The sequence below is a fragment of the Neomonachus schauinslandi genome, chromosome 6 (assembly GCF_002201575.2).
Source record: "Neomonachus schauinslandi chromosome 6, ASM220157v2, whole genome shotgun sequence".
NCBI lineage: Eukaryota > Metazoa > Chordata > Mammalia > Carnivora > Phocidae > Neomonachus > Neomonachus schauinslandi.
The window spans coordinates 136,528,284-136,600,372 of NC_058408.1; the positions used below are offsets into that span (position 1 = coordinate 136,528,284).

The following is a 72,089-nucleotide window of genomic DNA, read 5'->3' on the forward strand; positions in this document are numbered from 1 at the left end:
TGGCAGGCAAATGGGGGTCTAGGTATAGGATCAGCCCACCAATAAAGAACCCAAAAGGAAGCAAGGGGAAAGGTTATCTACATCTGCTCTTGCCTTATGTAGGCATGTCACTTCTACGAAGTTCTCTATCTTGGCTATTTAGTTAAGGACTTCAAAAGGTGTTTGAGGGGGTCTCTGTATGGATTTTCTTTCTAATCTTCAACTGTCCTGCAATGGGAAGGTGGCAAGACGTTTTCCCAGAAAGCTAGAAATTGAGCTTGTGCACTTGTTCTCATCACTCCCTGCCAGAAGCTTTGGCCCTAGTACCAAGGCCACTGACAGGTGCAACCCTGGCTTGTTTTGACATACCCTTTCCTTGATGTGGGCATAGCAATGAGCCCGACATCAAAGGCTGACTCAGATGCCCACCGCCTGCGTGGTTAAACATTACCCAGTGGTCTTCATCAAAGCTTTGCTTTGAGACCTCATCCCTGCTTAACTCAGATGAGCAAGGTCAACCTTCTTCCAACAACGGATTGCCCTCTGGCTCCTGGAAGGGGCATCTAGAACTGTGCTTTCATAGCCGCTGTCTCCCAGGCCAGAAGGCACGAACTGGCTGCTGACGAGACAGAAAGGGCCCAGCAAGCCAGTGTACATGATCACATCGTTTGTTGCACTGACACATGAAAATTGGGTTCCTTCTTATAAAAACAGATTTCAGACAAAATTGATTTTTTTAACTCAGAGTCTCCAGCAACAATACCAGGACCATCTGATAAGGGGTGGGAGGCAAGGAAGAGCTGGAGAAGGTGGAGTTCTGATGGAGACAGAAGACCAGAGGGCCAAGGAAGCTAGAAGGGCAGAAGCAGCATCTCACTGAGAGGCCAGGCTGCGGTATGGACATCGCAGGGGCTGTGGACAACCAGGAAAACGCCTTCGTATTTGCTGAGGGACATAAGAATTTCACTAGATGTGTGTGTAGAGAAGACAGACTGCCAGTTGTTAAAAAACGGAATAAACAGGACTAAAATGAGTGGGCAGAACTGAACATTAAGAGATTAGCCTTCAAAATGAACATCCACTTAGAGTGAGTGGCTGTAAAAAATGGAATTTTGTATGATAAAGGGAAGGTCACATTTGGCCGCAGCAAGAGAGTTGCTAATGCAAAGAAAGAAATGAATGCACCAGAGGGCAAGGACATAGTCCTGGCAACGATCTTCCAGAGCAAACCAGAGGGGGGAAAGTACAAAGTTCAGATAGAGGGTCTGGTGGAGAACAGATGGGATGGTCTTGAATGTCAGGTTCACAGCCATGTTACGTACCCAAACGACATGGACAGCATGGCCAGGCACCTGTTCGCTCCCTTTCCAGAGGGCACACTCTTCTTGAGAAGGCTGCATTTGTGTGATTTCAAAGGAGCCACAGAAAATAGTGCTGTAAGAAAATACTTGCCTTACTTGTCAAAAAAGTCAACTAATATTTTTTGGGCGACTATTATGAACTGGTGGGAAAAAAGCTAACACTTCAGTACATAAAAATAGGAGAGAAGCACCAAGTTTAAAGGAATCTTGACAGAAACTCAAAGTGTATCTCTGTAATGTGAATATTTACTAAGGAGAGCAAATGCTTGATCAAATTTGGAGAGCTATGGATCAGTAATAAAACCATGCACTGCAGGCTCATACATTTATGTAAGATTATTTCCTATAAGCATTTTAATAAAGTTCTATGTAAAGTCAAACAAGAACAATTGTTTGTCTAATGAATTGTGTCAGGAACTTTTAACTACAAATGCAAGACATCAAGAATATATTCATTTTTGATTTATTAAAACAAAACTACACTTCTGTGCTTCTTACAATACATTAACAGGCATAAAAATCAATCAACATTTCCAAATAAGTTTCGCTCACAAAATCACGCAGTATTATTTCACAGTACTTTATAGTAATTCTTTTTACAACAATTTAACATTTCTTTGTACAACAGGAAAATAACACCTTCCATCAAGGCATTTCAGAGCTTTAGATGTTTAGAAATAAAGTCAAAATTCTTTCAAATGCAATCATTAGTTTGTATTAAACTAGAATGCCATATGCCAAGTCTCAAGTTCCTAAAAAGAGTGTTTTAAAAAACAGATTTACATCCAAATTAAGTCTTATAAACTTCAATGATCGGTCTTACCATTTCTAAACACTAGAACTATCTGTGGATAAAAATCTGCAGTCGGTTGTGCAGTATTTTCTTCTAGATCTGAATTAAAACCTTAATTATTTACCCCAGTTAATCCTTGTGTTAATTTTATTACTTTCAGGGAAAAACCCAGGATCACGGACGGCTGATCTCTCCATCAAAGGAAAGAGACCTGACCGCCTATATTAGTTTTCTGTGCTTATCGTCTCGGGGGGGCGGGGGGGTGGGCATACATCCACTAACTGTAACAGGTGATTGTACAAAATGCATGCAAGTTCTGCCTCCATGTCATCTCGTATTGTTTTGTCCCCTTAAAAAACTACCTAATGTAGTGTTTCCCAAAATGTTTTCCATGGCATACTAGTGAGAGGCTCATAGGGATACCAAGGGGGACAGAGGTCCTGGAGTGACAACAGTTTGGAAATGCTGGGTTAAACAGGCTTGGTACTGGCACGCCCTGAGCCCACGCCATGCCAGAGTGCACTGTTGAGTTTCTGAAAAAGAGGATCCACATACACATTTATCGTACCAGCGACACGTCTTCTACAAAACACCTATGAACATCTCACAGAGCACAGAGATTGCATGGAGAACCATGGGAAATGCTTTTCCCCTTCAGGTGCCTAAAAGTTCCACAATCTGAGTTTACATTCATGGCAATCCCTGATGTATTTTCTCCACTCATCCTCGTGACTTCGAGAGACTGAACAGATCTGAGAAGGAAGACCTGGGAGTACTTTCCCTGTTAGTACTAGTTCTATGCGTCTCACACAAGTTCCTTCCCTTTGCTTTTCTTGAAATTAAGGGAGCAGAAAAATCCTTCCTCTTTTCTGAAATCACTTAGGACATTCTCGGTTGGAAAGCGTGCAGATTCATATTGCTTATTATTGGATTTTGTTTTTTAATTTGACTCACAGTCTTCCCCTGGAGGGCATGCATTTCAGTTTTGGAGAAATGCAGGAGAGTAAACTGTAGTAAATTATTTACAAGCACCTAGTTTGTATCATCTTACACGGAAGCCATTCGCTTTTGGAAAACAGTGAGAATAAATCTTTAAGCAAAAACAGTGCTATCTGGAAGCCTGACTGTGATGACATATATTTGTTTTTCAGTAATGAGGCACTGAAGAATGAGTTGTGCTAAAATTAACCCCGGGTCAGCTTGTCTGGATGAGCATCACTTTGGTTGAGATTTTTCTTCCTTAAAAAAGGTTTTCAAAGCACCAGTTAATTACAAAAAGCATGCATATTTATTCTCACAGTGAGTTAAGTTGCGAGAGAGCTAGCAAATCATACACTGCATTCCCCAAAGCATCTGATGATATTTCTAGAAAACTGGAAAGGAAGATGAAGCCAGGGCAGCCACCGTGCCCTGCTCAGGCTGACTTGGCAGCAGCGCTTAGCGGAAGCCACGGGCGGGGCAGTCCCAACCTTGACTTTCCAGGTAACTGAGAGAGTGCTCGGGCAATCCTTGATCTATAATTGAGAGAGAGAATGAGCAAGACTCGTGCAGTGACTGCCCGCCTGGAAAAGGAACACCCACAGGGATAACGAAGTCTCCCTGGGTGTCCCCCATGTGCAGGGCTCCGGCCAACAGAGCTGCTCCTCTGTCCCCGTTAGTGCAAGGGGCGCCACCACGCGGAGACCCTGTCCACGCCGGAGCCGCGATAACCCTGACAATGGCTTAAGGGTACATGAGTTCCTGTAGAGAATAGAGAGATCTTAAACATGGAATTTGAGAAGACTAGAAAAAGCTCACAACAGCACAGCATTATTGCTATGAGTTTCAAACGAGATCTTTCATACGACGTGAAGTACCGATCAGTCCCCCTCCTTCTCCCGACACACACAGGACAGTCATGGGCTACCATTAGTGTTTCAAGTCCAAGCTTATAAAAGTACAAACTTAATTCTCAGTACTTTCAAATTCAAAGTCTATATGCAATATTCATCAGGAAAAATTCCTAATTCCATAATACCATGGAGAGAAGGAACAACAAGTTGTTAGAAAATGTTTTAATATCACATGATCTTTATGAAATCACCATAATTATCACAATGAACAGTTATGCTCCCTCCTCATAAGAAGGCACCTACCCATTATGAACAGACAATTTTTCATAATAACCGCTACGTGACATCAGGGTTTAGGCATATAACCCATACATATTTGTTAAAAACCATGGTTTTTCCTCACAGCTAAAAATCCGTAACTGCCTCCAACCACTGAGCAGTCCACAGGGCTCCCACATATATGGCACACGGGTTGTACACCACACAACTTGAGCGGGCATCAGTGCCATGGACTGGGTGCAGTGCACAAGCTGTACACAGTACATGAGAGCCCTGGGTCAGCAGCCTCCAGCCGTAGCACTCTCCGCTCACACAGTCCATCAGGCCAAGCTAATCGTTAGGACAGTTGCTGTTTGGCTGGAGAATCTCCAAGAAACAGCTGTACCTGGTAGAGGCAGGTGCCACCTGAGGGGTGGGAAGGGGTACAGACATAAAACAGGAGTCGTTCCTAAATACTTGCTGGTCATTTAAAACTCAATGGCACTTTTTTATATGAGCAAAAGTTCAAAGTCAGTGTTCTGGCCAAGTTTACCTTGAATTTTGCCGGCCAAATTTACCTCCTGATGTTGACTTTTTGATCACATTAGCTCTATTTCTGACCTAAACTAATATTGTGTTTTCATGTAGCTCTTCAAACACTTTCTAAATCTGACCACAAAGGACAGCACAGTGATACCTGGGTGTGATATAGATCAGCCCATTCATTTGTAAAGCACTTTGGGATGAAAGGTGTCCCCTTTAAAATTTAGCTACTATTGACAAAGATAAAACTGAAAAAACAAAAACAAAAACAAAACAGTAAACGGATGACTCAATTATGTTTAAAGGAAGCATTAACCATTAATCAGAAAATATACCGACAAATTATCCGACAGTATTAAGAATACTTTATAAGATTCGGTTCTAGAATGAATCTACATTTTTGTGCCCATCACAGTAATTTAGTCCTTAACGGTTATACTTAAAAGGGAAATCTTTAATAAACTCCAGAATAACTTTCTGAGATTTCACTGTGTCATCTACTGACGATGAATTGCAAGCAGAAGCTGGGGGGCCCCCAAGCGTCACGCGGAGGCTGCCGTGTCATCTCGGAGTAGGGGTTAGCACAGCCCCGTGGAGGGGAAGGCACTTGTCTTCCAGCACGTCACAGCAGGACAGGCCAAGCCTGCCCACACGCCGGCACCTTCAGCTCTCGAGCCAGAGGCTGGAGCCTACGAGGGACTCGTCCAATGCCCTCCACTTGCCAGAGGTGCCAGGAGTAACCTACAGCACCACAAAACTCAGAATGTACTCGAGGAGTTTTTGCCGGTTGCACTGAGGTAGAAACGTGCTGCTGAGTTCTAAAACAGACACTCTTTTTTGTTTGGTCTCTTTGAAAACCTAGAGAGAAAGTTGAAATTAAAGACAAACCAAAACAAGAAGATATTTCTGCCACCAACCCTGACCTGTGTCCTAGACCCCAAAAGGCAGTCAAGGACATAAAACCGTATCCTGGCTTTAAGTAAACAGACATGTGGGTGTTCACGAGTAGGGTTACGGATGCAGGTGTGGTGTTTTTATGAGTCCAATCAGCAGCGTATTGTACTTTAAAATCTGTGTTAGAACAAAGTCACGAAGAGTCCCTTACAAAGGCCATTAGTACCTCCACGGAACTCCTGTCCCATAGGACACATGGAGTACAATACACTGGAGGAAACTTCCAGCAATACTGGTAGAAATACAGTAAGTGAAAATCATATGACATAACTAACATCCCTGCCGAAAACTGCAGTAGCATGTTGAAACACACTGCGACCTGTTATATGTAAACGGTTTGGGGATGAAGGTGAAAACCAGGAAAATTCTGGAACATTCAAATAAATCTGTACTGATGGGCCTCACCTTCAACATGCCTGTCCCCTTTCCAATCCCCAGAAATGTGCTCATGATCAGTCCAGCAGAAACTGCTTGTCTCAGGACCCGCCCCAAATGCAGGTGGCTCAAACAGACGAGATCTGAGCAGAGCGAGAAGGTAACACACGCCTTCCTACCATAAGCGGTGGGGACTCACCCCAATATCCTTAAACATTTTCACAGCATTCTTCACGAGGCAGTAAGTGGCGCTCTCAGCTGCAGGGAAAGCATAAGACCTTGTCAAAAGCTGATGCCCGGCAAACACGGAAACCCCAACATCTACAGTAACAAAGTGTGGGAGGCCCTGGATAGGGTTTGAGCAAGTCGGCAGACTCGGGTCCAGCTTCACTCCTGCCACCAGCAACCTGGGAGGTCTCACAGGACTTGCTGTTTCTTTAAACCTATTCTGTCATCTTTTAAGGCAAAAAAGAGCAAGGAGAAAAGAGAGACAGAAAGAGGAAGGGAGGGAACGGGAGAAAGGAAGAGAAGGAGAAACACCTACAACATCCATCTCGGCGGGTTTTTGAGAGAAGCGAACAAGACAGTGGGTAGAAATTCTGTTCAACTGCAAAGTGATGCACAGACAAGTCCTGTATCAGTGGAACCAGAAAGAGCACGAATCTTGAGGTTGGAAAAAGAGTGCTGAGCCCACGTGTGCCCATTAACTGGCTATGTGATCTACAACAGTTTCCTCATCTATAAAGTGGGTGACTATCTCCAGATATCTACCTATCTGGAGAGAAATATAGAACCATATAGGTCTACATGGATATGGAGAGATGTCTAGAGGGAAATTATCTCTAGAGCCCGTCTGGCTCTAAAAAGTCTGGATTCCAAGCGGTTTTGGTCCTAAGCCATCACCGTATAAAACACTGCTCCCACCCCAGTCGCACCTCTTATCACGACCAAGCAAGGGCTGGAGGCGGAGCCCCAGAAACACGCCGCAGCCGGAGTGCAGACGGGCACCCCCCGCCCCCAGGAACCACCGGCGGGGCCCACGGAGGCTCTGACAGGCAACACTACGCCTACACGCAGATAGGTTCACGCCGACGCCTTCAAACACACTCATGGCAGCCCCAGTCATGGCAGCTCTCAAGCGCAGACACCCAACTCTCCCTCAGTGATGGGCATGAATAAAATGCAGTGGATATTTATACGCGGGAACACTATAAAGCAACAAGAATAAACAAACAACCACATGCACGAACACGTAGGACTCTCACTTATGTTAAGTGAAAAAAGCCACACACAAGAGTATAGAACCGTATCGTCCCATTTACAGAACATCCCGAAACAGACAACAGGAATCTATGAAGTCAGAGGTCAGGAAAATTTTGCATTTCTTCCCTATGGTCTACAAGCAGCAGATTCCTGTCATCAAAAAGGCAGAGCTTTTAAAAGAAGCCGAAGCAGCGACAGGCCTACCATATACGGCAACACTTCTTTCCGTTCTGGTGATCAGGTATTTGTGCAACTTTTGCAGGTACTCAGGCTCGGGAACCGGGCCACTGAAGTTGTGGATGAAGATGGCGGCGGAGCTGTAGGCCTCCAGCGAAGGCCCGAGGAGCCTCTGCAAGAAGGTGACAAACTGCTGGTGCTCCTTGGACTGGCTCACCTGGGAGTGCAAGAGCAGGGGATGAGACCACGGAGAAGGGGGGAGAATAAGCACGCTGACACAGCAACTCCCGCAGAGGCCGGACCTGGGGCAGACGGAAGCAGCCCGCCGCTCCATGGGCACAGGCCCTCTGCTGAAAAGGACTCTGGCTTTGAAATGGGCCCTGTACGGGGGTCATTGTTTTGTACAGTATCTGAGGTTTGCATTTACTGGACAGCTGCCTGGAAGAAACTGGCATACTTGACTGACATATCGTCACCACTGAGCATAGCTGGTCCCCAGGCTGGACCCCCCCCCGCCCCGGGTTTTGCTCAAGTGTGAAAGAGGGCACATGGCAAGACGCCAAGGTCACCTCAGTCCTCCCCGGCCCTCACTTCCTGCCACCCCACGTGGCCTCTGGCCCACATTCTGGCACAGTGGGGAGTGGCAGTCGTGGTGATGGGGTGCCGGGTGGCAGAGGGGGCTCTCACTGCCCCATCTCACAGCTGATCTCACCCAAAAAGGCCAGGCGGACTCTCCAGAAGTCACATGTCCTGACTGTGTGTGTGTAAATCAGGGGTGTTCTAGAGTAATCCATTTAAGGTATTAGGAAAAATGGGTCATTATTAACTTATAAAATTACAAATCAGGGACAATCTATCTTTTAAACATCTAAAGTTTCTCCTATGATGAGATTTGTTTTAATTGAAGGCAAAGGGCTCAAGGTAAGAAATTTGGGGAGGACTGGCAAGACTGAGCAGCACTCCGAAAGAGCCACCGGGCGTGGCAGCTGAGGAGTGATCCCTCCACCATCCTGGGCCCGCGCTGCCTGGTCTTGCTGGTGACTGAACACAGCCCTGCCTCTTCAGGAGGGAACGCAGGTGTGGGCAAATAGGTTTGCACCCTGGGCATTGTGAGGAGAGGGTCAGGAAGGGTCTCACTCACGATGTTCATCTTCCCGAATTTGCACTTTTGCTTCCTTTTCCGTTACCTGCACCCAAACTGAGCAATTGGGGGTATTCGCTCACCTCTAACATTTGAGTGTCTTTATTAGGCAGAAAGGGCCACAGCTGGCTTATGGATGCCAGAAATGGGAATAAGTCAGCAGAGGCTCAGTTTCTAAGAACCTCATTAACTAGGGGCAACAAAAACCTCAACTCCTCCCTGTAACGTCCACCAGAATTCTTCACCGAAGTACCTTCAGGTAGCAATCTCGCTGCTCCTCACCAAAATCACTGTCTTCGTCTTCTTCATCACTTCTCCAAGACAAAGGCTCAGGAAGTTTCTTGTCCCACTGCTGCTCAGCAAGACCAGGACTAATATCTTCCTGGTCATCTTGCTATGCCAAAGAGATGGCGAACAGGAAATAAACATGCATGGGCACACGGACATCTGCGTGCCTGGATGGCAGGCCAGCAGCCCCTCTCCCTGCCTCCCTACTCCTCTCCGTTAGCCACTGAGTGTCAACCCACCTCTGGCTCCAAACTCGGAGTCACTCGGGAGACAGTAGGGAAGGAAAGAAGGAAAGGAAGAGGCAGCGGGGGGAAGCTACCAGACAGAGCAAATAAAGATATCCTCACCTCCTCTAAACTAATACCTACTTTCCCAGGCCATACCCGCTACACTAAATCGACAAAAATTAAAATCTCAAAAGAGAAAAATGTGTGTGTGCAAGCTACAAGCAGGCGCATATGTGAAGCATCTCCTCTTGGAATGAAAACTTTCAGGTATCATGGAGTCAAGATATGTTCTAGACAACACCAGTTACACAAAAGAAACCATAATATTAAAAACAATCCCAAAAGATGTTTTACTCTCCCTATTCTTACTTTTCTCTTCATGTGGACTTGACTACATATCAAATGTAATTATTGTCTAAAATAATCGGTTGTAACACTGGTTAAAATAATTGGTAGAAAAGATAAGGAAGAGCAAACTAAATAAAGGCAAACGAAGGAAAGCCATTCCTCTTACCTCTGCCACTACGAGAATGCCATACTGGATAAACCTTCCTACTGTTTCATGGCAAATCTGGTAAAACGTTTGGCAGGGCTGAAAAAGAAAAGGCATTTAAATATGAAAGTCACTGACCTTTTTTTTTTTTAATGATTTTATTTATTTGAGAGAGGAAAAAAAGCACAAGTAGGGGGCAGGGAGGGGCAGAGAGAGAGGGGGAGAAGCAGGCTCCCTGCTGAGCAGGGAGCCCAACATGGGGCTCGATCCCAGGACCCTGGGATCATGACCTGAGTCGAAGGCAGACTCTTAACTGACTGAGCCACCCGGATGCCCCGTCACTGACCTTTTTATAGACAGAAAACACTGTACAAAGTAACTGCCAAATGCTTCCAATATCAACTACCTCGTCCTACTGGGCAAGTCCTAAGATTCCCAACGCCCACCCTCTTGAAAACGCATGGTCAAGGGCAATGCCCAAGAAAAGCCCTCGTTCTGTGTCTGGCAAAGCACCCAGTGAGTGGGTGGAGCCGGTCCTCAGAAGGGCTGCTCGTCAGGCCCCTACCACCGATTTCTTGTCCATCATAAGACAATTTCCCTGCAAATGCACCTTACGGTAAACGCTGTACAGAGAGGTGGTGGAGGAGGAGACAAATATTCAAATAACTCAAAAATGACCCAGGAAAAGGACACAGTCAATCTTGGGAGTTCTATCCACCCCATCCCATCCCGCCCTGCCCCCCAAGGTTCATGCAAAACAGATTCCCCAACAGGGCGACAATATACCATATGCAAAGAACGCTGTGGAGGGCCATACTCAGAATACAAGTACACACAAATGTCCCAGGACACATTCAGATGAGTGCGAGTATTAGACTTTAAATAGAATAGGGATACTATTTGTTGATGATTTTGAGGAAAAAGAATCTATTGCTGAATACCTATGCCTCATTATGAATGTAAAAGTGCTTGAATATAACATAAATGCTCATCAGTCCTGCTGGGTCTTAGTTTTCCCATTTGTAAAATGCCAGGGGTTGAAGAGATGATTTTTAAGATTGTTTTTGGCTCTTACGTTCTGGGCATATTAATTATTTACAAGCCTCTGACCCAGTGCCTTATGTACAATAAGAGCTCAGTAACTTTGGCTCTGACTCGTGGAGAATGTTGAGCAATCTGTCCATCACGCCTCATAACTACATCAAGGGTTCACTGGAGCAGTGACCCCAATAGCAAACAAAGTTAGCAAACAACATATTGGCCTGAGTGTCACTCAGACTCAGGAGTAGAATGTAAAGCTTCAGTAACAGACCAAACATTCCCTGAGAGAAAAACAGAGGTGGCTTATGTTTTCATAAAAATTCTCTAGAGAAAGACAACAGGCGGCACTAAAGAGCCCACTTACGAGCGATACGGTGCCTTCGTTTGAGAGCAGGTAGCACAGGCTGGAGGCCTTCCGCACCAGCTGCTCCTGGCTGATCAAGCTGGGGGACGGCCCCGCAGGCCCTCCCGAGCCCCTCTTGTTCAGAACTGCGTAAAGGCTGCAGGCTAAGGAGAGAAAAGCATCACTGAGGCCGGCCGCCTTACAGCTCCAAGAAAAACTTCAACTGGCTCAGAAAACTTGGATTACCTTAATAGATTGTGAACACATCAAAAAGAATTACCTGCATTCACTGGAGAAAAATGTAACTAAATCTCTTCAGGATTCGCTCCTCATGATTCCATGTGATCCTAACTCCATCTAAGCCCTCCCCTCAGGGGCTTTGGTCCCTCCTGCTCTTCTTCTCCTCTGTTCCCTCTTCATACCCTACACTCACTTTACTGCCATGTGAACTTTCTCGTCTCACTCAGATTTCCAGCTCCTGATAGCCGAACACCTTCCCTCTCCTCCTCAGTAATAAGTGTAATACTATGCAAACGGTAATTCAGTAACTACTCATTGATTACTAAATGTAAAAAATAAGCTATAGTGATATAGCGGATTACATTTTTATTTGAAAACTAAAAATATAGCAACACATCCCCTCCAACAATGGGCTATGATCTAAATCAACAGACACCACCATGTGCTTTAGGCTCTTTTCCCTCCCATGAAGCTACTTCAGGGCAGGCCGTACCTATGATGGCCTCCATGATGAAGACATGGAGCACGCCATTGCTGTAGAAGTTGAGTTCAAAGACTGATGGGACAGTTGTGCTGGGGGTAATAAAAAACTCATCGTTCCTGCTGGTGTGGGTGATCGTGACACAATTTCCCAGCAGCTGTATGGCATGCATGACTACATCTTCAGAGTTTCCTGAGAAGCCCAGGTCAAAATCACGAGCCAGGACTTCCTCCTTCATCACAAAGAAGTCCTCCACCAATGTGGAGAGATCAATGCCCTGGAGAAACAGACAGAAATGGTCTCGCAACAGTGAAAAACCTACCTCCCAAAAGGCCAAGAGGCATTCTGAGGATTTTATATCTTGCCTTGGCTTTCCTGCAGCCTGCTGTTGGCACAGAGAGAAAAAGGGCCAGAATATTAGGACACAGGACGTCAGAAAACTGGTGAAAAAGCTGGTCCTCCAGAAGGTCAAGATATTCACACCCAGAGAGAATGCTCTGGTCACAACACATGACAGGAGCATGTAAGATCACAAAGGGCAGAAGAAGCCATCTAAAAGAAGTGCTTAAGTTTTAAGCAGTAATCCCCCTCGTTTTATTTATTTTTTTTAACAATTTTATTTATTTATTCGAGAGAGAGAGCTAGAGAGCACAAGCAGGGAGAGGGAGAAGCTGACTCCCCGCTGAGCTGGGAGTCCGATGTGGGGCTCAATCCCAGGACCCCTGTGATCATGACCTGAACCAAAGGCAGACACTTAACCGACTGAGCCACCTAGTTGGCGCCCCTATTTCCCTCATTTTAAATATTTAAATATTTATCTGACAACTACTTAGTTGGTGCTTACACATGTGTGTGTATACATACATGTATGTATATATGTGTGTATACACACACACACGTAGGCACTATGTTTGGTGTTGAGAACATGACTGTGAATGGCACAGATGCGGTCTTTTCCATCACAGCACTTAGACAAGTGCATGAAGGGAACGTGGCCCTAAATATAAGTCAAACAGCTGTCATCAGCTGTCAGAACACTTACGGCACGTCAACGCAATAGGCCTTATTTACGTGAACTATATACTCAAATGTCCTACTGCTGTCTACGTTACGCAGTCTCGGAGTTTTTTTCACGTAGACGTCTTCCTCCGTCGGATCTGGAAGTCCCCGTGGGCTAGGTGCTTGGTTTATGTTACTGCTCATCTCAGAAGCACAAGCAGGACTGGGCCATGTCCACTCGCGAACAAGCTCTGAAAGCTGATACGGCATCCACATGCTTCCCCCCCGAGCGCAGGGGACGCCGCAGACGTACCTGCCTGTGTCTGTAGAGGAGCAGGCAGGCCACGATGTGCGTGGACATAATGGCACAGGACTTGCTAGCCGCTGGAAGGCAAACACAGAGCTTTAGGTTCCCTTTCTTCAATAACGCTCGAAGTCTCCAGAAGTACCTACATCTTAAATAGGAGTATTTACAACTATAAACACCTCTACACCTACCACAGTTCCTGTAACTAGAATTTACCGAAGGGAAAGGACAACACTGTACCACGTTCTGGCCAACAGTCCTCATTAGAGATCACTGGTATCGTGTGACAGCATTCAGCCTAAGACAGCTCCACTTTCCAAACAGGCCAGTGGAATTTAGTTACTGAATGGCCAAGAGACACCTTCATGGAAGGCAGTAGAAGACCCAGAGTAGAAGCCTGCTCTGGCGGCCCTACAGGGTCTCCACTTCCGCGCTTCTGGACGTGCTCCTGGCTCCAGGCTCTGGTGGGTACACCTCATTGCTCTCTCCTGCGGGCAGAGTCACCGTCACCTGAGACCAGGGGCACGGCGGGAGAAGGGGCAGTCAGTCTGAAGTAAGAAAATCTGCGCTCAAATCTAATTCCTACACTGCCTCATTTCATAACTGGGGGAAATTACTTCAACCCCCGTGCGGCGCCTTCCTCACTGGTAAGATGAAAATGCTGCCTCGTTCACTGGGCTGAGGAGGAAAGGACCACGCCCGAGGTACGGAGGGAGAGCACAAAAGACATTTGAGAATGACTGTAGTCCATAACCCAATACCCGGAATGTGTAGAAAATTATAATCATATAAATCAAATATGAGAACATCTACGGAAGAATCTGAAATAAACACACCGTGTGTGAATTTTCTGAGATGATAATGAATTCATGTACACTTCACTCACAGTCAGTGTTGTCTCCAGTGTTTAAAAAATGAAAAAAAGTACCAAGTACCATATTCATAGCCATTAAAAAGAATATTTATACAGAGTTTTTTAAAAACATAAACAAATATGTGTGTTATTAATGGAAAACAGTGCAATACAAAATCGTAAAAAAATATTTTGAGAGACTAGACAGCCACATCCCTGGTGTCTGGGTAGACACACACAAACAGATGTGCGCACGAAGAACACCCCGACCCCCCCGAGAAGCAGGACTAGGAGCTGGAGCGGCAGGAGCGAGAGGAGGCGAGGAAGTCCCCACGACGGTGTCGCCAGCAAGCGCTGAGAGTCTGGCCTGCCTGGGAGTGAGGCTCAGGGAATGGCAAGGAGAGCCCCCTGGGCTGCGCACCGAGGGCCTAGCCACTACCACTGCCACAGGGCTCTGAAGCAGATCCTACAGCAGGACATATGTGGCATTTGGGACTTCGAGAAGGCTAATCCTGCACACGACTCACTCTGCTCTGGCTCACTCCCGCTTGAATTCCTTGCGCACAGCTCTGCCACCCAGACGAGCGTAAGCTCAGGCAGAACTGCTAATTCTTCAATTTGTATTCCCCACAGCTAAAACAAAGCTTTACGCATACATAACAGCCCCTCAATATTTGCTGGATAAAAATAATCATGGTGTCAGCAGGAAAAGGGACATGCAACTATAAACCTAAACGCCATCCCACTAATTAGTTCAAAGAAACAAATTCATGAACAAAAGAGACAATAAATCATTTTGACAGTACTGTTTTTTAAAAAGCGTAACACCTACCATATGAGCACCTACTAATTCTCAGGCACCCTGTCTGATGTTTTACTCGATTACTTCAAATCCCCCTGGCATCACCTTCTAATAACTCTCCATCACCACCTGTGTAGTAGGTAACGGCACCAGAAGTAGAACCTAACTCCAGCAGATTCCAAAACCAGTGCAGGGTGCCCTGCACCATGCTGAGTCTGAACTGCAGAACGAAAGGGTTTGGTATTGTACTTACTGAAGAGAGCGTGCTCAGCCAGATTTGCAATCAGTCTTCTTCGGAAGGATTCATCTGTTACATTTCTGGACTCATTAATGGATGTGTCTGCACCTTCATCAGCAGCATCACTGGGTCTGAAAAGATTGTTTTTTAATTAGACTCTATAACTACACTCTCTTCTCTCTCTTATAAGCAAACTATCTAGAATTAAGGTATAAATGTCTTAAATACTTTCAATCCTACATATTCTAAATTTAAACCACAAATAGATTATTTCTATGCATTGTTTTCCCCCATAATATACCTTATTATATTTAATACAGTCTCCTGACCAAAAGATTTTATTGAGTTATGACTAAATAATCTATTGGTACATCACCTCCAAAATTCACTGGCCGAAAAAACTGCATAAAGCAAGATACCTCATTTTAAAACATTTCTAAGATTTTGACACCTGAACACATGAGGGGAGGGGCTTAATATTTAATTTCTCTAAGTTACAATTCACCCTGAATTCTGGAAAATGTACATAGGAAAACTCTTTTATACACTGCACTTACACACAATATGCATAACCTAAGCTACTACCAAAAGGAATTCAGTTCCAACATTCAAAAGCATAAATCAAGTAAGAACTCCTACCTGATTCATACAATCAAAAAGATGTCATAACGCAAATAATCAAAAACCTCCAGACTAGTATGAAAATGTGTCACTTCACTATCCTTTATCAGACCAAGAGAAAAGTCACCCAAAGCGAGGAAGTGACAATGAGAACGTGCACATTCTTCATACACTTAATCTATTTTTCTGTGCAATGCCAGAAATAACAGATATTTGATAGTGTAGACAGTACAAAAAGTTTCCACAAATCTTACCTTAAAGGAAGTATAGCTGGTAACAATGCTTGCTCCAGAGAAAGTGAAGCAGACACAGGTTTCTGACTCTGGCTTTCTAAATATTCCTGGGGGGCGGGGGCGGGGGGGAGTACAACACAGTCATTAACTCATTGTCTTGCTTACATAAACATATATAAAATATAGTTTGATCTTCAAAAAGTAAAAAGGGAGTACTTTATAAAATGAGCCATGCTACAGAGCAGGAGAAGTACTTTCCATATCCTAAACTACCTTCAGAAGCGCAGGACGACTCCTAGAATTTTGGCAAGCATGAGATCTAAGGCCTGATGATACAAAGGATGGGACAATGATGCTTAAGCAAAATTATGTATTTTTTAATTTTTTAACTTTTTTAATTTTTAAAAATTTTTTTAAGTAGACTCCACGCCCAATGTGAGGTTTGAACTCACGACCCCAAAATCAAGAGCTGCCAGGCACCCCTTAAACAGAATTATTTAAAAGTTAAACACTTAACTTTTCTCACATCGACACAAAATATCTGACATTCCCAATATTATTATTAGTAATGATCAACCCAACCATGCTTTTTAAAGGAAATCTGACAACCTGAGGGTTACATAATATTCAAAAGAACCTCAATCCAAAAGCAAATCCTAACAACAGAGAGAAATTGTGCAATAGTTTTGAAAAAGATAAAGTGGTAAGAAATGACAAGGCTCCTCAAAGTGGAAAGCACAGAAGGCCAGAAAGCACCTAGCCCGGCAGTTGGGTTCTTTAAAGTAAAACTAAGAATGGAACAAAAGGAAAAGCAGCACCTCTGCTCCTGATCCCCGGGCTCCCGATTCCCTTACTCATCCTTCTCCTTCTCCACCAATTCAAAAATCTTAGGAATCTAAAACTGCCAGGACCTCGGGACCCACCGGTGCCAGGCTTCTGCGTGAGAATGGCACTCTCCCTTTGAATGTGTGCGTGCTGGATTCCACTCAGGAGAACATCATCCTAGACTGTCAATTTTACCCAGATTTTAGGGGTAGATTTTGCAAAATTTCCTCTAAAGGCAATTTTAAAATATAAAATACCAACATATATTATATGAAGCAACAAGCAGAATTCTCATGAACTAAAAAAGAAACAGTAGCAATACATGTTGACCCTGGCATCTCCCAAAGATAGACATTTACTATCCTCTGTCAACAGGCATACTTTGGTAGGAAAATTTAGGAAATGCCATTCTTGACATAGTCTTCATTTTCCAAGAGAAGAAACCGAGGTGACACGGAGAGGAGGCTGCAGAGGCAGGACCAGAGCCCACATCTTCCAACACGGAGCCACACCAATGCTTTAACACTGCGTCATTCCAACAGATACTCACCTTTAAGGAAAATGGTTGTGCAAAATCCACTCTGACACATCCATAGTTTTTTCGTAACATTCTGATAACTCCTCTAGCTACACTCCAAAGGCTCTCATTCTTCTTAGGTTTTCCCTAAATTCCAATTTTGAAAGAACAGCATGGTAAGAAATAAAGCTAACAGGTATTCTGTTATCCAAAAAATGCCATTTATTTGTTTATTTCTTAGCTTTGAGAGAAAGAGCGAGCATGTGTGGGGAAGGGGGTACAGAGGGACAGAGAATCTCCAACAGACTCCCCACCAAGTGCAGAGCCTGATGCAGGGCTCAATCTCACCACCCTGAGATCATGACCTGAGCCGAAACCAAGACTCGGACATTTAACTGACTGGGCCACCCAGGTGCCCGCCATTTATTTATTTTTTTTTATGGAAACTGGAGGTTTGTATAAAGAACAACACTAAATAAAGGACAACACTAAATAAAGAAGAAAAATAAGTATTCATTGACTGAGACCTGTCATAAAACCTTTAGCATGCAAAGATGCTAAAAGATGTAATCCTGTTATTGGGAGAGGCAGTTTGGTCAATGAAAACCAGAACACTTAACACTAATTCACTTAGTACATTGTTTACGCCATTCACAAAAACACTACTGCAAACTATGGTACTGGCACAAAAATAGACACAGAGATCAATGGAACAGAATAGAAAGTCCAGAAATAAACCCACAATTATTTGGTCAATTACTCTTCAACAAAGGAGGCAAGAATATGCAAGGGGAAAAGGACTGTCTCTTCAACAAATGCTGAAGGGAAAACTGGACAGCTACATGCAAAAGAACTAAACTGCACCACTTTCTTACACCATACACAAAAATACGCTCAAAATGGATTAAAGACCTAAATGTGAGACCTGAAACCATAAAAATTCTTGAAGAGAACACAGGCAGTAATTTCTCTGACACTGGCCATAGCAACATTTTTCTAGATATGTCTCGAGACAAGGGAAATAAAAGCAAAAATAAACTACTAAAAGTACATGAAAATAAAAAGTTTCTGCATAGCAAAGGAAACATTCAACAAAACTAAAAGACAACCTACTGCATGGGAGAAGATATTTGCAAACAACATATGTAATAAAGAGGATAAAGAGTTAGTATTTAAAACATATAAAGAACTTACACAACTCAACACCAAAAATCCAAATAATCCAATTAAAAAATGGGCAGGGGTGACTGGGTGGTGCAGTCAGTTGGGCATCCGACTCTTGGTTTTGGCTCAGGTCATGATCGCGGGGTCATGAGATCAAGCCCTGCATCGGGCTACATGCTCAGCACAGAGTCTGCTTGAGATTCTCTCTGTCCCTCCCCAAACCCCCTCCATGCACCTTCTCTCTCTCAAATAAATTAGTAAATTTTTTTTTTTAAGATTTATTTATTTGAGAGAGAGAGAAGGAGAGACAGTGAGAGAGTACAAGTGGGGAGGAGAGGGAGAAGCGGGCTCCCTGCAGAGCAAGAGCCCTATGTGGGGACACCCAGGACCCTGGGATCATGACCCGAGCCGAAGGCAGTTGCTTAACCGACTGAGCCACCCAGGGGCCCCTAGTAAATAAACTGTTAAAAAAAAAAATGGGCAGAAGACATGAACAGATAGTTCTCCAAAGAAGACATACAGATGCCAACAGACACATCATCAGGGAAATGCAAATCAAAACTACAATGATATATCACACCCGTCAGAATGGCTAGCATCAAAATCACAAGAAACAAGTGTTTCAAGGATGTGGAGAAAAAGGAACCCTCTTGTACCGCTGGTGGGAATGCAAACTGGTGCAGCCAATGTGGAAAACAGTATGGAGGTTCCTCAAAAAATTAAACATAGAACTACCCTACAAACCCATAATCATAGTACTGGGTATTTACCCAAAAAATACAAAAACACTAATTCAAAGGGATACATGCACTCCATGTTTACTGCAGCATCATTTACATCAGCCAAAGTATGGAAGCAGCCCAAGTATCTACCAACAGATGAATGGATAAAGAAGATGTGCAGGAAAATGCCACATTAGCAAGACCAATCAGACGGACACAAGGGATGAAAGCTACTCACCACACCTACTCTACCATGTTTCCTACAGTGCTTTAAATAGTAGCAAAAAATTCCTAATTGATTCCAAAAGCCCGTATCTAAAAGCAAAAGACTTGGAAGTGAAGAAGATGTTTGGGAAGGCAGTCCTCTTACCAGCTGTTCGCCATTGTAGTGACCTTCAATAATTCGATCATAGGAGATTCCAACAGGTATTATCAAGATGTCTGGGATGGTATTAGTAGACAAAGTATCTACCACAACTGACAAAAGTCCTGCCCGAGCACAGGAGGTTTTTCCACTCCTAGAGCGTGTACCTTCCAGAAAAATCTCTAAGAACTGCTGCTGTCGAAGTAGTTCAACTATATGCTGGAATATAAGGAGAATGTAAACCATGAATTCAAGACTACCCAACTTAGAATAAGCTCAGCAAAGTTAAATCTTAAAATAAACAAACAAAAACCTGTAACTTCACTACTGACAAAATATTTTACTCACAGGAATAATAGCAAGACAGCTCCGCCGATGCTGTATTTTGGTGATAACAGAAATAATCATCAACCCCCATACCCAGACAATAACCACTTAAATAATTACATAGACAACAATTTTTTTTTTTAAATCTCAGTCAAGCCTGTTTTTCCTTCTACTGTGATTACTACTATAAGGGCTTTAAGGGTGATGAAAGAGCGTACATACCCCATGGAGCAAAGCTCTATAGAGAATATCCTTCCGTCCATCTGGCATTTCATCCAGCCTCCGACGTATGAAAAAGCCCCCAAGCTTATGGATCAAGGTACTATAAATTGAAGAATGCATCCGTTATTTATAAATAAAAATGTAACAATATTAAATTCCAAGTTACTTCAAAACATATGCCATAGGAATATAAACCACGTGTTGTTTGAGCTGTTGACAGTGAAAATGTGGACGTTTTTTCATTTTCCATGTTACTGACATGTCAGTCATTTGCATCATTTGTCAGCCTTTAGAATATCACTTCGTGTACTGAAGCTCTACTAACCTACTAACATCTGTTCCAAACCAAAAGAAGTTCGTACAATATATTACCCTGCAAAGGTAATGTTACAGATTTTAAGAGGATGATGAAATACTGCTAAATTTGAAAACTATCAAGGATCTCAGGACACTGACTATTAGACATCCTGAAATCTGCCTTTGGCACATTTATTACAAAATGAATGTGATGTTACAAAAGCTTCTTTGGGGAAATTTCCTCAAGAAAGTACTGCTTAGAGAGTGTCTCTGTAAGACAAGGGTAATTTTATCAAACCAAAACCAAGCATAACCATTTTCCCAAAACATGAAACAAAAATGTGCTTTATGTACACTTACACGGGGATAAAACGATTCTTTTCTCAACCCCATGGTTCTTTCTATGACACTGATAGATTTTGATACTGAGATGAAATTTTATAATATTTAAGGCAACTTTTCCAAATTCAGAGCCTCCTCCTCTTCTTTTCAAATAGAGTGATATTAATATCATGTCAATATATATTTTCACTATCTTCTTTCACTCCCTGAGAGCAAAACTATGGAAAAGTTCATAATGAATGAGATGAACCTCCCAGAGAAACCACCCACCCTGAAAAGTGGTTTGTGAACTGGCAGACTGGCGTGTAACAGAAGAAAGCTGCCAATAAACAGGCCAGGTCATCGACTGTCATGTCTGAAGGAAGGATGAGCTAAGCAACGCCTGGCACAGAGTTCACGAAAAGCAAAGTTGGATTATGAGAAATTATCAATTTTTAACACGCATTTCGATGCGATCCTTCCAGGAGCACCCGCAAGCTGAGAACCTGGAGGGAATGAGTACAGAAGTTATTCTGATGACAGGAAAGGCAAACTATTATGGGGCAGGGCCCCCCTAAAGCCCAAAGGGAACAGTTCTCTTGGCTCTAAGTCTGTGCCTGCTACCAACTTTCTGGTGACTTTCTAATGCAACTTCCCAGTTTTCCCAGTACTGGGAAGAGGTTCCCAGGAGAGTAAACACAGATATTCTAGTCCCTAGAGAAGCATGTCTGCCCCGCAGGGGTGTATCGCATCGCATTATAGCTGTTTGTTTATATTCCCCAGTAGATTATGAACTATTTGAAGGCAAGGACTATGTAACTTCTTCACTCTTGTCTACAGCATAGCTGGGTAAGTATCAGTGACTACACGAATGAATGGCCTCCCTTCAGCTATTCCCATGAGTCCGGTTAGCCACAGAACTCTGAGCCAATGGATTAGGAAGGAGCTCCTTGGACTGTGAGGCTGAGGATCAGACTTCACAGCACACAAAGGTTATCACGGCTACTTTGTGAGCCCTTACGTGCACAACCCACCACTCCACTTGCTCTCCAGTTACTGTAAATCCATCCTCCTCATACTCCCTACTGCTCGGAGCTGATGTCACAGATGCTCTCTGCTTTGAAATTTGAACCTGCAATGTCCCCAACCGACTAAACCTACTCCTTACCCATTCCCCATTGGTGATCAGCTCCACTATCTATCCAGTTCCCTGGTGGTAAATATCTGGGAGTCTTCCTCCCGCAACTCCCCCTCTCTGGACTAGCATTTCGTCTTATAAATTCACCTTACTAATACTTTTCCACTCTCTGCCTTCCTCACCAAGAGCACCACTACAAATTTTAATTTAAGCCTTCATTATCTTTTGCCTGAACTACTGTAATAGAGTCAGAATTGTTCTAACACCCTGTAATCCAGAATGACTTTTCAAAATGCAAATCTGACCACTCTTCAACTACAGGATACACTCTAAACTCTTGGCTTAAAAACTGTTCTGATCTAGCTCTCCCTATGCAATGACCACTTCTGGCCTCTGATCCTTCCCACTGCATCCTGCATTCTAACCCTACTGAATCATCTGCCGTTTAGTGGCCGTACCATGCATTTGAGCCTCTTGGCCTCTTCACATACTATTTCCTCTGAATGGAATGCACTGCCTTCTCCTGAAAAACCTCTAAAATATACTTTTTGTGTCATATTATAATTATTATGTGTTTCTAGCACTACTAAATTATCAGGTCAAAGGTAACAGGTATGGTTCTTCTTACTTTATACCATCACCACGACCCATATCCCCACCCCCACCTTCCCTACTGCCAAACCTGATACAATAATTTGCTATCTCATCTTTCTAATTGCTTTTTAGCCATTTGATAAATATTGCCCATGAAGTTGAGGTATTCACAGTTCACCAAGTATCCCACATAAAACAGAAATAACAGTGAGAGTCTTAATGCCTTTTTGTACCTTTCAGATTTTCCACAATAAACATGCATTACTTGTATAATGAAAGCAAAAAAGCTAATGTCATCTCTACAATAACATGTTTCAAAATGTACAATGAAAACACCAAAAATTCAAAATATAATCTTTTCCATACCTTAAATTTCAAAATAAATTGGTCTTACCTGAAGATGGGAATGTTCAGATTGTTGCCTGAAGCAATGTACGGTGCTTTGATGTTATGGCAGAAGAGAATGAAGGTCAGCAGGAGATAGTCAATATGTGATCTGTGAACTGGTAGAAATATAAGTGGCAAATTCATCTAGTAAAAGAAAAAATGCCAAATTTAAAATTCAAATGTGAATTTCAATCACAATTCACAACTTCATATTTGGTTAGAATCACTCAAACGCTGGCTGATCAATGACTCATCTTTAAAAGCATTTTCCAGTAATACGAACTTCTTCCAATTTAACACTTCCTTAGCTGAAAACAACCACCACCACCACAATTAAAAAAAAAAAAAAAGAGTTGGGGAAAGGGAAGTGCAACTGAGAATTCAAGTGGACTTTATGTATCTTCTGAAAGTCAGTCCTGATTATGTCAAAAGAGCAGAGTAAACCCCAAGCTTGGTTTGGCTTGAAATCATGGGAAGTCACTTACTAGCCATGACTGGGAAATCTTTATCTGTGCTTTTATTTTGTCACTTACAAATATGGATTGTTCTATCTAATTTCAGAGCTGTTGCAAGGTAACTTACAAAAGGAATCCAGCACATTACTGGTAGGTCCTCCTTTACTCACCCCTCCCCAAATGCACAGCTACTGTGCTCATGTCACATGGGGGAAATCTTCCAAATGGGTTGGATGCACACAGCACACAAGAGAACATTTCCATACAAAAGAACTCTAAAATCACTCCACAAACATGGGGACCACAGAATGACAGATCACACAAAATTCTTGCCTCAGTTGCAGCTTTAACCATCTCAAGTTGGCCTTTGTGAATCTGAATATTCCAAAAGAAGCTGTTGAACAGTTTGAGCAACACCCATCCCGTCAGTCTAAAAGGAGGAAAAAAAAAAAAATTCAAATGTATATACATACATTTAGAGAGAGTTGACTTTTGTCTACGTAAGTTTCTGAACCTACAACCGAAAAGTACTTGTAGGTGACTTAGTATGTGTATGTCTGTACCTGAACTACTGAATTAAAGAGCTGACTTTTACATGCACACTTATAGATACATGTATTTATTATAGACTAAAATCTTACATTTCTATTTATCTATTTATTACAGACTAAAATCTTACATTTCACTCAAATAGCACACTTTACACTTCAGAAGCAAATCATTGACGGAATATTTAGGTGAGCAGAAAGCTGTATAAAACCACTCTGTTTAAGATATGGATATGTGAAACCCAGCTCACAAGTCTAGAGATAAGTCAGCAGTCATGTAAGGGCTACTACCGATTAACAAAGATTAAGGCACCTTAAAGCCTACCACAGGGCTACTTTCCATGGAAGTTGAATAAGAATATAAGGAGTTTTGGGCACCTGGGTGGCTCAGTTGGTTAAGCATCTGCCTTCAGCTCAGGTCATGATCACAGGGTCCTGGGATCGAGTCCCACATGGGATCGAGTCCCTCATCGGGCTCCCTGCTCAGCAGGGAGTCTGCTTCTCCCTCTACCCTTCCCCCCCGCTCATGATCTCTCAAATAAATAAAATCTTAAAAAATAAAAAATAAAAAAAATAAAAAGGAGTTTTAACAACAGAGTATGTCCAAACTTCCTCTGGACCAAAACCATTGTGCTAGGAGAGTCTAATGGTTCAGTCCCTGTTTGCTCAAAATAGGATGGCTCTCACTGAAAACTTTGTGCTTTGCCTCCTAATACCTGATCATTGTTGGTGAGACAGTGGCAACCATTTCTTGAAGGATCCTTTTGGCTTTCTTTTTCACTTTATTGATGGCTTTTGATTGCTGCTGAGCAGAACCATCAGGGTTTAATTCAGCAGCCACTTCCGCAATTGCCTCTTGCACTCTGGAAAACGGAAAGATAATGTAACTGGTTCTATGCTACATTCTGCATTCAGTATTTTCTAAATCATAGCTATAAGTCACAAAACAAAATGTATCTTCTTAAAATGTGATTAACATGAAAATAAGCTCAAATTAGATATGTTTTATCTGGCTGCCTAATAAATATTAAGGATATTATATTCCTAAATCAATGAATCCCTGAGGAATCTGGAAGGCAGCTTTAAGAATTTAACTCAAATTCACTGGGTAAGAGCTACAGGAATTTGAATGTTCCAGGTATGTTGCGCAGGATGCAAAGTTACACTCTAGCAGAGGGGAGAGAAAGAAAGGTTATCGCTTTAGGCATATAACTCAGAGGTATCCAAAGCCCACTGCCAAAGTAATGTGTGATTTTTCTTTTAAAGACCTAATTTATTACTTATTTACATAGTGACTTTATTAGTAGAACTACATGTAAAACTCCCTAGGAGGGATCAGAGAGGGGCATAAATATTTACAAGTGTTTTCCATATCAACCCAGTAATTTAAGAAAGCTCAAGATTAAAACAACACAGAGCAATAAGCAGTGAAGTAAGAGGTAAGATTTAATCCAGTTTTGTAAATTTTCCATGTGACTCAGGGAAGAACACATGAGGTTAAACCTCCTTAAATCACGTTTAATATCGTAGTTACGAGTCAAAACCTCTGGATGGAATGAAACACACTTGAAGGTTTTTACCTAGAAAACAGAATATACAATAACCCAAAAGAGTTCCAAATAATTACGTTTTCTCCCACTGTTGCTACTGATTTTAGACTAGTACACAGCAAAACCGCATATAACCCCATAATTCATTAATACAGAAGTCCAATTCCACAGGTTGCTGATGCACTTTAGGCCATTCCTTTAATACCTTTATTTCAATCTGGCCAGGAATGTTTTTACAAGTAATTGAGAAGATAATTAAATCTCCATTATCAACTATTTATTCATTCATTATTTATTGAGTACCTACTACGTGCCACCACCGTTCAGTCCTTAACAACCACACTACAGGGTTTCTAAGCAGTCTTTCAAACCACTCTGGTCTCTGGCTCCCCAAATCCAGATAGAGGTCTACCATGGTGACACCAAATAAGGTGGATCAGAGACCAACCTTCATGCAAACTCTCATATTCTAACACCTAAACTTGAGAATGATTTATTTCCCCACTCCATCTGAGTTCCAGTCAGTCTCTCCCATTTGTAAGTAAGCTCTTCTGAGAGCAAGGACAGAATCTTATTCTCTTAAAATTTCTAGTAAGGATTTCCTAGCACAAGAATTTGTGCCTAGGTACTCAAAAACTGACAGAAATATCAAATGTGTTTCCCTTTTGGCTATAATGATAAGAAACACAATGTCCCAAACATTCGTATTACAGAAAACTTAACAGAGAACTGGAAATATGTTCATCTCTGAATTCCGACTCTCCTTTCACGTATTAGAAACCCATTCGATTGTTAATGCATAAAACAAGACTGCTATTCCCAAAACCATCTGTTCTACCTTTCCTTGCTTTCCTTTGGAGTTTAACATTTAACATTTGGAAATGGAAATCCCTCTTGAGACAGAGTCCCAGAGAAAGTAAAGGTTAATAAAGGCAGGCAATTCCTACCCCACTTCCCCCCCCAACCCCCCACCTCTTCCCTTTATAACAGCATCCCCACCCTTACCTACTGCTGTTCAGTACATTTTCAGCCACATTGGTGGCAAACATGCCTTTATGGACATCTCGCTCTTGAACAAAAAGCACATAAGAAAGACGTCTTGCAAGCCATCCTCTGTGCCTGCAACGTGAAAAGGACTTAGCAGAGAAGTAGTCTAGGAACATTTACAACAAATTGCTTGACTTGTACAGTAGTGTCCTGCTATAAAAACAAAGCCTTGTTTCATCTATTCCTGAAATTTGGTGTTCTCCTTTAGCAAATTCTCCTTAGTAGTTCAGGAAGATCTATGCAATTTCATTCCTGATTTCTCTCGTGTACACTCAACTAAAATTTAAACTTGGAATTTGTGTACTAAAATGCTTGAATGGTGTTACTCTGCCAATAATAAATCAAATATAAAAACAAAAGAAATAAAGTCTTACTTTATTTATTAATACACTTTTTAAAAGCATGTTGAATGCTATATATATATGTAACTTATAGCTATGAAAAAAAAAACAAACTTATAGCTATGAGCTATAAAGAGATAATTCAGAAGTCTTTTCTACATGAAGGGCTAATTTTTTATTAAAGGTAATTTTTTTTTTTTATCTAAGGTAATCACTGACTCTGACAAAGCTGATTAGTTGACAGAAGTCAAGGATAACTAAAGTATGGTCTAAATATTTGTACACTGGGCTTACGAAGCCAGAAGTTCTTACCTTTCCCCCACCCCCAACATTTGACATATCTAAGGGATAGGACGTATTCCCATTGCTGTTGGTAACTACGTGTTACTTATATGGGGGCTTGGGACAGAGACCTCAGAATAACAATGTTACAAACCTTCATATGCAATGATTTGAAACCATTTGTAATGATTATTTAATGCCTCATTATCATTTCACCCATAAAGACACTCAAATAGACAGATTTCAAATATAAATTCATGAATTCTGAAAAGCTCTCAGTTAAGGAAAAGTAACTGGAGGAAGAATTGTTGATGAATCATTTGTTCCTTCATCTCTTTTCCTGACATTCTCTTTTTCTACCTCCTTTCCTTTGTCTCAATTCTCTGCAAACTTGACCCACTATGTTAAGTGTTTAATTCTAAATTCTTCCTTGAGCGAACACTTTCACAATTGTTACTGGAATGTGCAAAGTCCCAGCTCTTGATGAAATCCTTCTGTAATGGATTGAAAGCGGTGTGTGTCTGTGTGTGTGTGTGTCTGTGTGTGTGTGTGTACTCAAAAGTGTCTAGGCTTGGGGTGCCTGGGTGGCTCAGTCATTTAGTGGCTGCCTTCAGCTCAGGTCATGATCCCAGGGTCCTGGGATCAAGCCCCGCATCAGGCTCCTTGCTCGGCGGGAAGCCTGCTTCTCCTTCCCCCTCTCCCGCTCCCCCTGCTTGTGTTCCCTCTCTCGCTGTGTCTCTGTCAAATAAATAAATAAAATCTTAAAAAAAAAAAAAAGCGTCTAGGCTTTGCTTCATATAACACACAGAGAAGTGAAGTAGCCAGCTCAACTGCACAGGCAGGTCATCACGCGGACTGGTTACAAATCACCTAGTCAGTACAGTGTAGGTTTTTTTTTCTTCAATGCTTTCAACTGGGGACAACAAATGAATCCTTTGGCTTTATGCATAAAATGGCTACTTACATAAACAAGAGACTCTGAGATCCCTTAGGATCTTAAGTCAAAAAAGGGAGAAAAAATATCAGGGGGCCAGAATTGCTCCTCTCTCTTTTAAATTTAAGAGAGAGAGAGGGGGAGGGAGAAGGGTAGCATGGGATTGGGAAAAAATACGTCCCTTGACTTTGGTTCTATTAAAAAAAAAAAAAAAAAACACTTTTATATGCAGGTATTGTCATGCTCACTTATTATCTCATCACCAAAATATGATCAGTAACATCAGAAAGCCTTCAAATTTACATATTTGACTTCTTGGATCAATTTTCACAGAATTTCAAGCATGTCTCATCACCTGAACCTACTGCTGACCTATTCCAGGCATTTACTCTTAGAACTAAGTAGAAGGACTGGCAGCGTTTTTGGCTGCCATTCTCTCCTGCCTCACAGACATTCACACAACCTTCCCTCCCCCCTCCCTTATCCCCTAGCCTAGATTCACATAAAACAAAGCCTCTTTTCTCTCACTGGGATGCCTAACAGCCCATCCCCAAGTGCCTGACGTCTGGAAGAATTCTAAAGAAAGTCTTAAGCTAGTAATAAAATGAAAGAACATTTGCTCGATACAGGAACACATCTTCTAAAACTCCACAGATTAGGTTGATTTCCAATTTTTAAGCATAAAATAATAATAAACCATAAGACATTCAAACTTACCCTTTCCTCAGACAAATCTTTATCACGTTTTGGCACACTTCAGATATAAAATCAATGTGCAAATAAAAAGAGAAAGCTATAAGTGATATCTACACTCTCATGAAATAGTTACTATATAATTACATAGTGGTAATAGTAACCAGTCTCTCAGGGGGCTGTGCTACTTCCAATTTTTAGGTCAGGCCTCTTGTGTCAGAAGCTCAATTCTATTAATTCTCAAAAAGACGAAGAAAGTCCTCTTAGAGTATATCCCTTGATTATTATAGTTTTTCTTTTGAGACATATTAGAAATAAAAGAAATTTCTTTTTACCTTGTGTGAGTTTCATTGATATAAATAACATTCCGCAAACCCAAAGATGGGATACTGGAGTTGAAAAATTTATCCTACATGAAACAAAATAAATGTAGACATAAGTATACAACTGGATGGCTGGTGAAGGGCTCACATTACTACTTCTTTTTTTTTTTTTTTAAGATTTTATTTATTTGAGAGAGAGAGAGTACAAGCTGGGGGGAGAGGCAGGGGGAGAGGCAGAGGGAGAGGGAGAAGGAGATTCCCCACTGAGCAGGGAGCCTACCTTAGGCTCGATCTCAAGACCCTGAGATCATGACCTGAGCTAAAGGCAGACGCTTAACCGACTGAGCCACCCAGGCGTCCCACATTACTACTTCTTGATAACTTTTATAACTCAAGTATAAAGTTAAGCACTGCTTCAAAAATCTAAGTGATGAAGAAAAATGTTTTATTGAAAAGTACTTTTTAGTCTTCAAAGAAGGTCACAAACTCAGAATTGAGGCTTACCACGTTGCAGAGGAAACTGTGCCTCCCTTTCCTGCCTCACTCCCTACCTCCAACCCAAAAGAGTTGAAGCTACTGAGAGCTTATTAAATCATTGACAGGAATACTGGAGATTTCAGTATTCCCCAAATGCAAAAATACCATCCTAAGTACCATGTAGTTATCAGTAGATTATTAAATCCAGCAATAATCCTGACACAATAATTATTGTCCCCATTTTACAGATAGGAAAATTGAGGCTGATGGAGGTTCTAATATTCAAATCTACATCTTGCTCTAAAGAGTACAGTCCTTATTTCTCTAAAATGACTGTTTACTTAATTGGAAAATGTACAGCTAAAGGTCACTCTCTTTACAGGAAAACTTAAAGGATAACTCAGAGATAGTTCTTCTGGAAAGAGAAAGTCTGCAGCTTTATCAGTGTGGACAAAAAGGTAAACATTCCATAAATAAATGCTGGGAAAGCATAATGTACCTTCAATAGAAGATATAAAAATATTTACTTGGAATCTCTTTAGAGATAAGGAAAACAGGTTATCAGAGAAAGGGTAGCAAAAATCAAAAAATTACTATGAAAGTACTGTTTAAAATTATTTTAAATAAACATGCCATGGAAGAACTTTAAGATCAAATTCAACTCCATCAGGTACTGTATTTAAGCAAAAATCAATTATTTACTATACAACTCATCCATGCCCACCCCAAAACACCCCCCACCACCACCACCAAATAATTTCCTATACTCTCTCCTGACGCCTGGGTGGCTCAGTCATTTGAGCTTCAGACTCTTGGTTTCGGCTCAGGTCGTGATCTCAGGGTCCTGGGATCGAGCCTCGTTGGGCTCTGTGCTCAGCACAGAATCGCCTGGGACTTTCTCTCCCTCTCCTTCTGCCCCTCCCCCATGTTCATGCGTGTGTTCAATTTCTCTCTCTCAAATAAATAAATCTTTTTAAAAAAGAATACATTAAAGTCAAGGTATTATTTTGACTTTTTAAGGATTTGAAATTAGAATTAGATGAGATGCCAGTCTAAAAAGAAAAGCCACATGATCATTTATTTAAATTTTTATTTCTACTGGCCTATTAATCTGAACTGGCCTTACTCCTAGACTATAAATATCATGGTCCTTCAATTCTACCAAATTCCTGCAACAAGGCGCTTGTGATTTAAAAGGAACAATATTTATAATTAAGAATATTTAACATAAATTGCTTGGGTCCCACACAAATCTTTCCCAAGTCAGTGAATCCCTTTACACCAGACTCAGAATTCTACTTCCTGCTAAGCCAACCCTGAGTAGAAAATTCACACAGCACAGTCAGCTACCCACACAGGTCATAAGCAATGTCTATAAATGAAAGGCACTCAAAATGGCAGAATTTCTGTCCTGATAACTGGCCCATCCCAGAGAGAGTTAACATCCACGTATACCTTTTAAAAGGTAACTCTACTGCCCAAGAACACAGCCACTTTGATTCTACATTCCTGGGCTAATTCATCCTTCTAGCAAATTACCAACAAAAGCTTGCCTTTCATCCAACTGACTCTTTTCAAATACTACACTGTAATGTGAAAGATTTTGCATGACATGTGTTTGCTTCACCAAAATACAAACAAACCCACACATACTCTATTTAAAATCTTCAGCCTAACATTTTATTTTTTAAAGATTTTATTTATTTATTTGAGAGAGAGAGAGTACGCGCGCACGTGTGCTTGAGCAAGCAGGAGCAGGGGGAGAGGGGCAGAGGGAGAGGGAGAAGCAGACTCGACTCAGGACTTGATCCCAGGACCCTGAGGTCACCACCTGAGTTAAAGGCAGAGGTTTAACTGACTCAGCCACACGGGCACCCCTTATTTTATGTTTTAAAAAGATTTTATTTATTTATTTATTGGGGGGGGGTAAAGAGAGAAAGAGAAAATCTCAAGCAGACTCCATGCTGAGCACAGAGCCCGATGCACAGCTCCATCTCACAACCCTGAGATCATGACCTGAGCAGAAGTCAGGAGTCGGACGCCTATCTGACTGAGCCACCCAGGCACCCCAATCCTAACATTTTAGTAACCATCCTTCACTATAATAGTCAACAGATACTCACCCTCCCTACCCATCCCCCCCGCAACAGAAACTTAGCAAAAGGAGAGTAGGGTAAAGCCACAGCTTTAAAACTTCACTCTGTCCTGCTATCTCTTACACATCTCACTAGGATTTTAACAGTGAGTCAAAAGTTCAATATCTAGAAGTTCTATGAAGGTTCCCATCAACTCTTTAGAATTAAGGAGGGCATGTGATCGATGAGCACTGGGTGTTAAGCAACTAATGAATCACTGAACACTACATCAAAAACTCATGATGTACTATATGTTGGCTAATTGAACTTAAAAAATAAAAAAATAAAAAAAGAAGAGAGATCTAAAAGTAAGATCTACTCTTCCCCTAAAGTCATACTAAACTAAAAAAAGAACCAGGGCGCCTGGGTGGCTCAGTTAAGTGGCTGGCTTCAGCTCAGGTCATGCTTCCAGGGTCCTGGGATTGAGCCCTGTGTTGGGCTCCCTGTTCGGCAGGGAGTCTGCTTCTCCCCCTGCCCCTCCCCCTCCTCCTGCTTTCTCTCTCTCAAGTGTGTACCCATCTCTCTCTCTCAAATAAATAAAATCTTAAAAAAAAACTAAAAAAGAATGAAATTATCACTTAGCATCAACCGTTTGACCAATATTTACTGAATAAATGAATGGAAAGAAAAACTGAGTCAACATCATTACCTGGAATATTTGGTTTATAAACATGGGCCTAAGTTCTAAAAATGAATTAAGTCCATTAAAACTACCCAATAATAAAATTCACACAAAGTTGGAATTTCACTGTTTATTAAAGGTCAACAAGCATTAACATTCTTACCCAGCTCTGGGGAGTACAGGAATAACAACATCTTCCAACAAATGGCCTTTTCCGGCTCATTAGGCTTTCTTTCCATTTTAAGGTTGCAGATCTGAAGACAGTAGGTCTGAAACCACACTCACCCTAAAAAACGTTCATGGAAAAAAAAAGTGTCTGAATGGCAGGAGAACTGTATTTGTCCACTTGATCTCTAAAACTAAGATATTTCAGATAGACAAGAAACCTAGACTTAGGTTTCTTTTGGTAGTGTAAGTTTCTCAGAGTGATTTTCCTTTATGGTACTCCCCTCCATCATCAACACTTGGAACAAAACTTAAAACATAAGCAAAATCTGAGCACCTGAGAACAGTAATAACTAGCAAGGACTACCGCACACTCAGAGGTTCAAAAGCAGTTTTACAAGGTTAAACAGCCCATGACAGCAGCAGGATGAATAAAACCAGACTCCTGGATCCATACGCTAACAGTTAATCTTATTCCTCTTCAATCACGGACTCCCGCAAAAGCACTACAAAGCCTTACTCAGTAAGCAAGTTGTTATGCACAGCTTAAAATATTTTCCTTTAAATAAAAAACAAGGTAAACTTATATAACATTCTTTTATCCCGACAACAGAGTTTAAAAGCTGGAATTCTTATCATAGCTGTATGTACTGTCCAATTAGGGTCAAATTCTGCTCCTCTGTTCTAAACATTTTGCTCATTGAGTTCATTAGTTGCTCATAGCCCACTGATACAACATTCTCAAAACTAAGCAAAAAAAACCCCAAAACTCCGACATCATTTTTATATAAAGCAGATAGTGTTCAAGAAATATTTTAAACATGCCATGTTATGTCAAAATAGAAAAAAAATACAAGAAAATGCATGTCCTTTGAATTGAGATTCATACTAAAATTTATTTTTATTTTTTAAAAAAACTTTATTTCCATTACAAAATTCATACTTATTATGGAAAATAGATACAGAAAGTATCTTTATAAGTTCACCACCCAAAACAACTCCTAGGTTTTTCTATGCAAAGTATTTTGCTTTTTAACACAATCACTATGCTTAAATACCCCACCCAATTTTTTCTTCCCAATTAACACAAAACCATTAGAATGTTTAAATATTAGGCTCCATAAACATATCTTCTAACAGCTGGAGGCAGTTTCTGTAGCTATTAACCTCTATTTGATACTATGTTTCTTCCAGCTACCTTCATAAACAACATTGAAACAACCATCTTTAGGTTGAATGTTTCTAACCTGTATTAAACTTACCCATTCCTCATTTGCATGCTTACATCGACCAACACTGTATTCTGATGAATTTGGCAAATAAGAAACATCTATTGTGCCAAGGGTCAGTGCAGATTCATCCATGTCACAAGAAGCAACTCCCAAATCATGTGCTATAAAAAATATACATCATTTAAATTAATGACTAATCCAGACAGTAAAGACCAAAACTCAAAATTCTGACCTCGACATTATTTTGCTCCATCATAGGATGTCAAATGAACTACTGGTGGACATCCACCATGTTTAGTCAATGTGTAAAAGCAGACTTCGATGTGTTTAAACTCAACAGCTCTGGTAGACTGTTCTGATTTTTTTTTTAAATCAACATTTGTATCTTTAGATTTCCTGAACAAAATAGCCATGAATGTGCAAGGGTAAATAACAGCTTATTTCAGGTAGGTAACAAAGAATTATTTCATTTGCATTAATAACTGAATAGTTCCTGGGAGGATGAAGGTATGTGTTTATTTAATTAAATAGAAGTTACCTATATGCGCACAAGTAGATGATTTTTTTTAATTATGTGCTGGGAATTTTTGGTCATACATACTATGCAATATAAAAATGGTGAAGGCAAAGAGGGCACCTCTAAAGTTTCCCACTCAAAGTGAATTAAGCTCTCAATTTTCTTGTGATGCCTTAAATGCAACGATATTTGCACTTTTAATACATTTACAAAGCTCTAAATCAAAACTATACCATCTTGAAATAACTGATTTAAAAATTTTCATCCTTGGCGTGCCTGGGTGGCTCAGTTGTTAAGCAGCTGCCTTCTGCTCAGATCACGGTCCCAGGGTCCTGGGATGGAGCCCCACATCAGGCTCCCTGCTAGGTGGGAAGCCTGCTTCTCCCTCCCCCACTCCCGCTGCTTGTGTTCCCTCTCTCGCGGTGTCTCTCTGTCAAATAAATAAATAAAATCTTTTTTTAAATAAAGTTTGCATCCTTTTCAATAAGCCTTTTCGTACCCTAAGGGAAAATTTCATTAACAGTGAACTGCTAAAAACAAAACAAAACCAAAAAAAACAGCAATTAACCTAAAATATAAAAACTCCCTAACATAATTCTCAAATTGCTTTAGCTTTTGGCTATTTCTCACCCTGCCTTAAATTACTCCTTTAAAACTCTGAAAGGTCACGTCCAGGGTAACAGTGTTACTCCCCATATGGGTTTGCTGCGGTAACTATTATTCTCAGCACAACCATATCGTCCTTAACAATTTAACATGACATCAACCTAACATAATAGGTCATTTGAGAGAATAGTAAAGCAATGCACCTGGCATGAAAGCTCTTCACTATTATGAAATAAATCAGCTATCAGTTTCACATGCAGAATGTAGCTGCAACAGGGGGAACCCCGTTGCTGCCTGAGAAAAAGAAGTTGCTGCTGGCCCCAGCGACGGGAGTAGTGGAAGGAGAGAGTCCCGTGCCAATAGGAAGTCACGGTTCGCTCCTCCCTCCCTACAGCGTTTATCCAAGGTCAATAAGTAAAACAAAATCTGGAGGCGCCAAACTATAAGCTGAGGGGAACTAACTCCTTTTTAAAGGAAGAGAGAGAGGAGGATCAGCTCTGAAGCCAAACATACCCAAGTTCGAATCCCCCACTGCTGACTATCTGCGTGTCTTTGAACAAGTTGGTTAACTTCTACGCCTTGGTTTCCCCATCTGGAAAATGGGCATATGATAGATCTTACCTCCTGGGGTTGCTGGGAGGGCTGCACAGTACCTAAAAAGCGCCTAACATAGTGTCTGGCACACGATGTGCGCTCAGGCCAGTCATTGGTTAAGTGTCATGGGATTGTCCCCAGCACCAGCTGCTCGCAAAGCACCCCAGCTGCCCGAAAGCCAATGCCCCCACGATCCCTTCAGGTGCATAGGCTACTCAGTCCACAGGAACTTCCCTCCTCCCCAGGGGAGCCCATGCCGCAGCCCGGTCTCCCGACCCCCACCCGGCACGAGCCGGGCCCATATCTCAGGGGGGAATCCTGGAGCTCCGGGGAGGTGGACAACCTGCCGGCGTGGCGCCGGGTCCAGCGGAGAGGGCGACGACGCACCTATCGCGGTGCTCCGGGCCCGAGCAGCTTCCCGCAGCCGCTCTCGCCCTCGCGGTCCGCACCCCGCAGCTCCGCCGGCTCCGGCTTCCGCTCCTGCAGCCGCCGGCACTTCGAGTCTCGGCCGGTGCTGCTGCAAGGTCGCGTCCCGATGACGTAAACGGCGCCCGCGAGTGAGCGGAGCCTCGGCGAGTCCGCGGCCCCGGGCTGGGCGGAGGGCTGCCGAGGGCTGGGGGGGTGGCGGGCTCCGCGTGCGGATCGGAGCAGAACGTGTGCACACCAAGGGGCCAGTGGGGCCAATAATGGAGCGTGAGTGCCTAATCCAACGGGTACTCCGCCTAGGCGCTGAGTCACGTGAGGGTGTTGTGCACGCGCGTCTGCGCGCTCGTGCACGTGCGCCTGAGGCTGCTTTGTGTCAATTCTGCCCATCTGCAAGTCTGTGCCTGCGCCGGGCTCTTTTGGGACTGTTCGCTTGGATTGTGTGGTTCCCGTGTGTATGTGTAGTCTGTCTTATGAGATTTGTAAGAATATGCAGAAATTGTTAGGGTTGGGGGAGGTGGGGATTGGGAATGACCCTGTTGTGTAATTTCTGTAACAGTGGCCGAGTACCTTTTCCTGAATAGAACAAAATGAGCTGAAAGAGAAACAAGGCTCGAAAGAGCCTGAGTCCAAGTTTGCCTACCTTTAATTCTTCATGGGGCACAAAGAAGTTCTTTCACAATATTTGTCATGCCACTGACAAAGCAGGTGGTTATCAAGAATATTAGCAATTTGGAAAGCAAAGGATAACCTTTTACATGCACCTTAGCAACCAGCGTGAAGTTTGAACCAGCAGATAGGAATACAAAGATGATTAGGTCATAGTATAGTCCCTGCTCTCACACCGCTGCCACCAATCCTCATCAACTCTGCACACATTAACCCTAACCTTCTCATGGAAACACATCTTCCATGTCCTCCCATCAAAAACCATCCAGAGCTCTCCACAGTCCAAATGCCTGAGCCTGGCACATAAGGCCTCCACAGATAGACCTCTACTTTCCCCACTGTTCTCCAGTAGAAGCTCCTACTCTCAACCTCTCTGGTGGTCCCTAGTCAAGCCATGGGCTCCCATACTCCTAACTGTGCTCACACCATGTTTTCCTAAATCCTGTAATTCTTTCCTGAACTAGGTCTCCAAGCCTTCCCTATTATCTCCAGCTCTCAGTAATCACACCCTTCTGTGAAATCTCACAGGTTTACTGTGGCGCCACACCTTGGGTCTTTATCAATATGTGTCATTCTTTCATAACAGTATGAAATCATCATCAATGTCTGTGACTTATCTCAGTCTCTTAGATAATACAATAACACTATTGTAGTAAACACTCAATAAATACTGTTGAAGCTGAGGAGCAGGAAGAAAAACAAGAATTCCTTTTCTTGAACTTTCTACTTCTAAGTCCATTTCAAAATGCAGAGGTGTCCTACTTTTAAAACAATCCAAAACTGTGGGAGTAGCTATTCATAAAAAAAAAAAAAAAAGACTGAGCTGCTTGAAGTCAAAGGCCCTGCCTTTATTCAACCCCACACACCCCTTTACTCCAAGCACACACCTGAGTACAAAAGGACTGTGCTGACAAGAATGTGATGAATTCTAATCCCAAAACATCATGACATTTTGTGTATAGATTGTTGGTCCCTGACCAAAAAGAAAGAAAAACAAAACAAAACAAAAACAAGGAGAGGAGAAAACAAAGGAAAGTCTCAGGGTTTGAAGTCATTGCTAAAGAGAAAGTGATGAGAAATGAAGCAGAGAGAGTATTGCAGGAATGAAAATGGAAGCCAGAGGGAAAAATCAGATTTTCTTACACAGAGTTTATTTGTAGGCAACTCTTCTGTAACACCCATCGCCCAAGGATGTACTGTACTTGCAGGAGATGTGGATTGCAGTGTAAGGTATTTCAGGTTACATAATGAGAATTCTTTGGGAAACAGTTGACACGGCAATCTGTTTTATCAACAGAACAACAATAATTTATAGTAATCCAGTCTAGCCAGCCAAGATGGAACAACATTGACTGAATTTACTCTCCTACTAAAACAACTAAATAAATTAATTAAATAAATAGGCAGCAATGCGGAACAGTGGTCCATAGGGAGAGCAGACGAATGAGGTGGTTGCCTCTGATTGCCTCTGCTTACTGCCTAAGAGAGCTGCCAGGCAGCAGTGTAGAGAGGGGGATCAAGGAAGAGCTAGACAGACTCCCCGAGTTGAGGAGATAGAACTGGGAGACTGGGAAAGCTGAAACAGTGGGAGCTGGGAGTTGAGTGCTGGAGAGAAGAGAACTATACAGTGAAAGAGGAGCTCTGGAGACCTACAAAAGGCCTTGTTCCAGTCTTCAGCTGATTAGCATGTGAGCGTGAGGAAGCAACCCATGGCCAGGGAAAGAGCCACCTAGAAAGAGAGCGAGAACAATCATCAAAGCTTGCACAGGGCAGTAAGTTGTTCCTGTTCCCACAAATCAGAGTGGAAAGATACCCAGTGATTATATAGGACCAGGAATAGGACCTGATCCTGGCACCCAGATCAGAAACCTCGTAATTCATGACTCAATAGGTCTTGTCTCAGTAGTGGGGTAAAAATAACCATAGAGTAAATGCTGCTCTGGTCCTACCGAACAAACCCTAAAAGCCAGCACCAAAAGGACCAAACTGTTTCCAAGAACAAAGTATCCCAAAACCAGTACAACAGTACTTATAGGAAATCAGAGATATCCACCACCCAACAAGATAAAATTCACAATGTCTGACATCCAATCAAAAATGATCAGACATACAAAAAAAAATGTAGGGAAAAAATGGCCCATATAAGGAGAAAAATCAATCAATTGAAAGAGTAACAGAGGGGCACCTGGGTGGTTCAGTTGGTTAAGTGTCTGCCTTCGGCTCAGGTCGTGACCCTGGAGTCCTGGGATTGATCCCCACATCGAGCTCCCTGCTCAGCGGGGTGTCTGCTTATCCCTCTCCCTTTGCCCCTCGCCCCACTCTTGCTCTCTCTCTTTCTCTCAAATAAATAAATAAAGTTTAAAAAAAAGAAAAATGAATCAACTGAGTCACAGAAATTATAGAATTAGTAAACTAGGACATTAAAAAACAATTATAACTGTATTCTATATGGCCAAGGAAGTAGAGATATGGGAAATCCTTAAAAAGACCTAAAAAGTAAATACCTAGAAATCATAAAAACATTGTCTGAGATTTTTTTAAAAGATTTTATTTGTTTATTTGACAGAGAGAGACACAGCGAGAGAGGGAACACAAGCAGGGGGAGGGGGAGAGGGAGAAGCAGGCTTCCCGCGGAGCAGGGAGCCCGATGCGGGGCTCGATCCCAGGACCCTGGGATCATGACCTGACCCGAAGGCAGACGCTTAACGACTGAGCCACCCAGGCGCCCCAACACTGTCTGAGATTTTTAACACACACACCCTACACTTCTATGGGACTAACAGCAGATTAAGCATTACTGGGGGAGAAAAAGGTTAAAGAACCTGAAAACATTGCAATAGAAACTCTCCAAAATGAAATACAGAGGGAATAAAAAGCCTGAAAATATAAACAGAGTATCAGTGAGCTTAACATACACATAACTGAAGTCCCTGAAGGACAGAAGAAATATGGGAACGAGGAGGGGTCAGGGAAGACAGAAAAAACAGTTGAAGAAATAGTAGCTGAAAACTTCCTGAACTTGATAAAAAACTATAAACTCACAAATCCAAGAAGCCCAACAAACTCTTCAGTAGAAAAATGAAGAAAACTATACCAAGGAACATCACAATTAAATTGCTTAAAACCAGTGGTAAAGTGAAAACCTTAAAAGCAGAGAGAAAAAAAATAAACATCACTATGCAAAGGAACAAAGATAAAATGAGGACAGTTTTCTTATCAGAAATTTGCAAACAAGAAATCAGGAAAGCAGCATCTTTAAAGTACTCAAAGAGGGCGTCTGGGTGGCTCAGTCGGTTAAGCGTCTGCTTTTGGCTCATGATCCTGGGGGCCTGGGATCGGCTTCTCAGTGGGGAGCCTGCTTCTCCCTCTCTCTCTCTCAAATAAATAAAATCTTTAAAAAAAATAAAGTACTCAAAGAAAAAACCATCAATCTAGAATTCTTTTCCCCAAATATATAGATTTCAAAAACAAGACAAAATACTTTCTGACATACATATTCTGGCCATCCATTGCAGCCAACATGGTCATATGACCCAGTTCTGAGCAATGAGATCTAAGAGAAAGTCAAATTTGAGGATTTCCAGAGAAGCTTTTCTTAGTAAAAGGGAACAGACAGCTAGCACTGCTTCTTTTTCACTCTTTCCCCCCCATTTGTTCCGTAACTTAATGTCCAAACCCAACACCACCAATCACACATCTCTGGATTTTTGTTAAATCTCTATCTGTTGAAGCCAGTAAATCTTGTTTTCTGTTACTCAGAGGCAAATGCATTCCTAACTCACGTTTAATTTTGAGCACAATTCTAGCCACTAGAATGACTCAAATATATAGGGAAAAATGAGAGAAGAGTTAAGAAGTCATCCCTACCAGTGTTATCATGCTGGAGTTTGTGGCAATGGAAGTGATCATAGAGCCTGTTATTTAGAAAGTACGTTAGGGGGGCGCCTGCGTGGCTCAGTCGTTAAGCGTCTGCCTTTGGCTTGGGTCATGGTCCCGGGATACTGGGATCGAGTCCCGCGTCGGGCTCCCTACTCCGCGGGAAGCCTGCTTCTCCCTCTCCCACTCCCCCTGCTTGTGTTCCCTCTCTCGCTGTCTCTCTCTGTGTCAAATAAATTTAAAAAACTTAAAAAAAGAAAGAAATTACGTTAGGCCAGAAGAGAATGGAACCCCTCTGACTCACTTTCACCACATTTGTGGCAGAGTAAGGACTTCAATTCTACTAAAAACTGCTTTTTTTAGTAAATTAAGCCACAAACTTCTAATAACCCCAGTAGGACGCAGGCAAGCTTCAGGTAGATCTGCCTTGGCATCTCCTACAGGTTGGGCTACCTGACAGGACTCAACTCCCCACCCCTCTACCCCCAAGAAGGAAGGCCCGCAGGAACTAGGTAGGGTTCCAGACTTTCTTTCAGCCATTAGCTGCGCCTCAGGGCAGGGCACCAGTTCCAGAGGGGGTCTGGGGCACTGGATCAGAGAACTAGTGGAGCAGCGTACTTAAGAAATTAGCTTGTAAGTCGAATTTTTTTTTTTTACATCTAATAAGTTCATTCTCAAGAAATGGAAGGTATTTTTTCCCCTTCTCCCAGGCTTGTAGCCAGGCTCTTGGGTTTAAGTCTCGAGATTCCCCAAGGCCGTAAGGGAGGCTAATTGCAAGTAACTGCCTTTTTGTTACTGAAAGCAACAAAGTGAACAGAGGGAGGTGTTGGGAACCAAGAGGGGCCAGATAAAGCAGGCCTTTTTAAGCCCTATTAAGAAGTTCCAAAAATTAAAAATAACATTGTGACATGTGTCGAAAATGTCATGGACGAATTCACAGGCCCTTTATTCTGTAAAGATTAGAGAAGGATGAATCAAAACAGAAGCCCAGGGGGCGCCTGGGTGGCTCAGATGGTTAAGCGTCTGCCTTCGGCTCAGGTCATGGTCCCGGAGTCCTGGGATCGAGTCCCGCATCGGGCTCCCCGCTCTGCGGGAAGTCTGCTTCTCCCTCTGCCTCTCTCTCTCTCTCTCATGAATAAATAAATAAAATCTTTAAAAAAAAAAAACAGAAGCCCAGGTCCGTGGACCTGGCCAACCTGGAAGGAGGAGGCAATGACTCAGGAGCTATGATGCAGGCAGGGGCCTGCCTGGGGCCAACTGGCTGCAGAGAATCTAGGTAAGAGGAAAGTAAGCACATTTTGTAAGCTACCATTGGTTGAGCACTTTTTATGTGCCAAGCACTCTTCTAAGTACTTCATAGGCATTATCTCAAGCAACCCTCTGTATCAGTCATGGCACGATCTGGAAAACAGCCCATGCCAGACCACCGGAAGTGTGATTTTTATACAGAATCCCTCTTCAAAAGGTCTTGGAAGAGCTGAAAGAACAAAAGGGGACCATGTCGCAGCCCAGAGATTAGCAACACCAGATCAGTACTCTAGGGCTGGAGCAACAAAGATGTTAACACAACCAGAAGCCAGAGCCACCTAAGCCACATCTGGGACCAAGGAGAGAGGGGCTGCCTAGGAGGACCCCAAACCACAAAGCTGCCACAGCTGGAGGTGCCACCTGAAACAGGAGGAACACCCTCCCTGGCTTTCCTCCCTTTCTGCCCTCTCTCCACCTGCAAGCCCCTCCTGTTGGCTGAAGCAAACTGCAAAGAAGCCTAAGGAATGAGTTTGCAGGGATCACTCCCCTCCCAGGCATAAAGTAGAGCAGGGAAGGATGGGGAATGGATCTGAGAGCAAAAAGAAAAACAAGGGGCCCATCCTCCCCACAGCCCCATGAGCCAGGAACAACTATCACCCACATTTTTTCAGATGGAGAAGCGGAGGCATTGTGGAGAGGTTAAGTGAATCCAGTACCTGGCAGAACCTCAATGTGAATTCAGATCTACCTGATTCTAGAGCACAAACACATAACATACATTTTTCAGCCAGCTTAGGTGAGAGCCTGGTAGTTAGAGTAGTCACGTCCCAGGTCTGAAAAGCATATCTTAATGTTAAACCCACTCTATAAAGATACTCAGATGGGGCTGGCTTAAGAGCTGAGCTTCAAGTGAGGACATCAGTGGGCCAACCCTGAATCCTTCTAGCAGAATGTCTGAGAACTCTGCAAGGACTTTGGAGCCAGACACCCTGGATTCCAATCTTGGTTCTACCATTTACCAGCTATGTGACCCTAGGAAAGTTATTTAACCTCTCTGAGCCTCAATTCTCTCATTTTAAAAGTGGATTTGCTCATGTCCACTTCCCTATTGGGTTATTTTGAGATTAAATGGAATAATGTATGCAAGATAATTAGCATAGCACCTGCTGCATGGTTAAGATTAACTAAATAGTAGCTATTATTACAATTGTTAGTAGTCTCCTCTTGCAGAGACTTTGGAGACAAAAGAGAGATCCTAATTCCTTGAGCTTAAATGCTGGCAAAGAATTTGTCCTAAAATCTTTGGAACTCATATAAACTCTTAAAGTTACTTTGTTCTGGAAAGGGTGTCTCTGTATCAGTCAGGATGGACTGGGTTATGATACAGTAACAAATGTCTCAGAGCCTTAAGACAACAAAGTTTATTTCTTGTGTATGCTACATGTAAACTGCAGGTTATTACAGAAGCTCTGCTCATAAAGGTCACTGAGGGTGGCTCCATGTTGATACATACTTCCTTATTTGCTGAGGTCTTCCTTATTTTCTGAGGCCAAGAACAGAGAGTATAAACCATAATCTCTTAATCCATACATTGCTTGTGTTCCAATTTCATTAGCTAAAGCATTGTATAAAGCAAGTGGGTGAAGAAATGTAATCCTACCAAACTAAATGTCAGATTAAATAACCAAACATTTACGAACAACTCTAATGACTATCAGAACAACCTCACTGAACCTTCTGGTTGGGATGGATAAATCAAAATTCCCAATCTGGAATGACGAGAGTTTGGAGCTTTTGACTGGCCAGACTACCCTATATGACATCATAAAAGTTTACCTTTGTTGTGCCTTTGTTGCATTTCTGAAGACAACATGCAGTTTTGTTCCTAAATATTGCTTTAGGTCACTTCTCTGAAAATCACTGTTGGTTTTTGGAAGATATTGTCCAAGGTGGTTTGTGGAGTTGAGATGCTAGCTGGACAGAAAGCATCTTGTCTTCTGGAAGAGGGATCCTAATGTGGACTAGATGGTGAGTGCCCAGACTTACCCAGAGTCCTTCTACTATTGTACAACCTGATGTCAGATTATCAGATACTGATGGCTTGCTGAGCAAGTTCAAGTTCTAGCAGAAGGAGCAAGGCCTTTCCTCAGCTTTCACAACCCCATGCTCTCCTGGATTTCTTCTTCCCTACCTAGGTGTTTTTTCTTGGCAACTTTTGCTGGTTCGAGGCCCTCCTTCGTTCTTACTCCCTACTCTCTCAACAGACCAGGAACCTAGGAGTCATTCTTTCTTTTTTTTTTTTTTTAAAGATTTTATTTATTTGACAGAGAGAGAGACAGCAAGAGAGGGAACACAAGCAGGGGGAGTAGGAGAAGAAGAGAAGCAGGCTTCCCAACGAGTAGGGAGCCTGATGCGGGACTCGATCCCAGGACCCCGGGATCACGACCCAAGCTGAAGGCAGACGCCCAACAACTGAGCCACCCAGGTGCCCCTTAGGAGTCATTCTTAACTTCTTCCTACATCCAGTCCAACACCAACTTCTAGCAATTTAACCTTCTACATAACTTTAAACCCACCACCCTTTTACCGCCTCTCTACCTGTACTATCCTAATGCAGGCCACCACTATCTTTACTGGGAGGCACAAAACTTACTACCAAGACTCCTCATGTCTGCTTCCCGTGCACCATCCCCCCAAACATCCCACACGTCAGCCAGAGCAGACGTTTAAAAATGCAACACTGAGCACTTCAAACACCCCCACTTCTCTGCCTGATCCCCACTGCAAGGGATTAAAATCCTTTCTATTGTTCTTGCAGTTTTTAGGACAAAGGCTTTGGACTTTTAGGAAAGAGACTTTTAGGAAACAGTCTTCAACATGGCCTCTAAGACCTGGCCCGTCTACCCTTGATAACCTTCCCAGCCTCATCTCCTCCCACTTGCTCTTTCTCTCTGACATAGGCCACCCTGGCTTGCCTTCAACTCCTTAAGAAAGATGGCTCTGCCCTTCTCTCACACATACTCCTTCCTCTGCTGGCTGTGGTCCCCACCACAACCCCCTCTTTCCTCTACAATCCATGCTTCATACCACAGCTCAGTTCCCACCTCCTCGTGACAACCTTCACTGACCCTCAGACTAAGTCAGACCCCTTGTCAGATGCTTCTCCCCCATGGGACCTATCACAATTATAATTAAAGACTCCATTATAGAATTAGCCATTTAATGTCTGCCTGTCCCTCTTAAATTCTTGACCTCTTCCATTCCCCTCTCGATTTCCTAGCACCTAACAGTGCGTTGCACAAAACAGATGCTCCAGATCTGTTTGTTGAATGTCTAAGTACAAGATGTGATTACTTATTTAATAAAGGAGAGTGTGAATGGCTATTACAACTATCAATAGTCATGGACAAGTATAACTTTAAGAATAGAAGTATTCAAGGAGCAATACATGAACCATAGAGTTTTAGGGGCTCAGGACTCTATGGGTCTTGAAGAAGCATGTATCCAAGCTGGGTAGAGAGATAGCAAGCAGATTACCCATTCCCCCAACCCCCGACCCTCACTCCCTGGATCAGAGGAGAGGGAACAACATAAATACCAGGGAGAATAGGGGCCCAGGTCTCCAGTGGTGACCAGCAACACAATGGGTGGTGGTCTGCCATGGATGAGTATCCACAATGGAGAACAAGGCAAAGCAGAGGCTGGGAGGCAAACACACATGTGCCTTATACACTTGAAGGGAGGAATTTGAAAATACTTGAAAGCCAGACATGGCTGGAGATAGACTTATTTCTATTTCCTCCTTAGAATCAGTTTTTGTCAAAAAGGAAAAAAGTTTTCATAAAGAGGATGAGGAGAAGCAGAACTACTTTGTATTTAAATTATTCTTTTTCTAATGAGATCGAAGTAAACTAGAACTTCACTTATTAAATCTAATCAGGAAGAGCCACAAAGTTTAACTAAGTCTCCATTTAGAATACTTTTAGAGACATTTAGTTTTACTACTTTTGGGGACATAGAAGCTCTAGGATTTTCTTTTAGAAAATGTATTTTCGGGCGCCTGGGTGGCTCAGTTGGTTAAGCGACTGCCTTCGGCTCAGGTCATGATCCTGGAGTCCCGGAATCGAGTCCCGCGTTGGGCTCCCTGCTCGGCAGGGAGTCTGCTTCTCCCTCTGACCCTCCTCCCTCTCATGCTCTCTGTCTCTCATTCCCTCTGTCTCAAATAAATAAATAAAATCTTTAAAAAAAAAAAAAGAAAATGTATTTTCTTGGATGTTCCAGACATACTCCTTATAACCATCTTTAGCTTTTAGCTTACAGATTTCCCAAAATAAAAGGTTTCCAAAGAGTGTTATCAACACAGTTTCCAATTTTCTAAATTACCTGATACAAAGCAAAACCTGAATAAGCGTAATAATATGATCGGCTGTGATTTTTACCAAACCTTTTCTGACAGTCTTCATCATATTATTCCATAAAATATTTGAATTAGATTACAAGGATGATCTCCAACATGAAAGTAAGATATTGTATAATAGGCTTTCCATAACCCAGAGTCACAGGGTACAATCCCCTCTTGTAGTCCCGCTTGGTTGTACCGCTGATGGTGCAGGTCACTGAGCCCGAACCTTCACTCGGGGTGACTTACACCTCACCCATTCCTCTTGTACATCCAATTCTGCTTAGGAGATGACAAAACAGTTTTCCCCTTTATCAGATTATTTTATAGTTATTTTTTCCAAAGGCTGTCGGTTCTGCTCCAGGGTTCCTACCTCACCTCCCGAAATTACTGGCACACATATGTAAATTTGGCATGCATCCATGAATTGTAGAATTCCCAGTAACCTCTACAGGTTACAGATGGGATTAAACAAACTTTCATATCCACAATGTTGCCTTTCTCTAGGTTGATTATAAATGATGTTTTTAGAGGATAGTCCATAAGCTTCTAGGTCACCTGCTCATTAACTGTTGAAAAAATATAATGAATTATATCGTAAGCCCCATAAACTGATCAAATCCTGGAATGAATGAAATTTCAACCTCTCAGAGAGAAGGCTTAGTTAACTTTAAGCTCTACAGTGTCCTGGCATGCCTTAGGTACATGGCATGAACTTTTTAGTGGTGATAATAGTGAAAATAAAATTATCTAGTCAGTAACCCCATTTTATAAACCACAGTGACGCTTAGACAAATTCTAATTAAAAGAGCAGTCAGCTGGCTCTCCTCTGCACATGACCTGCAAACTGTTCTTATCCACCGGAGGAGGTACCTATAGGAATCCTATTATTAATTAGGCGTGTGCTTGGAGATTACAACATGGCTACCATTCAGACATGTCCAAAATAGTAATTACTCTGAACCATTAATTACAGCTTGACAAAATCCGGGACTGTGAAGGGTCTTGGAATGTTAAATGCAAACTCAATCTATAGTTTTAATCTCTCTGTGCCTCATTTTCCTCATGTGTACAGCAAGACTAGTCATAATATCTGCTTTATATGGTGGTTGTGAAGATTAAGAGTTAAAATATGTAAGGCCCTGGTGGACAGTACCTGGGGTAGAGAGGGCAATACATAATGTTTGCAATTCCCATAAGAGTTCCTGGGAAGATGTCTAGTCTGGGAGGCTTCATTTGATCCAGGGTCATAATCAGTCCGTGTGGTAGTTCAGAATCACAGGCTTCCCCAGCTCCAACCCCAACAACTTCCTTTTTCCACTTACAAATTTGCATAGAGTCTTCCTTCGATGACTATTATATGGGTTGTGTCACTAAAGTCCTAAAAGACTCCACTCTTTGGAGTCAGGGGAACACTATGAGAATCTGATGAAACTCTAGATTCTCTCCAGAGGGAAAAAAAGGTACACGTAAAAGTTTGCGTTTGTGTTTCATTTCAGGGGGTTCATCACCCACCCCCCTGAGGTCATCCATGGACCCCAGATTAAGAATCAGTGTTTGACAGCATGGCTTAGAAGACAGCTACATTCGGGATCTTGTTCTTTTAACAATGTCTAAAGCAAGATGAGACAGAAATACATATTTGCATTGCAAAGAAGTATTAATTACCATTAGCCAGGTAAGTACTTTCCAATGAAGGGTTTTGGTGATTATGAAGAGGATGAAGAAGAAGGAGGATGAAGAGGAGGAGGAGGAGTCATCCAAAGCCAATAAAGGTAGGTAAACTAAAGGTAGACTTTTAATTTAAGTAAGCTAGGTTTGCAGCACGGCTTTGAAACTGGGAAGTGCCACATGGCTGTTATTATTAGCAACTCTAGAGGCAGTTTGGGTAACTGATTGTACCTATGGCTTTCTTTAAAACCGCCCACAGGCAAAATATTTTCACTGGGGCCCTTCACGCCTGTTCAATGATTCAGACACAAAAGAAATGCTAATTATGGGAACTGAGCTGTGAATTCTGAGTGACCCTAGGGACAAAATGATTATCTGGTGGTCTTATGTTGCTGGAAATTTATTAGGGGATTTTAAGATTACATTAACTGGTTTTCACCTTAAGTGCTCTGCCTGGAGAAGCATTTAAAGGCTCCTGATAAGAAAAATTTCAAAGAGGTAATGGCATCAGCCAAAAGATCTTTTGGGTGAGTCAGAGGTACTATAAGGAGAAAAGCCCAAGTGAGGTGGCTGGGATCAGCCAGGGTGGTGGGATGGGCTTGCCACAACCGAAAGCTTCCAATTTGATGAGGGCTCCCCTAGGCCCCTTCCCGTCTCCAGTTTCTAACAGCGACGAATGCCAGAGACCAAAGAGGAAGAAAAATATATTACAACAAAGGTCGGAGAATGAGGCCAAGGACCTCATTTCTGCTCCATTATGGTCTCAGATTGCACCTCTAACTCTAAAATCTTCTCAAGGCCCACAAGTCGACATGCTGTTACCCCTGTTGAACTTTGCCATCCTCCTCTCCCTGGTCCCCAAGGCCACCCCTCTTCTTGAACCATCCCGAGCTCATCCCTGGCTCAGGGATTGCTTACTTGTCCCTGCTGTCAGGAACATCCCTTTTCTGGATCTGCACATGGCTGACTCATTCTTATGTTCAGGTCTTAGCTTGGTTAGCAACTTTCTGTTCCCTGACTCGTCACTTTCTTCTGTGCCATCCTATTTTATTTTATTTATAGCACTTATCACTATCTGATAATAATCTGTGACTCATTTCCTTTATGTTACCATCATTCCCATGAGAATGTAAGCCTAGGAGAGCAAGGACCTTCTATGTCAATCTCTGCCTTGGCCACCACCCCCCACGCCCCGGCTTAGCACAGAGAAACCACTAGGTATACATTTGTGGACTAAAAGAATGAATGCTCAGGAATAGCATTTGCTCTGTGCCAGGCACAGGGCTGTGGTTTTTACAAATACTATCTCACTGAATTCTCACACCAGCCCTGCAAGGTAGGTATTTATCTACTATCCCCATGGCACAGATTAGGTTTCAGAGAGGTCATGCCACATTTCCAATGTCAAAACTAGCTTGTTACATGTTAGCAAGTAACCAAGACCTGATTTGAACCTAGGCATGTTTGACTCCAACACTCATAGTCTAAATCAGGAGTCAGCACACTTTTTCTATAAAGGGCCAGCTAGCAAATACTTAAGTCTTTGGGGGCATATGGTCCCTGTCACAATGATGCAATTCCATTGTAGTATGAGAACAGACAAAGACAATACATAAACAAATGGATGTGGCTGTGTGCCAAAAAAAACTTTATTTGCAAAACAAGTGGTGGGCAGGATTTGGCCCAGGGGCCGTAATCTGCAGATCCCTCCTTTAAATCATTATTTGATATATGCTATGCCAGAAGGGGGTTAAACAAAAGAGGAGGGGAGTAAAAGAAAAACATTAAAATATGTGCTCCGTGCATGGTGAACCCTCTTCAGGTAAGAAAGACAGCCATTTTCGGTTAAGTTTTAACTTAGTTTTAAAAAAAGGTAGAGTAAGAGATAGAGTTCTGGTAGGAAATAGGACTCTATTGATTCAACTTCTTGACTGAATTATGACCATCATTTAAGAGTACAGTAGACTTTAATTCAATTAAGTTATTCCATTTTTACCAAGGTTCCACTCACAGTGTAATTGCATCTGATTTTGCATCATGTGAATTATAGATGATGCCAGTGTCTAAACAGAACCACATAACCTCCCATTGCAAGTAAGCCCCCAATAGTTAATATTGAAGGACCAAGTGTAGCAAGCCACTTTGTTAAAATTCTTCCGCTTTCGACAGACAGCCTAAAACCTCCAGTCTTTCCTTCTCAAGCAAGCTTAAAGGTTATTGGCAAGAGGTGAAAGATACGATACGAATCACAGCTCTGGTCAGCCCAGAGAAATCTCTTGCAGCCTCACTGGGAAGGGGTACATGATTTGTGCTCAGTTATATGGTCATTCATAGCAGCTCTTGAGACTGAATATCAGCATTAAAGCGAAAGATCAACTCACCAGTCCCTTGGGCCTGGGCTGGGAGGTAAGGGCTGAACTTTGCGAAGGTGGGAGATGGAGGGACAGAGGCAGTAGTTTCGACAGTGTTTGGCTGTGCATAAGGACAGACTGGTGTGGCCGGGGAGTCTTCGGGGGCTAGGCCTCCTCTCACACTCCGCTTTTCTCTCGGGCAAGCCTAGGTCATCAGAAACCCATTAGACAAATATTCATTTCTCTCTTACCTGGAAGAAAGATTCCCTCTGGAAACAGCACATGGTGCTTAAACCAATAGGCACATTTTCCTCAATTTGTATGCAATTTTCCAAACTGGGGCTTTAAATTTCTGGGCAGGTGACAAAAATTCAAACTTTAGTCGGTCTCTTGAAACTTCTCCTAAGCCCATCTGTGCACCTCCTTGTAAAATCCAGTTTTAGCAAGAACGCTGCTCAGTTTCACCAGATCCCCAACCTTCCAAATCTGATCCAGCTCCTCACCCTCCACCAGCCCACAGGTGTTGCCTGACCACCCCGGCCTGTCTTCGGTGAAGAATCTGGTTAGGTCAGTTTAGCCAGGGTCCCCCTTAACCTTGCTGTTTCTTCTTAGTATTTTTCCATCTGCTGACCCCTCCCCTGCTCCTTGCCCATGCTATATTTGGAGTTGAGTCCAATCTGTCTTCCCCACTGTAAAAAGCCCCATCATGGTGGTCCCCAGACCTCTGGTGAGAGTCCTGAAGAGTCTGTTTTACCATGTTTACAGGTGTCATTGAATATTTTGTTTCTTTAACACAGGAAAGCAGCCCCAGCATGGTAGAACCAGCACATGAAGGAGAATCTAGAGATGCAAGATCTGCCCCAGCTCTGCCATTAACCTGGGCGCCCTTCCCCTCGTTTCCCCTTCTGAGCCCATTTTCTCATGAGCAACAGAATAAGTCAGTGTCATACCTGCCTTTTCATCCACCCAAATCCCTCTTTTTGTTGTCTAATACCTGTAATATTTATTATTGTTTATAGTTACTATTTAAGATGATATCTATTATCAATAAAAGTGGATTTCTATTGAGCATATGCCTTCCACATATTCTATCATTTCATTCTCACAACCTCCCTATGAAGAGGGACCCTTGTGATTGCCGACTTCTCAGATACAACAGCTGAGGTTCAGAGTAGTAACATAAATGTCCCAAGGTGAAATAGAGAGTAAGTGATAGAGCTGGGCTTTGAGCCTGAACTTATTTTTTCCAGGAACTACACTGTCTGCCTGTTTCCCATAGCCCCTGGTCAGGATCTGACTGGAGAAGAAAATACAGATTCAAACTCCATTGCCCTGAACTCCTTATTACTGCACCATGATGCTTTTCACAATGTCAAGCTAGCAAACACCAACATGTTTTCCTTGGAGGAGATGGTGCAAGAGTTCCCACAGAAGACCAACACATGGTCTTTGCCCTTGAGACACTTAGAACCCATGATAAAACCCATGACCCAATCAATGCCCCCTGGAGAAGCAGTGCAGATAACTTGCAAACCAGGAGCTCCCTCTTCCTCAGATCCTTATTGTCACCATGCAAAGAAAACATGAAACAATGGCTTCTGCAAATCTCTGGTGATTCTCCAGACTCTGGAGAATCTTTTTCTTCACTAGAGGAGGCAACTCCTTCAAAAATGGACCAAGTTAACAATCTGGTAAAAGAAGAGAAGGCAAGGGCGGGGGGGGGGGGGGCTCTCCTTGAAACAAACAGTTGGAGATTTTTAAGAAGACAATCAGTATTGGCCTGACTGGGGAGAGGGGTGGGGGCACATGGTAGGTGAAGGGTAGATGCCTAGAGATGGTAGAGCAAGGCTGAAAATGTTAATGTTTTGTGCAGAGCTGATTCTCTCGGGGGAGGGGAAGAAAGGAGAATGAGTTTAATTATTGAATGTCTACTATGATAAGGTCTTTTATATACACTAAGCATTAGGTCCTGACAACAGTGTGTAAGGTTGACGTTTTATAGATGAGGCTAGTAAGAATCCAAAGAGAGAGTCTCTCTTTTTTTTCATTCTATCTCAATGCCTATGTAGAAACCATTCTAGCTCTTATTCAGATTTTCATGAAGTAGATGGCACTTACTCCATGGAATATCTGTAAAAAATATTTAAGCTACAAAACCTAATGTAGGGCGCCTGGGTGGCTCAGTTGGTTAAGTGACTGCCTTCGGCTCAGGTCATGATCCCAGGGTCCTGGGATCGAGTCCCGCATCGGGCTCCCTGCTCAGTGGGGGGCCTGCTTCTCCCTCTCCCACTCCCCCTGCTTGTGTTCCTGCTCTCGCTGTCTCTGTCTCTGTCAAATAAATAAATAAAATCTTTAAAAAAAAAAAAAACCTAATGTAGTGCCTAGCATATAGTAGGTGTTCAATGAAACAGGATGGATGAACAACTCAATGTGGTTTCGCAAACTGAAGTAAATATAATTTGATCCAATAGTTCTCAACTGGGGATGATTTTGCCCCCAGAAAGACGTTTGGAAATGTCTGAGATACTTTCAGCTGTCACGAAAGAGGGGAAGAGTACTACTGGCGTCCAGTGGGTAGAAGCCAGGATGCTGCTAAGCATCCTACGATGCACAGGACAGCCAGCCCCACAACAAAAAATTATCTGGCCCATAATGTCAAGAGTGCCAAGTTGAGAAATTCTGATCTAATCCAACATGTTTTACAGATGTGGAAACCATGACCCAGAGAGATAGATGACCTGCCCAGGACCATACAACTCATTGATGGCAAAGCCGTGATGAGAAACATCCTTAAGCCTTCTACATTGTTCTTGCCAGACCTCAAGCTGCTGACCAACCAGAGGGCTGCCCATTACAAGAGGGAGTTCAGTGGAAAAGATTGTGTCGGCCAAAGAGCCCAGGCAAACCAAATACAATTAAGTGGACCAAGCTTGTTGCTCCCCAGTCTGGATCACACCCTGAATAAGCAGCCAGGGCAGGTTCCAGAAAACTAGGGACCAAGGCTGGGAGCACAGAGTGCTCACTAGAGGCCTTAGCTGCCCACCAGCTTTACTCCTATTCTTTCCTTTTCTTAGGGTGTAAGCCAAAACATAATTATCAAGTCAAAGAAAGAATTTCCTTCTAGTAATTAAATAGGCAAGTGAAAAATATGAATGATTAAGTGGTCATATTAGGTCAAGGTAGAAACTGCCAGAAACTGATTCTCTCCAAAAGATAGAGTCATTTGCATTATTGTTACCACCAACAACAATTTTTTTGGCATCTTACATGCCAAGAGATGGGCAAAAGGAGAAAAGTGTGTTCACCAATAAGGTGCACAGGGCACACCCTTGACCTCAAGAAGGACTCAGTCCAAACATGAGAGTCTCCTTTTGTATTGGCCATCTCAGAGCAAAACCAACATTTCAGAGTGGTAAAGGAAAACCCTCCTTATGGCTAAATTATCTAAGCCTAGCATGAATCACTTATTTTAAGTAACATTTTAATTAATTAATTAATTTGAGAGATTTATTTATTTATTTGGGAGAGAAAGAGCACAAGCATGAGAGGCAGAGAAGAGGGAGTGAGAATCTCAAGCAGATTCTGCACTCAGTGCAGAGCCCAACATGGGGCTCAGTCTCACGACCCTGAGATCATGACCTGAGCCAAAACCAAGAATTGGCGCCCGACTGACTGTGCTGCCACCCAGGTGTCCCTTAAATAACCTTAAATATAGAAACATTCAACTATAGCCCAAGAACTTGGACTTTACCACATATATTATCGGGATTTGGCTTGCCTGATGGGCATTTTCTTCTACCCATCAAACTTCGTGGGGACTTCCAATACCCTGGACCATATCTAAAATGGTGGGATAACCAGAGGCAGTATGGGACTTCATTTAACTAGACGAGATACTTTGACCCCAAGATTTCCTAATGTCAGCAGATAGATAGAAGGCCCATAAAAGGCTGCTCCAGGCCAGGGTACTGGCATCTTTTCCAGCAGTTTCTAAGCTGCATCTCAGTGGAAGCTGGAGATCTGGGTTAACACAACTCTGAAGATCAACTTTTATCTTGCAATTTCAATAAAAAATTAAACATCCTGATAACACTGAATACGAATAGCTTTTATTTCCATTGCAACTGCTTTCTGAGACAGATAATTCCCCTTTAGATTTTCATGAGTTTGGCCCAGAAATTGGATACTCAAGGCATTAAACATACAGCAGCCTGGGACGCCAAGAAAGCAGGAGCGTCTATTTAAGGATTTGGCCTCCACAGCCAGCTAAGTGTCTTCGGCAAGTGAGTAGAATTTGAATGCATCAGCTTGGCCAGTCTGCTACAGACTGAGAAATCAGACGCTAAGAAAGACACCCCAGGGGCTCCCACTTGGGTTTGGACATAGGTGTTAACCTTGTTGACAAGCAGTTTGTTTGGCAATGCTTCCCAGACTTTGAACTATCGCGGTGCGGTAAACAATGGATGCTGTTTTATTCTGCCCAGTCATAGTATTAAAATTAAATGCAACATAAACTGACAAACACATCGTCTCATAAAAGAAAGAATGTTTCAACATCCCAACAAGCAGGAGGGATAGACTTTCAGAAGGAAGGGAAGTTCCTCCTGCCAAATACACACAGCTGTACTAAAGATTGCCTACTTTGTCCTTAGTTCTTAAATCATGGTGGATTAGAAAAACATCACAGACCAGCCCTGGTCTGCAGTCTGGAATGTGGCTACTGTGAGTAGCCACTGGAGTTGCTGAGAGAAGAATTAGGTTTGAGACCCAGATTGAACAGAGAAGGTATTCCAGGGCAAGGACAGGGAGGAGTGGGCTGGAGGGATAGAAGCTGCCTTGAGAATAAGCCGCTCTGCTCTATGGTGGCACTCCCCACGTGGTAATGCTACCCTAAATTGCTTGTTTAATTACCCATCTCTTCCACTGGGCTTTGAGTTCCTTGAGAGCAGGGGCTGTGCCTTGTTGCCCTGAGTCACAGAGCTAATTAGTAGTGGGGCAGGGGTGATGGTGTAGGGAGAGGGCATTCCAAGGAGAAATGGCAAAGCACCTGGAACACAGAGTGCTGTTTCACGAACTTCTACAATGTGACGATTAGAGGGCACATTTTCTATTGTCTAATCATGGATGCTGTTTCTGGCTGGTGCAATGGATGGGGCGTCCTACCTCCATCCTACCCAAGAGTCTCACCCTGGGCATCACCCCATAAGATAATTAAAATGAGCCCCAAAGGGAGTGCGATGGGGGTCAGGACTGCTACTGCCCCAGGGAGGTGCCAGGGGACGGATGAGTGAAGGTTCAGCACCTCTGCCATGTCCCTGAACTGTCTGGGCCAAAGCAGGGCTGGGTGTGGAGCAGCCAACTTCCTGCCTGCCGGCTGCTTGATCCCCCCCCATTTTCCCACTGCCAAGTCGTAGAAGAGCTTTCAGTCCCAAGGCTTTCCATTTTCCCAGGCCCTTGTTCCTCATAATCATTTTTAATTTGGAATTGACACAAAGCAAACATCATCCACACTGTAACCAAGCAGCCCCATGGTTAAGTTCCACAGCAACCACTCCTCTCCGCAGAAAAAGTTCAGCTCACGGGGGAAATGGATGTTGCTTTTTTTAAAAACTTATTTTGGGTAGTTGTTTTTGTTTTTTTTTTAAGCCAACTCGATTTCTGGCAAGAGGCTGAAGCTCAATGCACAGAGCCAGCCTCAGCTAAACTCTCTGCCAGACCCATAGGGCAGGTTGGAGGCCAAATGCCAAGTTCATTAAGCAAGTGCATAGAGGCAAGGAGAGGATGGGGTGGGGAGGGGCCTCCTGGCCCCTGCTGCTTGAGAGCTCAGGAGTGATGGAGTATTTTCATTAGCACTGGCTCAGCATGATAACTCAGAGCCCCGGTATACATCTGAAATGCTGCTCAGGACTAGAGAACCCAGCTTCACCCTGGTAAGATCAGCAAGGCTGCAGGTTCTGGGAACTGAATGGTGAGGGTGTCCTTTCCATTGCGCATAACCTGCCACTTTCCTTTTATGACCCATTGGGGAGGATTTGCCTCAGGGTACAACTTGCTATTCAAAGTCTCTTTGGAAATGCTCTTGGTGTAATGTATTATTTATCATATAGCATTTTTGTTCCTTTCTCAATATCCATCCAATCCTCTTTGACCACCCCCCCAACCAAAGAAAGGTTTTCAAATCCTGAGTTCATGTGAAGACAGTTGTATGCTTTGAAGTATCAGTCCTGCAGCCTGCCTTCCCACCATTATTGCTGCCTCAGGCATCACTGGCTAAAACACTGATGTCCCTGGGAGGTCCTACTAAGCATTATGGCCAGCAAGCAGTAGGTAGGGATTGGCTAACAGACAGCTGAAGGCAAGAGTGCGGCCCCAGGTAAGAAAGAGGAGATAGTGAGTTGATATGCCCCTGGAGGTCAAGGGGACAGGGTACCCCATGGGGAAGGTGGGAGAGAATCAGGAGCCTGAAACTGATCATTTCCTTTCATCACGCTTGACAAGCTTAGCCTTTCCATCACCTCCCAGAGTTTCTGGCTTTGTCTGGAAAAAATGCTAACCAGCTCTTCACAAGGGCTGTCACTAAATCCCTGGCCAGAGAGCTTACAAAAGACACTGTGTGCAATGCAAAAGGAACATGGTGCTCCTGGGGGCAGGCTGAGTGGGTTGGGGAAAGGGGCAGCCAAGGAAGATGATGGGACCCTCCCCAAATCCTCAACTTGCTGCTCCCCTCCCAGCCTGCCTGTGCTTGGAATTTTACCACCAGAGACGATCGCCCCAGGTGGGTTAATCATCCACACTGGACATGTAGGAACCTGGAGGACAAGGACACAGAGAACCTGTTTTCTGTCCCTGGGAAGGGGCTTAGGGATTTCCATCTAGAAGGAGTGACCCCCGGGGAGCAAGGATGTTGGGGTCCAGCTGGGGAGTGGAAGGAGGTGCTAGAGAAAGGGGCTTCCAGGAGACAGAATCAGCCAAGTCTTCCTCCTGGCCTCCTTGAGTTTGGACTCAGGCTCTCTCCATCCATGGAGACAGCTGGGTAGAAGAGCACTGGACAGGAGTCAGGGGATTCTCCTTTAATCTGACTCTATCTTGCTATGGATCAAGGGAGTTTTAAGTACCAGAAACGAGCAACTCAGCCTGAGGAATCATTCAGTCCACCCCCCACACTTTATACTCACAGCCTTTGAGTCCCAGAGAGTTGCAGGTGGTTGGCCAGGGCCCCATGTACTGAGCACCTACCGCATTCTGGGCCAGATGGCATGTTAGGTGCTCATAAGCTAATGGTTCATCAGAGAAGCCTTTCTTGACTAGCTCCCCACCCCCAACTAAATGAGGCCCTTTGTTCTTTTTCTCACCACAAATGGGAATGACCTAATTATTTGTGTGATTTTTTTTTTAATACCTATTGCCCCCAATTCAACTGTACATTCCACAAGGGAAGGGAGCTTCCTCTGCCTGAGTCTCCACTATATCCCAGTGGCTCCCACGTGGCAGGCACACACCCACATTTAGTGAACGCAGAATTTGTATTCTCAAAGTAATCCCACAAGAGACGCATTATACCCATTTTCCAGATGAGGAAAACCGGAGCTTAGACAACTTAAATAACAAGTGCAAAAAGCAAAATTCAGCAGTGGATCTGAATGATCCTCCCAATGCTTTATTACTCTTCTAACAAAGGTTTTCAGACTTTGTAGATTCCCTTAGGTTGGGGGCCTTGGGTTTAGGCTTTTTTGGCTGTGATGTTCTAGGACCAGATGCCCCCAAACCAGTCCCTGGTCTTGTCAAGCCCTGTGCTGGATCGTGGTCCAGGCAGGGAAGACGATGCTGAGGACCACCCCGCAGTGAGGAGATCCTCACTCAGCAACTGGGAAGGCAGACAGTGGAACAGAAATATCTGCCTGACAGGAATTTCAGAGGGGACCCATCCCCCGACGGCAGGGAGCCCAAAGCTAAGTGTTTGTGAAAGCCCCTGGTATGTGGGAAGGGCACCAGCTTTGAGGCTAGATACATCAGAAATTGAGTCTCAGCTCTCACACTTACCAGCTTGGGCAAGTTAGTTCTCTGAGCCTTAGTTTGTTCCTCCAAGATACAGGATGATGCTAACCCCCTCCTTCACAAGGAGGATAAATGAGATCTGGCAGGGAAAGCCCTCAGCACAACACCTGATCGACTCCTCGACTCGGACGATCCAGCCAAAGATAATTTCCTGAAGGGCTCCCTTCAAGGCTGGACCAAATTCCTGATCTGGAGCCCCTCTCAGTCGTGAGGTTAGAGCCCGTAAGTGGTTAAACCTGGCTACCAAGGTAGGCAAGAGGCTGACAGGGAAAGCAGATCCTGACAGAGAGGACAGAGCTTGAAAGGAAGACCCGCTCTGGTCAGGATCTGTGCCCACTTACCCCCATGTCCTCAAAGCCTTGCTCACAACCTGCCCTGTGGTTCCTGTGCGGTCCGCTCAGCTGAGTGAATGGCTCAACAGTGCAGATGGGAGAGTTGCCTGGTGTCCTGCTCATTACCCTGATACCAGTCATTTGTTTTTCATGGACTCCCTCAGCACCAGATTGGCACGCGGCATAGCAGTGAAAGCATGCCCTCTGAAGTCCACCATTTACTAGGTGAACTTGTTTCTTAATACAGTTCCCTCATCTGTTAAATGGGTTGATACTCACCTCACAGGTGTGTTGTGAGGACTGAGTTAACAAGTGTAAATCACGTGGAACAGCGCTGGGCAGGGAGAATGTGCTCGGTCAGCGTTACCTGCTATTACCAGTAAGAGTTTACTGGGTGTCAGACGCTGCTAGGCTTTGGGGGCCTGGCTGCAGGCAAGACCCCTGGCTTCACAGAGCTGCCGGTGTCAGGGAGGCAATGAGTAAGGACACAAGCAATCATAAGACAATATGATTAGGGGTCCAATGAGCTAAAATGCAGGGGACCCTAACCTAGTACTGGAGGAAGACGCTTTACTCAAAGACCCAACTAATATGTTGACTTGGCCAGAGCAGGGGCCGGGGAGGGTGGAGAGTGCTCCAAGCAGAAAGGAGAGCATGCAATAAGGTCACCATGGTGGGTGGGAAGAACGAGTATCCGTGTGGCGGGACAGGGATGGACGCAGGGATGGTGAGAGAGGAGGATCCAGACCATCCAGACGATGGTAAAGGGAGGAAGTGTTCCCAAAGGAGCAGGAAAGAAATCAGGTCCAAGAGGTACAACCCCCTACTCTAGGCTTGTCCTCCCTCTTGCCATTTCCCTTAAAATTAGGAGGGGATAACCTCCTCGGACCATTACTCTGAATACTCAGGAAATCCAATGGGGAGCCTCGGCAGAGAAAATTCCCTGGGGGGGCGCTGCAGAGTCATCAGCAGGAGGAAGGGTCCTCCACCCTGTGGAGAAGCTTTGTGGGGCAAAGTGATGCCAACATCCCGCCGACGCCAGCAAAGCACAAACAACCCGGGTACAGGCAGTTCGGAACTAAGGCAGCCTGGATGGAAGCACTTGGCAGTTAAAACAACCGCCATGACCACAGAGAGGAAACACAGTCAGCCAACATGCGGACGGAAGAACCAGTTTTAATACCAGTTTACTCTAAAAGCCTTCTTTTCTACTTAATGCCAAGATAAAATGTTTTTCTTGTTTTGCACCCTGTTCCCTGCCCCGCCCCCCTTGGCCACCTCCAGCCAAACCTCCCAGAGAGGACAGTTCGGTCCTCATCCCCAGGCAGTTAACCCCCAGCTGTGGCACCACACGGAGCCCAGCTTGCATCAGCAGCGAGGAGGAAGTCCTCTGACTTGTCCTCCGACTGCTCAGCCCAAGCTGAGCCGGGAGCATTGCGGGGATGAGAACAGACCGGGCATGGCACACGGGCATCTCTGACAAAGTGGGAAAGAAATTCTCATAAATGTGGTGCTCGGCCCCACTCTGCTCTTCTCTGTGGTCAACATCATGAGGACTAGCGCCACCAAGCCCACCCTTTGAAGGCCATGTCCCATTTGCAAATCAGATCAGATAAATTTCAAGCTAAAGCAACTGGACTGTTCATACAGCATCCAATACCCTGTCAGGACTTTGGGGTTCTGAGCCAGTGGGGAGGATGACAGACACGCCAAGGGAGTGGACAGACCCCGGGGGGGCTTCATGAGAGCAAAAGTGCTCAGATGCCAATGATACCTGGCAATCATGCTCACACCTCACTCCAGCTGCAAATAACTCACACCTTGGCCTTGCCTTTCTGTAGAATTCCAAGATTCGGAGTCTTTTTTTCTTGCACTTCCTTTTCCCACTTTTTCTGCCTCTCCTGCTTTCCACTCTGAGCCCCAGAGTTTCCACCGTACACCCATTTCAAATGTCATGACATCCTAGGAAATTAGACGCCCTCCCCCAAAAAATTACCTTTAATACCTGTATCCTTGACTCTGTAGTGTTTGAAGAATTATGTTCAACCAGTTGATTTGCAAAGCTGATGGAGACTCTTCAGAAGACAGCCCCTGCGCGTGTGTGGCGGCGGATGGAAGCTCCTTTGGCTGTCTGTACGGCTGGAGGCCGAAGGACTTTGGGTGCTCGGGAGTAACCTCAGAAAAAGTCCCCGGGCAGCAGCAAACTCTCCCAGCACAGTTTTGAAACACCAGAGGAGGAGGAAACCTCTTTAATCAAATAATAACCAGCCGGAGATAAGGCCTGCTAGTCCGAGATGCGCCAGCCAATCACCTGCTTCCTTCCCCCCCCACGCAAGGGCAAACAGACCCAGGCTTTTGGAGTGAGTTTCAGGGCTCGTTATAATTTAATGATGCTGTAAGTGGTGCCTTCTTGGCTTTGCCTGGTGGGGATTTTCTGACTAGGGAGTGAAGCTCCCAGCTCAGGAGCCTCGTTCTCAGTGGAGGAGCCTGACCCAGGGGCTGCAGCTGAGGATCCTGAGCAAACACGTGGGGCACTCAGCTCCCAGCCTGGATGCTTCCATGTTGCCAAGGCCAAGAGAGTTATCAGTGCTGCTAAGAAACCAAGCCTGAGTGGGGCTGAGCAGGGCTGGGTAATGGGGGCGGGGGGGGGGGGGGGGAGTGGTAAGTATATTTGGCACCAGATGAGCAACTTATTGACTATGTCCCTGAAGAGGTCATGGAGATGCTAGGGACTTGCTGTCACGTGTTAGAGATGCTTCACATGCATTTCCTTGGGTCCTTCATTGGCAGTGACTTAGAGCTTCTCCATATTCTTCATCCTTCCCTACCACTTTCCCCTCTCACGTCTCAGTCTGTCTCTGTTGGGCCACAGAGGCATCATGAGGAGGGTGGGTGTTGGCAGCTAAACAGACCTGAGAATGGATAATGGCTCCACAGCCTTGTAGCCCTCTGACTTTGAACATGTCACTCAGCCCCTTCTTGGCTAAGCTGCTGCTAAGGATTTAATGGGAGAACTCTGCCAGGTCCCTGTAAGGTTCTATGTGCCCTTAGGAAAATAAACAAACCCTTAAATCCTGTTGATAAGGTAGAGCTCCTCCCTAAAGGAACTTCAGTACATCTTTGTTATGCAAATAACATTTAGTCACTAGTAGAATCAATTTTAAGACATTTCAAACGACCTCAGAAAGAAACCCTTCCCATTAGCAGTCATTCCCCTTACCCCCACCCCAATCTCCTCTATCAACCGTTCATTTAATAGAGATCGATTTTGTATCTACTGTATCAGAGACTGAGGTAATCCGGGGAGGGGGGAGGACGGGGGGGGGAACTCATCTTGATGCTCCTTCCCAACCCGCTCCTACAGCACAGGAGGCAGGAGTTTATTAGAGAGTCCTTTGTGCAGTCAAGCCAAAGGAAGGGGCCAGTGAAGACAGCTTGTCACAGAGAGTTTGGGCCTGTCCAAAGGGGGCAGGGGAAAACCAGCAATGATGGACAGAAGGGGACTCAAGTCAGTGGGCTCCCTGCAGGGCTCCAACTAGGGGAAAAAAGAGGATAAGCAAGGTTGCATCTCCACTTTAAAATATATATAGGGACGCCTGCGTGGCTCAGATGGTTAAGCATCTGCCTTCGGCTCAGATCATGATCTCAGGGTCCTGGGATCGAGCCCCTCATCGGGCTCCCTGCTTGGCAGGGAGCCTGCTTCTCCCTCTCCCTTTACTGTTCCCCCTGCTTGTGGGCTCTCTCTCTCTCTCTCTGTCAAATAAATAAATAAAATCTTTTAAAAAGGGGTGCCTGGGTGGCTCAGTCGGTTAAGCGTCTGCCTTGGGCTCAGGTCATGGTCCCAGGGTCCTGGGATCGAGCCCCGCATCGGGCTCCCACTCAGTGGGAAGCCTGCTTCTCCCTCTCACTTTGCCCCTCCCCCTTGCTTGTGCTTTCTCTCGCTCTTGCTCTCTCAAATAAATAAAATCTTTAAAAAAAAAATCTTTAAAAAATATATATATAAAACAGCCTCCTTAAGATATAATTTATATACCATACAATTCACCCATTTAAATTATATAATTCAACAATATCTAGCATATTCACACAGTTGTGTGGCCAGCAGCAGAATCCATTTTAGAACATTTTAACACCCCAAAAAGAAACCCTTTCCCATTAGCAGTCATTCTGCATCCCATCCCCCATCCCCACCTCTACCAGCTCTAGGCGACCACTGGTCTACTTGTGTCTCCCATGGATTTGCCTATTCTGAACATTTCATGTAAATGGAATCATATACTATGCGGCCTTTGTGACTGGCTTCTTCCACTTAGCATCATGTTTTCAAGGTTCACTTCATTCCTTTTATTGCTGAAGTACTATTCCATTGTGAAAATATACCATGATTTGTTTATCCATTCATTGCTTGATGGACATTTGGATGGTTTCCACATTTTTGCTGTTATGAATAATGCTGCTATGGACATTCATGCACAAGTCTCCACTCCCCTTTGTCCACAAATTCACAACCCCATAGCAGAAAAGCAAGAAGGCAACAAAGCAAGGAAGAGAGCTAGCCTTCGAAGGGATTCTCTCCAGCCAGAAGTTAGAATGTCATAGCAGTAGCTCAGTCATATTTGCACAGATTTTTACCATGCAGAAGCACCATCACACATTCCCCTTCATGTAATTGTCCCCACAATCCTAGGCATGAGGGAGATATTATTTTTATTGTCATTTTAAAGATGACATCATAAAAAATTAGAAAGTTTCAGTAACTTGCCAAAAGTCACCCACCCAAAAATTGAAGCCAGAATTAAGTCCTATGTTTTTTTCTACTCCAGATCTTCACACACAAAACAGATCTTTAATCTTCTCTTACATACTCAGGCTTGGCTTCCAGGATGTGTAGTTCCAGGAGAAAAAAGAAGAAAATAAAAAAAGAATTTCGTTGGGCGCCTGGGTGGCTCAGTTGGTTGGGCGACTGCCTTCGGCTCAGGTCATGATCCTGGAGTCCCAGGATCGAGTCCCGCATCGGGGTCCCTGCTCGGCAGGAAGTCTGCTTCTCCCTCTGACCCTCCTCCCTCTCATGCTCTCTCTCTATCATTCTCTCTCTCTCAATAATAAATAAATAAAAATCTTAAAAAAAAAAAAAAGAATTTCGTTATTATTTATGAAGAAAATGGCAGTTAGACCAACAAAAGAGATGTTATCATCCGCATTTTAAAAATGTGCACTTGGGGCGCCTGGCTGGCTCAGTCATTAAGCGTCTGCCTTCGGCTCAGGTCATGATCCCAGGGTCCTGGGATCGAGCCCCGCCTCGGACTCCCTGCTCGTTGGGAAGCCTGCTCCTCCCTCTCCCACTCCCCCTGCCTGTGTTCCTGCTCTCGCTATCTCTCTCTCTGTTGAATAAATAAAATCTTTTTAAAAAAATAAAATAAAATAAAATAAAAATGTGCACATTTGGCCCAGAGAGATTACATATCTTTTCTGAAAACACAGACCTAGTAAACCACACACTGATGACTGAAAGGCAGATATGTGAATCTCAGACACGGGCTAGGTCAGCTCACTTTCCTGCTAACATTTAACTGAGAGCAGTTGAGGTCCCGGTTGTTCAGGTGAGAGGAAGGGTAACCTCGGAGGAGGCACTGCAGGTAAGGGAAGACCAAGGTGAGGAAGATGCCATGCATTGCAGGGGAGTAAGGAACATAAGTCTGAAGATGCAGAGGAAAGATGGCTATGAAAAGAAGAAGAGCAGGAGATAAGAGAGAGAATGCAGGGAGAGTCCTGTTGAAAGGCTGGCCATGTTCCCAGCTTGCTTGTGGCCAGCAAGTTTCATCCAAACCCTAAGGTTTGATAAACAATATAAAGAGATGTTCTGGGTGGAATGATGTGGGATAGACATCAACCAGGGATAGCAAGTGTGGGGACAGAGCTACAGAGCCCACCCAGCTTCTGATCACCTGTCCAGCCCCAACCAAAGAGCACAGACCCGGTGAGTACCACCCATGAGGGATCCTCCTGGAAGGTGGAGGGCAAAGTTCCCCATGGGGAGAAGGAGGCCTGGCAGGCACAGGTGATGGGCATGGCCACAGCTCACCTCTGAAGGGGAGATTCTGTGCAAAGGGCTTCTCACCTGGGAGTAGGGATCGTGGGATGGACAGAAGGGGTGTGAAAGTTCCGGACGTCTGGAGCTAGCCAGGTGTCTCAAGGCTGCTGGATCTTGACCCATTGCACCAAGATCATGCACACAGCATTTGGTTTCCTTGGGCCCATTACTTGCAGAATAGAGTACATACCAGGAAAACCACTGCCAGAAAAAAGTTGGTTAGAAAACTCTCTAAGAGTATGAAACAGTCCCAAGCTAGGACCAGGTCTAGCTGGTACTCATATCTCTGAGCTATCTACAAGACCCACTTATGGAAAATTAAAGGGTAACTTTTTTTTTTTTTAAAGGGTAACTTTAGATCTGCTCCCACTTAAGAGTACCAGAGAATATTGGGCATCAGGATGAAAAACAAGGCAAGCACCTATCAGTAGGTTCAACTTGGTGAGAAAAAACAATACCTATTGGCACCTACCATGGGCCAGGTCCTAGAAAACCCTATAGGGTAGGAATATGTACACCCATTTCAGAGAATGGAATAGTAGAGCTCAGAGAGGTTAACTAAAATGCCTGAGGTCATACAGTTAATATGTGGTATAGCTGGGACTTAAGCCTAAGGCCATCTGACTCCCAAACCCATGATCTTTCTGTGATTTCACCTTAGCACTCATAAGAGAGTTCTCAGTGGGTATCCAGGTGGCTCAGTCAGTTGAGCATCCAACTCTTGGTTTCAGGTCTGGTCATAATCTCAGGGGTCCTGAGATCCAGCTGCATGTCGTATTGGGGTGCTCAGTGGGGAGTCTGCTTGAGATTCTCTCCCTCTGTCCCTCCCCACACCAGTGCGAGCATGCACACACTCCCTCTCTCTCAAATAAATAAATAAATCTTTAAAAAGAGAGAGAGAGAGAGTTCTTAGATTCATTTCCTTTGTCTTTCACAAGCTGCCACTATTCTCATTCTTCCTTCAGTGATCTTTCAAGCATTGCCCAAATCATGTGTGGGTTGACATAGAACATATGTGCATCTAGATCCATATTTATACGTAGCTGTGAGAATACATATCTGGGCACATATTCATGTGTCTGCTTCCTTGCTTTTAGCTATCTCTGTTCCATCACCTTCAGAGAAGGGTGCAAGTAGCTTTGGTTTTAATTTCCTCAAGGCTCTGTCAAAGTTTGACCTTAAATAGTTGGTTGATGGACAGTCTTCTTATTTATGTCAGCTCTTGAGTAAAGAAATTGGCTCCCATGACAAGGGGAATTTTCCTACTGTAGCCATCTTCTGAGTACCTGGTCCTGGGACGGGTCTTTCATCCCAGAGAAGATCTGTACAAACTTTCATTAATGGAGGTGCCCAGGGATGCAGACCATTGATGTTTGTGTCATGGCCAAATAAAAACCCTCTTGGATTTGGGCTCCATCTTCACTACTTAAGGACAGAACACACACAGAGACACACACGCTTGTCAATTGAGTTGGGGAGACTACCCAATATATCGTAAATCCAAAAGCATCTTAGCACCAGGCGGCTAATATAAATGAGAAAAATAGGTTAGGCATAATTACGAGGGAGTGGTTGGGGCTGAGGTCAAATGGAGGATACATATCCCATCTAAGGACATCTACCATGTCCAGCCAAATATTGCATGGGAAAATGTAGGCTGTGTTGTCAGATCTCTTTATCTTCAAGAGAGGCTAGAAATATGGACTTTTATGTGAAATCTCCAAAATTTTTTAAAATTGGGCAACTGTTCAGGCCAAAAAATCCCCACAGATTTTCAAGATAAATTCAGCCAATGGGCTGTCAGTGTTTGCCCCATAATGTAGACAAAATACACATTCACTTACATTTACTTACTAACACTTTCACAGTGACCAAAGTTTCTAAATAGACTGTAAGAGCCAATCTTGCAAGTGGCTTATGGGTTCCTCTCTCTTGCTTCCCTAGAGTAATTACAGTGTGGTCAGAGGACCCCTTTTTCAGAAGTCTCTGGGTACTTACTAAGCACACAGATCTCAAGGCACCACCCTGGAGGCCCCAGGGAGAGAAACCAAGAATGGCCTATTGTTTGCTCCTCACTGTGAATAGTAGCAGGATTCCAGTCATTAGGAGTCCCACACAAACCCACACGTATTTCTGTAGATGTTTTTTTTTAAATGACTCATCAGTGTCTATCAGGCCCCTCAATATCCTAAGCTTGTTTGTGGCCAGGGACCCACGAAATCACAGTACCTGGCATGGAGCCTAGTCATAGGTGGATACTCAGTGAATGCTGAATAGGTGGAGGCAACACGTGGGCGTGGGCAAGGCTGCACTGAGGAAGAACACCCAGTATACACGCCTATCGTCATGCCTGATGAGAACATTCCAAGCTCTCCTCCAAGGCTGCCTCTTTGAACCACTACCACACACTGTTCCTGACAATCTAGAACTGATCTGTCACTCTCCTTTGTTGTTGTCTCTGCCATGATTTAACGCACACTCCCTTGTCCGGGTGCGCAGATTGGTCTTCCTGGCTAGACCATGAGCTCCCTGGTGATGGGAACAACATTCCTCAGATCCCAGGAACTTCCAGGCCTGGCACAGCACCTGGCAAGGGGGTGCAGGCAAGCAATGCATGTCGTGCCAGCATAGAGGTATGTCGCTCAGCTTCCCTTTCAAGAGAACCTGCTGCAGGTGTGTGGTTGACGAACATCCTCTAGATGCTGCCATTTTGGATCCACTACACATTTCAGCCAAGGCCACGTTTTCGTAGGCTGCTGCCGGTCAATGGCTGGGCATGACCGCGCACTAGAGCCAATCCTTTTCTGCCCCTGTGTGCTTAGTAAGTACCTGGAGACTTCTGCCCATCAGCCCAGCCGTGATGGTCTCAGAGATGCACTGTGGTCTGAGGCTCTTCCTTCCTCCCCTCTCTCCCTTCACAGGGCTCAGACTGGCATCATGGTCCAAGACCTACCTACTTCTGCTTCCTCCCTCTGTATCCTTTGAAAGCATTTCCCCCCAGTAAATCTCCTGCATGCCTACTCCTGTTTCAGGACCTGCTTTTTGGAGAACCCCCAACTGTTGAACAATCGAAGTGCCTGAACTCCACCAATAGCCAGGGACTTCCTTTCTTGCACATGAAAAAAAAATCTATTCGCCTCCCACTTTACATTCAAAGACATGGTGTGAAAGTCTTACCTTAGAACCAATGAAAGAAATTCTGCCGTGTACTAAGACATTCTCTTCTGTGAAGCCATGAGTTGCAGTGGAATGAATTGGAGCCCGTGGGAGACCTAGGTAGCTGTACATGGCATTGTGATCTCGAGCAAGGACCTCTCCTTTGGGGTGCCTCATTTGTTTAATAAGGCTAATACGTCTTCCTGAGGTTGAAAGACACTTCTAAGCCCCAGTTGGAGATGTTCTTGCCCAGGAGGCCACAACAGCAAAGGAAATCTTAGATGATGTTCATTTCCCTATAAATGCTCTGCTCGACCAGAAACATAGTATATCCACTGAGCCAGTCCCCAAGTGTGAAGTTAACTCACACTTACTTTCTCGTTCCTTATTCATTTTCTATTTGTCTCCACCTTATGTCTTATTCTTTATCATTTCATCCCATCGTGCCGTTCTCTGGTCCCTTGGAAACAGAGACTGCCTGCTTCATGAAACGTTAAACAAATGTTGGTTGTATCAACAGAACTATCTCACTTAATCATTGTTAACACTTACTCCCTGGATGTATACATTTAAAAAACATGTCTCGAGTGCCCTAAAACAAAATTGACAAACTTTTTCTGTAAAGAGCTAAATAGAAAATATCTTAGGCTTTGTGGGCCTTATGGTGTCTGTCACAGCAATTCAATTGTCATGTAGGTGAAAGCTGCCGTAGATAATATGTAAAAGCAATGTGATTGTGTTTCAATAAAACTTCATTAAAAAAAAAAAAACTCATAGGGGACTGCATTGGGTCCAAGGGCTGTAATTTGCTGACCCTTGCCCTAGAGTCACAGAATCTCATGGTTGAAAAAGATAATAAACATCGTGAGGTTCAGGGTACCAAACCTTCTTCCTACATTCCTGGCAGAGCTGATCAATCAGGAGGCATCTTCCTACAGTGCTCACTAGTGGCCTCAGAATCCTTCTTAACACAGGGCTGTAGATCAAGCTGAGCTGGTATATATAGCCTGTTTTCTGCCAGTGGAAAAAACAGCAGACGTTTATCTATACAAACAAAGATGGTAAATCCCTACTTTCCAGAGATAGAAATAGGGCAATAGAAAATTCCAACCCAATTATTCCTGTTACAGAAAATCATGATCATTTTGTATGCAATGATTTAACTTATTATTACTTAAGTATTATTTTAAATGACTGGTCTTTAGCCCCATATGGGTGCATTTTGCATTGAAGAAGTGTGGTCCACATTTTAAAACACTTTGTTAGGTATTGTCATTGAATCACTGGCCTCAGTTTTCTCATGTAGGAGTTGTGGGGACTGAACAAGATCAGAAGGAAATGATAGACATTACTATATATACCAGAGGAGGTGGAGCCTAAGCCAGGCTCCAAAAACATGGCTACTGGTGATTCCTTTATTTATTTCTTAAATGTATTTACTGCAGTATTTATTGGGCCAGGCATTCTTCTAGGTGGGAATGAGTTGCCATTGTTTACGTAGAGGTCAGTGAAGGCTTCATTTATGAAGAGAGAAGTCATGTCTGTTCTATGAGAAATCACAGTGCCAGGGGCACCTACTGAGGATCCTCCCACCCCCAACCCATTGTTCCCTAGAACATTCTTTTTCCTTCACTTCCCCACATAGACATCCCTCCTCTGGGAACCTCCTCTGACTACTCTGAGGATCACATCATTTTTCTTATGGACACTCATTCATTTTTTTTCAACAAGTTTGTATTGAGCACCTATGACGTGCCAGATCCTATACTGGGCCCTGGATTTACAGGAGAGACTCAGGAAAGTCCTTGCCATACAAAGCATCCAGTTTGGGTTTCCAATTCCTTCCTGATAGCTTTTTTCCCCAAGGTGCAAGAGGATGCTGAAGAAGGGAGAAGGCTGACATTGCTGAGCACTAGCACATTCCCAGTCTCATGATATGTGCTCTTCTGCAATCAGGTGGCCTGATCCTGGAAAGAGGGTCATCAATGGGCAGATGACAGAAGAGGAACAGAGAAGGGTTGTGCAGAGCACGGGAGTCAGAACCTAGAGGTTGAAGGGGAGTGGACAGCCATTTTCCATTGAAAATATAAAAGGAGGCTCAGAAGAGATGTAGGAAAAGATCACCAGGCCTGGTAAAAAGAAGCCAGGTTATATCCTCAACCCATGTGACCTTGGGCCACCACTCTTCTCTTGGCATTTTCATATCAGTAAAGGCAAGTGGTGGCCCAAACAATCGCCAAATCTCTTTATGTGCAAACATCTATTATCCTTTCTAACCCGCACAGTGTCTTCCTCCTTTACTTCCTGTGGACCCTCTTCTAATGTCTCCTTATAGAAAAATGGCTTAATGGTATTTTCATAAATGTGATCTTTGGATAAGAGAGGGTCCATTAAACCTGAACTTTTACTTCTTAAGGAAAATGAGTTTGGAGAATGAAGGAGAATAAAAGAGCTCAGTGGTTTCTCTGTTCTACTCTTTCCAACTAATCCAGAGCTCTCTCTCATGCTCCACCTTCTCCTCTGGCACGTCTCCATCCTGGAGCTCAGCCACTGGTTCTTCTCTTGCTCAAGTGACTCACCTGATTGTCTGTGAGGCCAAGGCCCAATAGGCTCCTGCACTCACCAAGGGGCCTTGGCTTCTGGCCTTCTGGCCTTCTGGCCTCCCATTGGGCAGAAGCCAACAAGACTATGCTCTCAAGTGAATTTTTCTTCATTGTGCTGGTCCCCGTGGCTGAAGAAGATGGGTTGAGCCAGGTAAATGAAGACATGAGCTGAAGACACTCATTAAACAATTGGTTCTCATCCTGCTGCTACAAGTGGACAAGCAGAGGTCAAGGTTCTTGCCCCCACCCTAACCACTGACCAGTTACATACCAAGGAGAACTGCATGACAAGTACCTGGTGGCTTTTGGAACCACAAACAGTCTGGATCGATTTGTTTCAAAGGCTCATTGGGCAACCATACTGTTCTCTTTCCTCTTTGTCTGCCTGGCCATGGGGCTCCCTGCTGACATTCCACCTGCTCCAACAGGCAAGAACACCAGCCCCTTACAGGTCTGGGTACACTGAGCATAGGGCAACTAATTAACCACATTCCATTTGCAATCATGAGATCACATGAACAGTATCAAAGCCTCCTCACTAATCATTTCCAGGTCTGTTGAAATACAACCTCTCTTTCAGAAGGGTAATCTTACCACTGGGCTGAGATAAGGTGTTGGTAACAGTAATTAAATGATGGATGATGGGCAGCTGAATATACTCCATAAACAAAACAGTATGACAGTGTCATGTTGCCTACTCTGCTGAGCATTTTAAGAAACAAACATCATTTTGTATTTGTGGGTCCTATAAAAATGTCAAAATCAATAGTCTCAGAAATTCTTACATGTTCTGTAATTAAGAAATTAGAGTTAAAATCAGACAATCAAACCACTAATATTTATTGTCTACCACTCACAAAACACTGTGTTATGTTGATACACAGAAATGTAAAGCTCAGACCTTGACTTGTGGATATGAGTTGGTCACTGAAGAGGGTTTAGGAATGACAAAGTTATAAACCTACATAAAAATGACGGAGCAAGGGGGCACCTGGGTGGCTCAGTCAGTTAAGTGTCTGGCTCTTGATTTCGGCTCAGGTCATGATCTCTGGGTCATGAGATCAAGCCCCACATCAGGTTCCACACTCAGTGTGGAGGCTGCTTGAGATTCTCTCCTTCTCCCTCTGCCCCTCCCCCCGCTCATCCTCTTTCTCTCTCTAAAATAAATAAATAAGCTCTTTAAAAAAAAAATGATTGAGTGAAAATAGCCAGATGTTATGAACTCACACTGAAATGAACATCTGAAACAGGTCCTTGCTTAGATTAGGCATATTATTGTCAAAACGGACCCACCAAGTTCTGATGTGAGAATTGGTAATTGTACATGGAGCAAAGATAAAGGACAGACATGAATAATGCTGGATTTCATATGCATCTCAAATCAGTTAAAAAGGCATTCAGTACAAGTAACAGAAAACTCACAAATGGTGGCTTAAACTAGTGTGGGGCATATTTTTCCTCACTAAGTAAGAAGTCCAAAGGTAGCTAAGAGCTGGAGAAGTTGTTATGAAAATCATCAACAGTTTCTACTATTTCTCTGCTATACTGTCCTTTGTGGATTTTGTCCACATGTTTTCAAAATGGCTGCTGCACCCCAGACATCATATCCACATTCCACGAAGAAAAAAAAAGGGAAGTATAAACGGCAAAAGTCTTCTTCTTCTAAGTCTTCTCTTTTTAAGTTAATCATTTTTCATTCTGGAAGAGAAGCCTTCATTGAGTATCTGCCTTCATCTCATTGACCCGAACAAATCATATGGCCACCCCCTAGCTGCAAGGGAATCTGGGTATTTTTCACTTGCCAGGCTTCACAGTAGAGAAACGCAGGGAGAAGGTGATATAAATAGGTTTCACTGAACCTATAATATATGAACTATACTTGAGTTTTAATAGTCATATTATAAGAGACAATGTCCCTGACCTCACTGAATGTACAATATGCCCCATTTTAATCTTTTTAAGAATAGGCTTTTA

General features: G+C 43.6%; 1 protein-coding gene across 5 annotated transcripts; it reads right to left on the minus strand.

The window, feature by feature from the left end:
• Window positions 1-1,789: 1,789 nt before the first annotated feature.
• On the minus strand, window positions 1,790-60,361 carry GPAM (glycerol-3-phosphate acyltransferase, mitochondrial). 5 transcript variants are annotated; one of them, XM_021699610.1, is made up of 21 exons: window positions 60,271-60,361; window positions 33,555-33,685; window positions 32,291-32,413; window positions 28,906-28,979; window positions 26,279-26,392; window positions 24,440-24,586; window positions 23,509-23,605; window positions 22,728-22,864; window positions 19,984-20,083; window positions 19,441-19,653; window positions 17,218-17,331; window positions 15,864-15,949; window positions 15,004-15,119; window positions 13,102-13,172; window positions 11,802-12,066; window positions 11,090-11,232; window positions 9,706-9,783; window positions 8,930-9,070; window positions 7,563-7,752; window positions 6,295-6,353; window positions 1,790-5,624 (listed from the first exon to the last, which is right to left on the minus strand). In XM_021699610.1, the coding sequence occupies exons 2-21, from the start codon at window positions 33,654-33,656 to the stop codon at window positions 5,508-5,510; spliced, it is 2,487 nt and encodes an 828-aa protein (XP_021555285.1). In that variant the 5' UTR covers window positions 33,657-33,685; window positions 60,271-60,361; the 3' UTR covers window positions 1,790-5,507. The 5 variants fall into 5 exon arrangements, with proteins under 5 accessions (XP_021555285.1, XP_021555284.1, XP_021555282.1 ...); XM_021699609.1 differs by having other exon boundaries at window positions 60,262-60,361; XM_021699607.1 differs by lacking the exon at window positions 60,271-60,361 and adding an exon at window positions 35,629-35,904.
• Window positions 60,362-72,089: the final 11,728 nt, after the last annotated feature.

Excerpts from the sequence above, each read along its gene's own strand:
- GPAM (XM_021699610.1), bottom strand. The coding sequence starts at position 33,656 with ATGGATGAATCTGCACTGACCCTTGGCACAATAGATGTTTCTTATTTG. Across the intron at positions 28,980-32,290 it reads CCTGTACTCCCCAGAGCTGG|GATAAATTTTTCAACTCCAG; the intron begins GTAAGAATGTTA and ends TGTTTCATGTAG. Across the intron at positions 17,332-19,440 it reads ACTACAATGGCGAACAGCTG|GGAAAACCTAAGAAGAATGA; the intron begins GTAAGAGGACTG and ends ATTGGAATTTAG.